This window comes from Budorcas taxicolor, chromosome 1 (assembly GCF_023091745.1).
Source record: "Budorcas taxicolor isolate Tak-1 chromosome 1, Takin1.1, whole genome shotgun sequence".
Classification (NCBI taxonomy): Eukaryota; Metazoa; Chordata; class Mammalia; order Artiodactyla; family Bovidae; genus Budorcas; species Budorcas taxicolor.
Window position 1 is genome coordinate 135,449,899 of NC_068910.1, and position 72,089 is coordinate 135,521,987.

The 72,089-nt window shown below is 38.4% G+C and overlaps 1 protein-coding gene across 1 annotated transcript; it reads right to left on the reverse strand.

Annotated features, from left to right (window-relative positions):
- Window positions 1–2,708: 2,708 nt before the first annotated feature.
- On the reverse strand, window positions 2,709–51,949 carry UBXN7 (UBX domain protein 7). The gene is made up of 11 exons (XM_052644196.1): window positions 51,877–51,949; window positions 32,402–32,549; window positions 28,986–29,053; window positions 18,911–18,976; window positions 17,281–17,393; window positions 11,952–12,098; window positions 10,528–10,618; window positions 9,755–9,882; window positions 4,857–5,250; window positions 4,658–4,737; window positions 2,709–3,377 (listed from the first exon to the last, which is right to left on the reverse strand). Exons 1-11 carry the CDS (start codon window positions 51,947–51,949, stop codon window positions 3,216–3,218), a joined length of 1,470 nt encoding a protein of 489 aa, XP_052500156.1. The 3' UTR covers window positions 2,709–3,215.
- Between the last annotated feature and the right edge of the window lie 20,140 nt (window positions 51,950–72,089).

The window sequence follows — 72,089 nt, forward strand, 5'->3', positions numbered from 1 at the left end:
AGCTTTAAGGAAACAAAACCAAATAACCTACAGAGCCAAACAATGAGAAGATAACCTTTTGAACAAATTGATTCCTGTTGTAGGAGACCACAGCACGGGAGTGAAAAAAAGCATGAATGCCAGCTCTGATTTTGCCACTTACTAGCTGTGACATCCTGAACAAGTTCTCTGAACTTCAATTTTCTTACTTATCTATAAAATGGGGAAAATATGCATTCTGTGGAGTCCTTAGGGAGATTAAAGAAGAAAATGCACATGAAGTACTTAGTACTCGTTAGTTACTCAAAATTACTTTCCTGTTCTTCCCCCATTTGGCTATTCTCTTCTCTGGTCCCTTCATAAATCAAATTCAAATGATTTCCTGTTACTTTCCTCCCTACTAATTTTCATTTCATCTCCATATACTTGTCTTCTGTCATTTACTCTCATCAAAGCCTAGCTTGTTCTTTTCCTTCCTACCTTTTAAGGTCTCTTTCAAGCTGTTTCCAACACCTATGAGGAGTGACTATTTTTACCTAATCTTACTAACTTCATTTTATCTATTCAATAAAACCTCTCCTCCAAAGAGCTAAGGAATTTGCAGAGGAAATGACTTACTAATAAAGTGTATTAAGTTCTTGAACAAAGCACAATCCATACTCTTCCTGTGTACAATTCATAATGCCTTCCTTGTAGGCCTGTATACCAAACCCAGGATAATTACACTCCTGCCTCAGAATAAAATAAAATCCTCTACCTCTTATACTCTAAAAACCCCTGTTTTATTTAAGTTGGATCAATATCTCATGCCCCATCTCTTTGATATGCTTACTTATATCACTTTGATGTGGTCATCTCATAGTAATCAAAGTTGAAAAAGTTACTTTGGTTTCTTATACATGGATATGCCAGAGCTGAGCTTATCAGAAAGAACTACATCTTATCATTAATGAACATGTTGTCTTAAGTTTTCTAGATATGTTTTACAAAGAGAAACTAGTAGGGAAAAGAATGAAACAGAATCCTATGGGGAAAATTCTTGACTTCATATTTTTAACAGATTTGGACTTTAGCTGTGACTCTGCTGAGAGTGGAGATAGGTGCCCTCACAGCACCAAAGCTGAGCATAACCTCACCTCGTACCCTGTGCCTCCCTGAATTTTTAGATTTTTGACCTTGTCTATGACCAATAGTTTTTTTTAACCCTCTAATGCACCTTTGTATATAGCTCTGTTCTTCAGATAGCAAGTATATTATCCAAGTTCAGAGAAACAACTGAGGAATTAACATGAAAACCATGCTTCCTCAATAAATCAGAAGCTGCTAGTTAGCCTCGAGAGCCTATGAAAATACACCAAAGTGGTATTACTCAGTCACCAATCTAAAGAGAGAACTTTGACTCAAGGTATAAATGAAATTGTAATTATATAAATATATTTATAAATATTTATACAATTATATACTTATACATAAGCACTTACACAGACTTAGAAAAAAATGTAAGAACATTAATTCAAAAGGACTCACTGAAGAATAAACAGAATTTTCCATGATTTCCTTGAGGACATACATAACTCATTCTTTAGGGAGGGTCCCTCAAAGTCCAACCATTAGAAACCGTATTCTCTAATTGTGTACTAGCAACACACAAGCATCTTTTTTTTTTAATCCCCCAGTTGCCAAGAGAGTGATCTTAATAAAATAGATGGGAACCTAAAGGTCTCTGAGTAATAGCAATTTATGTTCCTCAAGTAGAATAATCAATCAATCAAAATCCCAATCAACAAAACAGGTTCACTCTGTATTATGATTTTATAACAAGTTAAAGTTCTGATTTTGCCACCAGAATTACTACTACCCGTTCAGAGGACTCTAAAGCTCAAAATAAGAATTGAGCATAATGTGAAGCTGGTAAGTCTAATCGTATTACAGATTCAAGACGACCTCTTCTAAATAACACTGAAAAAAGCGCTCACCAACTACAATTTGAATGTGGCTTTTGTTGGCAGAAAAAACTCACACCCGAAAATTACAGGTAATCTTCCCCACTTCCATTACTAAATGTTGTCTTATGAACTGATTTTAAAGGTCCTCCTATTAGAGCTAAGTTTTCAGTTTTGATACCTTTTGTAAAAAACTGCATGAGGAATTAAGCTCATTCAATCACCAGAGCCTTTCAGAGACAGTTCCAACCAAGGGTAAAAGATAAATCATTATTTCTAACCAAAGGAACATGGTTAGCAACTCTCAGCTTCAACTTCTTTTTCCCCCAGGGCATACATTAAGTATGCCTTAAAGCACATAGGACAATCAATAACCATAGTGGTTACAACTACAAGCCATTGTACTCATGATTACTGAACAGCTGCCTTCCTATAGATCACTTGTGGACCCAAACAATGGAAGGGCCAAAGGAATTAATATGCTGTACTGGCAAAAACAGCAAGTACCTTCCTATTCTAGTCACCACAACGTGCTCACAAAATGTCCATTCCAAGATTAGCAGGATCAAGATAGTTTATAGAGTAATAACGAAGAAAGCTGTCTCAGGCTAGGATATTGAAAGCCACTCCATGCTACTCACCCTAATTTAACACTCTTTCTGTCAAGAACACATATCATGGAAATAATTCTAGATGGCAGTTCTTTGAGAAAAATATTAAATATAATGAGCAGTAATTATAAAGGATGCTTCTTCCATGTAAACAAAAGCCTGGGCACTTTGTTACGTGGTATTTCCTACATGAACAACAAAACAAAACATGTGTTAAGAGAATTTCTTCTCCCTACTAAAAAAGGGCTTACAAAACAGAGAGGCTGTTCTTATTCTGAATCTGGCCATTCCTTTACCAAAGGAGTCTGAAGAGTAACATTTCATTTGATCCCCTAAAAGTGCTGTGTAAGAGACCACTTATTGGAACACACATTTCCTGCTGCCAGTACTAGGAGGTCTTATCCTAACACTTCCATTTGGTCACCAGATTAGGTAAGAAAGAGAGAAAAAAGTAGGAAAAAGAAGGAAATGGGAGAGGAGGAAAAAAAGGCGTTGGGGGGGGGGGTAGGGCGGGAGGTGAGGCTGATTACAGGAGAGAACAAGAAACAGAAAAGAAGGCAGGTGACTTGCTTGCCCAACTTTGGCTCTATGGTCCTATGAGCCAAAATGCATACTCAGTGACATGGTATCTCACAGAAAAAGGGAAAAAAAGGGGTAAGCTGAGAGAGGTCAGGCCATGATGTTAATTTCTTTCCTGTACAAAGACAGTCTCTTGAGGACAAAGGCCTGCCTCCTGTAATGTAATATCATAGTCCAGATGAGAGAGTTTCCTCCGAGGGAAATTGGTGAGAAGTTCAAAACGTTCATTTGGATATCCTTTAGACTGGACATGCTTCACCAAAGCCTATGAAAAACAAGAGAAAAGACAAAGCTGTTAAATGGGAACACAAGACAGAACATAATGAATAATTAAAAAATACACAATATTCATTTTTATATCAGATAAGATGTAAGTTTAAGTTATAAAAACTGAAGCTTACTCTTGTAGAAATGGCAATATAACACTTTGCATGGGGAGATACTAAACCTGTACTCAATAATTAATAGCCAGTAAATGACATTGAAGTGTTCAGGGTTATTACTGTCTCATCAATAAACAAACCTAATTTCTGTTTATAAAATTATTATCCTCATTTTTAAACATTTCATTAGTTTTCCTTCCTGCTATTTATCAGGGAAGATACATCCTTCATCCTATCTTGTCAGTTGTGCACTGAATCCTTTGCCTTCTCTTGCCATGCCACCACCACAAACTATTCTTTTACATGTATCTTCAACATCTTTTCTACAGATGCTTCCCATCAGACTTAAACATGCTTAGTCTCTCCTTCAATCATCTTTTCCCCTGATTGCTGCTCACTCCTCACTCTAGATTCAAAACCAATCTTCTCAAAAAAGTGGTCTATACTTGTATTCATTGTTTCATCTCCCATTCCTTTCCAATTACTAGACTAGGAGACATTCTAGGTATTAACACCAGAGGCTAGGGCCTGCCTGCATTCATCACAGTCTTTAAGAGTCTAATTATTTTCAGCCACAGCAATGGCCAGGTATAAACACTTGACCCAAGGAGGATTCATTCATAGGCTAATCTAAACAAGTCAGATTCATTCTCTTTTCCAGGAGTTGAAAAACACAAAAGAAAGGCTTATCAGCTATGGACTCTAGAGGAAAAGCTCTCAATACATCCCTATTACGGATTATGTACAGGCTGTTTTCCAACAGTCATCAGAATACAGAGAGAAGAATGGTATGAAGCAGAGAATCACAAGTGGGAAACTCAACAGGCCCCACAAGAGAAACACACAGAAAATAGTCATGGTTCTTAACTACTAGGAAATCCAGGAGGCCCCACTACAGTCTTTAAATAAACCTCACTCCTTTTCCAGGTAATAATTTCAGTTGGGTTTCTATTGCAAGCAGCTATGGAACAGAGAAGCCTTGACTAGAACAGACTATGCAAGATGCCCAAGATAAGGTGGGGAGGAAATAAAGCAGTGAGAATTAAAGATTCACCACAGTGAAGTTTCCAGTTAGAGACCTAACCAACACCCATATCAAAGAATCATCAAGCAAATTACACCAATTAGTTTTTCTGCTTCAAGTAAATTAGATATAACTTACTAGTAGTTTAGCTTGCTCTGGAAGAGTGATTTGTTCCCTTTTTCCATCTGGATACCGCAACATCAGCTGTGCTTTTGGTCCTAAAGAAAGGGTTAAAAAAAATATATATATAGCTGTGTGACAGAACACTAATTTAAACAAATAATTCTCTTCAGTAATATTAAAGTTTTAAGTAAAGGAAGTTTAAAATATGACCCACCATTTACATCAATGCCCTCTACTATTCCATCTGATTTTTCAGGTGACATCTCCAATATTTCTGAATCCATGACTGGCAATCCTTGGTGGTTTGTGGCTGTTCCAGGCTCAGTTCTGGCAGGGGGCTCAGTCATTGACCTTCTGTTCTCCTCTTTTCTATGCCCCAAATCTTTGTGGGGAGACTTTCTAGACTTGGCAAGATTCTCTATCTCCTCCTCTTCATCAGAGCCACAAACAGATATGAACTCCTCACTGCCAGAAAAAAGTTCAGATTCAGATTCTTCATCTGAGCGGCTATCCTGTTTTGTCTGTGTGGAATCAAAATGTGTCTCTTGTAAGGAGGCTCTGATGGCAGCTTCTAGCTGACTGTCTTCACTTGCATCTATAAGGCTCTCCTGCAAGATGCAGTCATACAACATGGGTAGAAAGAAAAAGAAAACAGTTAAACCAAAAAAATAATCAAGTCAAATAGGGCATGGGAAATCAAACAGTCAGCTTGCCATTATTATTGTCTGCTGGATGTATCTCTTCTACTAAATTTTAAGCTATTTGAGGGCAACAACTTTGTCTTAAACAGCCAAGTTGGAATGGCATTTTAAACACAAAAATAAAAACTGTCACACCATCTGGCACAATGATTGCAAGCACAGGACTTGGCAGGATGTGGGGTGGGGGAAATCAAAGTGAATAAAATCAAGAAAACAACTTATTCCTTGCCCAGAACAAGACATGAATTAAGGTTTTAAATATAAAAGTCAAAACATGAGTCTTTAACATGACTAAGCACAAAGAAAGATGTCTATCTTGCTCACTAACCAGCACTGCTTTGGCACACAGAAGGCTATCAGTAAATAAATAACTTAGTAATGATCATTTTACAAAAAAATCTAACAGTCAGATCTTTAACATTCAAACAAAACAAAATACTGTATAAAAAATATGAAAAAACAACTACATTTTTCCAAACTTAATTTCAATGAAGGTTCTCATTGTGACCGACCACAAAAAGCGACTTTCAACAGTTCTCCCCGTGGAAAAGTCCTACTGTCACAGATTTCACTAAACTTGTTGAATCGCAAAACAGGCATTACTAGAGTGAATCCAAACTATACAAAAAGATTTTTTACGACAGTCAAAAGCTGAACACTGGATATTTTATGATATAAAGGAACTACAGTTAATTTTCTGCGGGTATGTTAGGGATACTGTGATTATTTCTAAAAATAAAAAGAATCTTTTATCTTTTAAAGATACATGCCAAAGAATTAATAATAAATAAAACAATGAATCCTGAGATTTGCTTCAAAGGACGGGGTATAGCTGAAACAAGACTCACCACAAGTTGTTAATGACTGAAATTAGTTAATGGACACACAGAAGCTCAATAAACTCCTTCTGTTCTAAAATTTTCCACAATAAAAAGTTCAGGTTGCTAACAAAAATCTAAAGGAGTTTCAATTTAGCTTACCCTATCTGCCAATAACATAAAAAAATTTTTTTTTTAAATTTTAAGGCAACTTAAGGCTAATTTGGGGCTTCCCTGGTGGCTCAGAGGTTAAAGTGTCTGCCTGGAATGCAGGAGACCTGGGTTTGATCCCTGGGTTGGGAAGATCCCCTGGAGAAGGAAATGGCAACCCACTCCAGTACTCTTGCCTGGAGAATCCCATGGAGGGAGGAGCCTGGTAGGCTACAGTCCATGGGGCCGCAAAGAGTCGGACACGACTGAGCGACTTTACTTACTTACTTAAGGCTAATTTAGCACCAAAAAATATATATAAATTGGACTTTCCTGGTGGCTTAGAGGGTAAAGCATCTGCCTGCAATGCAGGAGACCTGGGTTCGATTCCTGGGTTGGGAAGATCCCCTGGAGAAGTATATGGCACCCCACTCCAGTATTCTTGCCTGGAAAATCCCATGGATGGAGGAGCCTGGAAGGCTGCAGTCCATGGGGTCGCTGAGGGTTGGACACGACTGAGCGACTTCACTTTCACTTTTCACTTTCAAGCATTGGAGAAGGAAATGGCAACCCACTCTAGTGTTCTTGCCTGGAGAATCCCAGGGACGGGGAAGCCTGGTGGGCTGCCGTCTATGGGGTCGCACAGAGTTGGACACTGAAGCGACTTAGTCCACGGGTCACAAAGAGTCGGACAGGACTGAGTGAGTTCACTTTCACTCACTTTCACTAAGGCTAATTTAGCACCAAATATATATATAAATAAATAAAAAGGCAAGTAGATGTACCCATGTGACCAGCAATGGCTTAAGTGAACTGTAGGTTTAAAATAATGGTATTACACAGCATGCAGCTTGATTTTAAAGACTGCCACCATAGTAGATACTGCTGGCTTCCTATTCAACATTCATTCTCCTCTGATTCCTAACTTACAAGATCCTACTTCTATTTAACTTTGTACTTGAGGCAGATAATATGGTTTTCTTTTTTAGTGAACTCCATTGGTTGGTTGTCTAACATTAAACCAACTTTGCATTCCTGAGCTAAAACCCACTTGGTTAGGATGCACTGCTTTTTTATAAACTGCTTGGTTGAATACACTGCTTTTTTATAAATCAGACTCATTTATGAAAATTTTGTCAAGAATTTTTGTATCCCTGTTAATAAGGGTTATTGGTTTAATTTCTTTGTCTTTTGTTTTCCTTGTAAAACAAAGCTCAGTTTTTGGTTTTGGTTTTGATATCAAGTTAATGCTGGCCTCACAATGAACTAGGCAGTATTTCTTCCCCTTTGGTTTCCTGGAAGAGTTTGTGTAGAATTAGCATTATTTCTTCCTTAAAAATTAAAGACATTTACCAGGGAAGCCACCTGGGCATAGTTTTCTTTGTGGAAGTTTTAAACTACAAATTCAATTTAATTAATAGATATATTAATAGGACTATTCAGGTATCTGTTTTTCCTTTAATGAGCTTTAGCAGGTTGTGTCTTCTTAGGAATTTGTCCTTTTTACCTAAAGGGTCAAGTATTTGACATAAAGTTATTCACTGTATTACTTATTATTTCTTCAATAACTGTAATATCTATATGGATGGCTCCTCTCCCAATCCTGTAATTGGTAATTTGTGGCTTTTTTCCCCTGACCATCTGACTAGAGGCTTACCAATTTTATTGACTTTCTAAAAAACAAGCTTCTGGTTTCATTTAATTTTTTCTTTTGTTTTCTAAGTTACTGGTTGATCTTTGTTCTTTCCCCTTTTCTTTCTGCATAGTTTGGGTTTGATTTAATTTTTTTCTGTGTGGGTCCTTTTTCATCTCATTTAAGATGGAAACTTAAGTCATTAATTTGAGGCTTTCTTTTTTAATACAGGCACTTAGTTATTCACTTTCTCTGTAAGTGATGCTTTAGTTCCATTCCACAATTTTTTTTTAGCTGCAAGGGAAACTGGTAAATGCAATTTTTTAGTGGGGCATGCTTCCTTTTATAGACACAATTAGGATCTTTGCTTCCTTATTAAAAGGTACCTCAACGGTGTCCAAGCAACTGTGTCCAGCAAAAATAAGCAGAATTCTTTATCTGTGGCTGTTTATCTTTGTAATAAAGATATCACCTCTTTTCTCCTTGTCCATTAGACTGTGATATTGGGAGCACAGCATCTATACCATAATCATGAGGACAAAAGCCAAGACTAAGGATGGAAGTGGGGGGAGAAAAAGAGAAAGAACCTGGTTCCTTGATGACATCCACAGCAGTCAAGTCCTAGACTGCTTCCCTCTGAACTTCTTATTGAGAAAAGATGTCTTCCTTGTTTAAGCTATTATGTGTTGCAGTTTCTCTTGTACAGAGTTGATCAGAATTTAAGTCAGAGAATTATTTAGTTCAGAAGTGGGGTCTGAGGTACTAGTCACCCAAATAAGCCCTATGTAATTGTCCAATTTTATGGCCCCACTCTTTTCCCTACCAAGTTCCTTAACTTTTATAAGACATCTGGTGAAATATTAAACCAAATTTATGTTGTAATTCAGCAACTCAAAAGCTCAGGCTCTGGATTTTGACAATTTCAGCCTATGATTGCAAAAGATGAGAAAACCCTCTCAGCGAAGTCACAGAAACTTCCTGGATTTTTTGATGTCTTAAAAAAGAATTCTACTTAAGTAAAATTCATGAGTAATGGAGGAGGAAAAATGAATTCTATACAAACCCTTGGCAAGTATTCATAGCCTCTCCTTAAATGTGCACTTTACTTTCAGTAATAATTTAAGGAACTGTTTCATTATTGCATGGTACTAGACTACTAAAGTCAGATTCTCTATAATTAATTCCATCCTCACTGCCATCAAACCCAAATAGTTCCTATAATCAATGAAAGATTCCCACAACTTTGAAGGTCTCTTACTTAAAACTAATTTTGCTATCAATTATCAAGTAGGTCTGCCTAGTAATAGCATATTATAGAATTAAATATAGAAATAATCTTTAGGTGGGCCTGAGAGCTAGGGCCTAAAGCTATGTAATCAGAAATAATGCCCAACTACACCACGAGAGATGTTCTAGCAAAAATATCATTTCTGCTGCTGCTTAAACATGGATTCCAACAGTCCAAACAGTACTGCCTCTCAAAACGTGGGTTTCTCTGTTACTGGGCTCACAGGTGAGCTGCCCTGCTCAGTGTTAAACATTCACATTGTTCAGTTCTAAATCCAGGCCTTAGGTCCCATGCCTGACCCTGGTGGCAAGTGAGAGTGGAAATACGAATCTTGCAATTTCACTGAGAAGAAAGAACCCTTATGTGGGAAACTATCAAAATGTAAGATGCTGTACAGCCACATATTTTAACTGTCTGCCACTTACATTATTATCTTTACCATCTTAACCTCAAACATTTTACACAAGGCACTTCTATACAATTATATTTAATTGCCCATCACCACTTCTCAGTCATACTTACTGAACGGGCACATTTTTTGGGGGGACTGCTAGAAAGTCCATCCAATTGCCCATGTTCACCCAGAAATCCCGTTACTTGGTCCAAGAAAGAAGATACATCTAACTGGTGCCACTCTACAAGCTTCTGACCTAAAGATTAAAAACCAGGATATAGAAATATAATAAAACCAACATCCTTTCTGAATTCTCACTAAGTATTTCTTTCAGCATACCACAATTAAAGTTTACTGGGAACATATCCCCACCCATCACCACTTAAGTTAGTGTCTTCATAACCTAGAAGATACATTAATTATAACGAACCTAAGAGATTCCCAGCCTTCATGATAGAACAACTACGTTATCTGCTGGTATCATTTATTGCTATTTAGGAAGAAGAGATTCAGACAAAGCAATACATATACAAAACTCAATCAATTAATAATGAAACTAGCTCTACCCTCTGCTTCTCTGGTGGGATTACAATGAGTATCTGAACAGTCTTAAATAAATGACCTAAGGGGATCCTTAAAAATGATAAGATAAACTGTTATTCTTTGAAAGAACAGAACTGCAAATTTAAAATACTACCATCTCCCAAAGTTGTTTCCTAACAAACTCCCTAAATACACACATCAATAGATTTTTAAGTAATTCAGAGGCACATGAACAAGAACCTTTCATATACATTACTACAGACAATCTTGAAACTGGACCCAAGATAAAATTGAAGATTATTTAGGTAATTGAAACATACACGATAGGTTAAAGGCCGTAAGCTGAAATACACCTTACCTGTCCGTGGATCCAAGATGGAAACATAGGGGAAATCCCCTAGCTTATAAAACTGTATGTATCTCTGACCTTCCTCACTGTCGTGATAGACCTGTTAAGTCATTATACATATTAAAAAAAAAAATCAGCCTCTTAAAAAAGTACCTTGTTATATACCAACAGCTATTAATTCTCCAAAAACACCTTTGGTATATTAGGCTCTCATTGCCTACAGAGAAAATGAAGGTCACCTAATCTGAACTCTTCACTTCCTGCCTTCAGAGTCACTTCTGACCCTTACAGAAATACAGCAATCCATCCTTCCTCCTTGACCCAGTTCTTCCTTTTCAAGTCACCTGTCCATCTATGTCACTTCTGACTCTCAACTACATATATCTTAATAAATCACAATATGTTAAGATTATCAACTCAAGTGCCCAGCATACCTCTAGGCAAACAGATGCTCAATCAATAGTTGTTGAATAAAAGGTTACTGTTCAGAAAAAAACTTACTGAATTCAGGGGCCTGTAAAGAATGAACTGGCAAATTACTAACACTAACAGCATATCTTAGAGTGGGGAAAAAATTAATTCAGAAGTATTTATTTTTTATAAAAATTTTTTTTGTTGCATTGCACAGCATGCAGGATCTTAGTTCCCTGACCAGAGATTGAACCCGTGCTGGAACAAGATCACCTACTGTTAGCATGGTAATTTATATAAAAAGAAACCAGAGCCAGAAAGACTAAGTGACAAATTTAAGGACATACAGTTAAAGATTACCAAACTCAAGCTAAAATCAACATATTAAACAAAAGTTTCTCAATTCCTTCAAATCTTCTACATCTGCACTATCAATTATAGTAGCCCCCAGAACATGTGCTACTGAAGCATTTGAAATGTGACTAATCCTAACTGCTATACTGTAAATGTAAAATACATACTAGATCCTGAAAACTTAACACCCAAAAAAACAAAACCCACAACCCAAATGCCTCAATCAATATTTTAACATTAGTTTTATATCACAGATAATGGTTTTTAAAATATATTAAAATCAATCACCTGTTTCTTTTGACTTTTAAAAATGTGGCTACAATAAAATTTTAATCGTATTACATTTCTGTTAAACAGTACAGCTATACACTCATATCAAGATGGTTAAAAAATGATGTTAAAATTCTTCTGAAGTATGTGTACTATATGGTTATATGGCTTGGTTCTTTTTTTTTTTTTGGCTTGCTTCCGTTTTTTCCTCCTTCCCTTCACTGATGCTCTAATTTTCTTTTGTCTTTACTATCTTAGCCATTATGGGTGGCTTTATGTTTTCATATGTAATAATTTAATTCAGCTGTTTTTTTTTAGCTTATAACCTACTTCCTCCTCCTGGACACCACATACTACCAAAGTAAAATGCTATAAAATGTTTGATTAACTCTCCCCACCTGCCAGAAAATGAAATGTTCCCGGATAATATTCTTCACAGCTTCGTTGCTCCATACATCACGGTTGAGGCACTGGCATGCAAAGTCTTGTACATTTTGAATGTTTATCATCAGCCACTTATTTTGCATCTGGCCACACTCTTTGGCCTGTAAGAATAAAGTTACATAACAATTACTAGAAAGTTTCTACTTGGTAACAGGTGTGTTTCAGAATTCAGAAGTTATCTTCTTTCCAAGTAAATACTAAGTTTTTTTGCTCAAGTATGACACCTAGAGTTTTCTGTGTATAAACATTAATTACATTTTTGCTTATATATACATGTATAATTATACAGTCCATTTGCAAGCATTTTTCAAATTTAAATGAATTGTTTTCCTTTTACCCATTGTTATTTATTAGAGTGGCTGGATTTTATTGCACTGGTAAACATGTAAACCTCTTCACCTGAAAAAGATTCCATAAACAAGGGCACAATTCTATTGTGCTTTCTCTACTAATCCCTATCCAAAAATATACCTCTTCTTTTTAATAACTGTAACCAGTATGTGTGTATTAGTTTGTTATTTTTTTCAACATCACTTTACACACATTTCCAAATATCATATTCATCTCAATTATTAGGCACATGGCATTTTATAGATTCACTCTATGAATCTTTCACTAGAAGCTGCTGAGGATTTTTTCTCTCAGGGTTGTTTTCCTAGGTGTGTATTTAAAAACTGAAACTACAGATGAAAGGATGTTTCAGAATGATCTCCAAAAGACTCTCCAATTTACAGCACAAGTATCAGTTATGAGTGTGTACTTTTTTTTCCCCTTACATTGCCTTATCACAACAATGATCTAAGAAATATTACTGAACTGGAAAAGGATGGCAGAAAAGCAAATGAGCAAAAGCTACCTCAAACCCTCTTATAGAAACAATGAAATGGAAGTCATAGCTTTTAAATGATTTTGTCAGAGAAACAATATATTTTTTCCCCAAATCAGTGTGACATGGGAAATTCTTAAGAATCAGCTAAAACTCAGATTAATAATAACTGAAGAACACGTATCATTTTGGAGGTATGGGAAAACGTAAGACTATCTTCTGTTTAATAAGCAGGTTTACACAATCTTAAAAAATTGTTATTCTACTTTTCTATACACATCTTCCAGAGAAAATAATTTTATAATATTCATTACTGATTCCAAAGGTGAAAATCCAAGTTCTAAAAGGAAGTAGCTTTATAATGAGCCAGAAAGCTACAATTAACCGGTCAAAAGCTTATTTCTAAGTATACAAAATCTAATAACTCCTTGCTTCTAGGAAGTAATAGTATTCCACTTAATCCCTTGCCTATAGCAAGCATGTGGATTTAAAAAATGGGTGATAAGTGAGTAATTATACTGCTTTAACTGAAGAAAAGTATTTGAGAAGAAAGAAAAAACATTCTAGAGGGACAGACTAAATAATACACATCCCTATAAGGTAAATTTACTAAGTCTGCCTTAACTTCAACACTGACCAAAAAAACCCAAAAAAACAAACAAAAAAAACCCCACGTAACACTGAAAAATTTTAAAAAGGCAGAGTTCAAAAACAATAAGAGCTATCTGCTACTGTTTTTAAAAATTCATCTATTCACAGTCATGCTTTCATTCATTCAGATTCATTCATTCAACAGACATTTGAATATCTACCATATTTCAGGTACAGCTATAGATGCTGGAGTTATAGCAGTTAACAAACCAAAAAATCCCTTCCTGCACAAAGCTTACAATGGGAGAAGCCTTATATAAGCAAAAGCAACTGAAAGATGTTAAGAAATTACTTTTAATGCAAATCAAAAATCAAAACTACAACGAGGTGTCACCTCACACCAGTCAGGATGGCCATCAATAAATCAATCTACAAAAAACAAATGCTGGAGAGGCTGTAAGGGAACCCTCCTACACTGTTGGAAAAGTACGTAAAGAGGATATAGAGGAAAAATTAATCTATTTCAATAAATATATATGCATAAAGTTGAAAATGAAATATACTAAAATATGCACTATGCTTTCTTATGGAAATGGAAACTATTATTTTTCCTTGTTGCTTTTTTTTGGCTGTGCCTCACGGCATATGGAATCTTAGTTCCCCAAGCAGGGATCAAACCCACACCTACACTGGCAGTGCAGTCTTAACCACTGGACCACCAGGGAAGTCCCTCCTTGTTGGTTTTTAATTTTTGTCTAGTTTTTGCTTAATTTGAATAAAAAGATAAGCTATGTATAAAGTTTATCTAGAAAAACTTTATCTTATGTATTTTGTTACTGAGTCAGTTCTTTACATTTTAATTAAAATATTTTAATTTGCATTTATAGCAAGTACTTTGGAAATTAAAGTACTTTTAGAAGAACCAACTGGATGTCCAACTGAATGGCAATTTTACAAATAAACATGCATTTGTTATGAAAACAAGAAAGACTTTATGGAAATTGTTCTGATTCTTTCTCTACAATATACTCTAGATTATACCACTAGATAATTTATGGAGGGCAATTGTGTGACAGATACCCTTCTATGCACCATGGACACAGAACAGTAAATAAAACAAAATCCCTGTATTCATGCTAATGGGGAAAGAAGAAACTTACATGCTAAGAGGGAAAGAGGAAAACATAAGAAATATTTCCTTCCCCAGGTCAGATAACTCACCCTAAGTGCCTTGTTCACTCAGCTCCAGCTACATGAATTTCCTTGGCTATACCAAAAATATGCCTGAACTCTTTCCAACACTAGTATCTTTACACTTAACTGTTTTTCTACTCTTCCCTAAGATCCTTCTATGGTTTACATTCTCTCACTTTGTCCCCAAACAAGAGTCCTCTCTCTCCTTCCCTTACTCTATTTTATACTTTCTCCCAGCAACTACTGTAACTTGAAATTTTTGTGTGTCAAACATACATAAAACATATATATACTAAATATGTTATATAGATATTGTTTTTGGTTTTTGTTTAGTCTGTTTCTCCCTACAGATTATAAACTTTTTTATGTCAAAGGACTTTGTATAATTTGTTCACCACTACCTTCCTATGGCAGAAGCTGCTTACAGATAACAAATACCCATGTTTCCCTTCACCTTAGTAACAGAATTTCCAACTTTCAGCTAAGCATCTTAATTTCCTAGTATCCTTTGCAACTAGGTGTAGCCACATTGCTAAGTTCTGATCGATGGAATGTGAGAAGTGATGTGTGTGACTTCTAAGTTGTTCCTTTAAATGGAAAAGGTGTACCCTTCTCAGTCACTTCCCTCCTTCATACTAACTGAAAAGCAAAGATGGTGGTTAGCCACCTTGCATCATGCAGACAAGGGCAAGCAAGGCCTAAGGAACAGCAGAAGAGGACAGGAAAAGCTGCATCCCTAGTAACTTCATAGAGTAGAACCATCCTAAAAGCATGGACCTCTATCTTGTTTAAGCTATTGTTTCATTCCTGGTCTCTCTCACATGGAGTTAAATCTTTATTCCAATAAATATAATAGCCATCCCCTAGAACAAGGCCTTACAATAGGCGGCCTTGTTAAATATTGAATGAACTTCACAGGCATGAGGCAGAACCCTTGCACATGGTCTACCTCTAGTTACACTAAGAAACAACAAAGTCTAGTTTCTAAACTTGTAAAACTGTAGCTCAGATCTACATCTAATCCAAATCTATGGGTCCTGCCTGAGCAACCAAAGAAAGTGAAAGTCACTTGGTCGCGTCCGAATCTTTGCAACCTCATTATTCCTTTAATTTTTAACATTCATCTCTCTTAAGTTTCAGCAACTTAATTTTGCATATTGCTTCTCTATTTTTATAAAACTAATGGATATATCATTAATCATAATGAAATGCCTACTTTTTCTGGGAATATTTATATCATTTAAAGAGTTGTAAATGATAAAGTTGAGTATTATCAGTGAAAAAATACAGTTGAAAACATAGGTCACAAAATACAAAGAATAAAAGGTGATACAACAAATTGAATCAAACTCCAGATGACAATATTGAAAGATTCACATCTTCCCTTAATGAACAAGCAGCAGACTAACTGCTTTTTATGAGGCCAAAGTGTCCATATTAAGTCAAGTTCAGAGTTACTTCACTAAGCCCCTGAGCAACACAGAAGCTAATGAAAATAGAAAGCACATCAAAACAAACTCAGATCATTTTTCTTTCTTACATATTATCTTATTCTCCGTCAATGGTTATTAGAAAGGATAGGCAGTTGCCATGTTAAAGATCATGAGCGAAAGATGAAGAAAACTGGAGACATCTAACCTGACATTTTTGAGCTGATAACCTGACATCAGACTCCCTGAACTTTATTTACACAACAAAAAGAAACACATCTGGTCAAACCTCCATTATTTGGATTTTGTTACATGCAGCCAAACACCTTCAGGTTTTATAATTCAGAAAATTAAAGAATGCAGAAAGCAGTAGCTTATAATAAATTTCTTAACCTAAATATTTCACTTAGGCTAGTGTAAGTGTTACGTTAAAGGGCAAAATGTTTTTAAAAACACAATCATAATTCACTTCCAAATATGTAGCTACTAATGTCATTTTTGTAGTTAAGTGTTTGCCCTACTTTATCCTAACAGACTTACCTGAAATTTAAGTGATACACAGCTATAGAAATGCTCTTCTGATTCAACAGAGCATTAACATGCCAGTCAACACACAAAATCAAGCTGTTTGAACACCAACAGAAGAATATTTAAAATCCCAACTAAACTCATTCATTTAACAAATATCATGTTCCTATTAAACGCTAGAGACTGGATCAAAAGGATTACCATAATAAAAAGAAACATGGTTCCCCTGCCCTCATTGAGCTTATAATTTATCAGACAATCAAATAAACCTGCTCCAGAAGGTTTTCCTTTGGTTTCAGCTAAATTAAAACCAAGAACTGAAGGAGAACATATTTTGCAACTAGAGATACTCTTTTCAAACACACCTGGATCCTTATAAAAATATGAGTAAAAGGTAACTATAAACAATTCACAAATGGCCAAAACACACAGAGACTATTCCCAGTAGTAGTCAAAGACATATAAACTTTAAAAAATTTTAAAAAAAAAATTTTAAAAAAATGGCAGATTCTAAAATGATGCCACACAATAAAGTGATTTTATTAGGTAATATCATATACTGGTGGTAGAAACGTAAATCAATGTAACTTTCTAGATATCTCATTAAGACATTAATTTCTCTATATGTTGAAAACTTTTTTTTGCTCTTAGAAAAATGCCACTAAAAATTGCAAAAGGATTCAGAGGTTGGGTTTAGAATCTCCAACAACTTACTGTTTCAAAACTGCCTTTATGCATCAAATCAATGGGTGGCCGGAACAGATCTGCAAGGGTAGTTAGTTTCTTATCTATTGCTCCTCCATTTCTTAATTCCTGTTCTTGCCGAACTGCAACACAGGAGGATAAGAAAGTTTCAATTAGCCATAAAAGTCATGAAATCTCCCAATTAAGAAAATGTATCAATTGTAAGAACTAATGAACAATGTGCTTGATCTCAAATGCAAAGATCTAAGGCTGACTCTGAAAAATAATACAAAGTGAGTTGGAGGGAAAAATCTTAAGACTTGGTGCTCTCTATCCAAAGGTAGGGATAAAGGCAAAAATTATCTAACAGTCACTATTCAAAATATTTCCTTCACATACTCAAACTGAACTTAAGCATACAAGAAAACTTTCATCTCCATTTATCTAATTCTGAAAGTCACCTTAATTTATCTAGCTACATTCCAGCTGTTTCTAGCAACATTCCCAATCTTGAAAAATTCTGCCAGTGAGAGACAATGACTACCACTGTCATCTGCTCCTGGGAGCGCACAGGATTCCCTGGATGCCTTATGTCAGTCTGGATTCCACTCTCTCAAGTTATAAGACCTATATGAGCTTCAATGAACTCATTATAAATTATTACAAAATCAAATATGGTGCAAAAGTTCCTCACATATTCTCTAAACATATCTGTGCTTTTCTTTAGGGTTCCATTACTAAATCAGTACTAAATCCACTAAAAGTAGATGGTCAAGATTCTCGTTCTGATTTATTCCACAGAAAGACAAAAACCTATTTTAAAACAGCTGTAGCCAAAATGTTAATAGTGGCTGCGTGGGGTATTATGGCTTTTTCTTCTATTTTTCAATCCCTATAATAATCATTTTCATTGTAGTCGTTCCTTTAACTGACATATATCAGGTTCCTGAGGAAAATCAGTTTTTATTTTATTATAGTCAGCATTTAAGTGCTCATTCAGAAATGGGTTAAGTTTGTAAATTATTAGATTTCTAATATTATATCCACCTCTCTTATTCTTCTATAATCAAGTAGGTTAGAATTTAGAATAATTCAGCTCAAGGGGGTGGAGAAGGACATGGTAACCCACTCCAGTACTCCTGCCTGGAAAATCCCATGGACGGAGAGGCCTGGTAGGCTACATACAATCCATGGGGTTGTGAAGAGTCAGACATGACTGAGCGACTTCACTCTCACTTTTCACTTGCACACACTGAAGAGGAAATGGCAACCCACTCCAGTATTCTTGTCTGGAGAATCCCAGGGACAGAAGAGCCTGGTGGGCTGCCGTCTGTGGAGTTGCACAGAGTTGGACACAACTGAAGCAACTTAGCAGCAGCAGCAGCAGCAAGGGGGAGTTAATAACAATCACAGACTGAATTCATAATTTACTTTTTTAAATAAGATGAATCCTCAAAGTTATTAGGCCTAATATTAATCATTTTTTTCAAGAAAACAATTATATAAAACAAACCAGGATCTTGACTTGAAGGGGAGTGTATGGGTGCTTTTCCACCTTGGTTTTATCTGCGGGAGACGGGGAGGGAGAGAAAGACAAGAATGGAGGTGGAGAGAAGGAGGAAGCGAAAAGGAGATGATAAACTGATCCATAGATACCTACTAGTTTCAGTTTGAAAATCCCGGAAACCATCAAATATTGAACGTGCAGGCCGTCGTCTTTTAGGAGCTTTAGGAGAAAAAAACAGAATTGACACAAAAGCTTAAACATTAATTTTTTAACAATTCTAAAATATCTTTATCTATAAGAATTTCTTATTTTAAGACACTCAGATTGATAATAGTGTCCTCTTCCAAAAAATAAAATATTTTTAAAACCTTCAAGTCATTCATATATACTTAACATAACCATCTTCAGACCAACATTTTGTTATATAAAAAAGAAAATTAAGGTCCAGTCAAGACTTGGCCAAACTTATGTAAAAAGACAGGAAGAAAGATTGTGAGCATGATTCAACATGGAGATGAATCTTACACATGCTCCAAATGCCAAATTCAGGTTATTTTAAGGGATCTGCTTACCCTTTAGTACAATACTTGAGTAAATTTTAAACCATAATATTTAAGAACTACTTCTTAGTAAGTGGCACACATGTAGAATTATAAACACCAAAAAACAATTTTAATTTTAGAGTGTAAATTTTTCCTATAATTACAGAGAAATAAATAGAACCAATATCTTCTGATACTATTGAATAGGGTCTACTACCCAATTCTTAAGTATTGTACAGATAAAGTTTCAAAAGCAATCATCAAAATGTTATCTTCCTGTATGTTCTTAAACATAAAAAATTTACCAGGTCTTAAATGGGAAAAGAATCTGAAAAAGGATAGATACATGTATATTATGTGTAACTGAATCACTTTATTGTACACCTAAAACTAACACACAACTGTAAATCAACTATAATATAAAAATTTTTTTTAATTACCAGGTCTTTATATACATTAAATAAGGACATTTAATGATTCTTTCAATATGGGTGACAGTTATTAAGTTGGCTTATGGCAAGCCCAGCAAGCATGTAACTAGAACAATACTCTGTAAGAAATGATGATTAGATAGTAAGATCAGATAGAAACTATTAAAGTCCCCCAATCCCATGTTCAAAGCATCCTTCGCAACAGCCTGCATTTTCCATTATATAGGGTAATTTTTTAAGAACTACTGAGTAAAAAGCAAAACAGAGAAATAACAAAAAAATGCAGAACCACATGCTAAAAAATTACTTATTTGTTTAAAGCATTATCTGTCAGTATATCATTTGGAAGATTCCCCTGGAGAAGGGCAAGGCAACCCACTCCAGTACTTTTTTAATTTAAATTTATTTTAACTGGAGGCTAATTACTTTACAATATTGTATTGGTTTTGCCATACATCAACATGAATCCACCACGGGTGTACATGTGTTCCCCATCCTGAACCCCCCTCCCTCCTCCCTCCCCATACCATCCCTCTGGGTCATCCCAGTGCACCAGCCCCAAGCATCCTGTATCCTGCATCAAACCTGCACTGGTGATTTGTTTCATATATGATATTAGATGTTTCAATGCCATTCTCCCAAATCATCCCACCCTCTCCCTCTCCCACAGGGCCCAAAAGACTGTTCTATATATCTGTGTCTCTTTTGCTGTCTCGCATACAGGGTTACCGTTACCATCTTTCTAAATTCCATATATATGTGTTAGTATACTGTATTGGTGTTTTTCTTTCTGGATTACTTCACTCTGTATAATCGGCTCCATTTTCATCCACCTCATTAGAACTGATTCAAATGTATTCTTTTTAATGGCTGAGTAATACTGCATTGTGTATATGTACCACAGCTTTCTTATCCATTCATCTGCCAATGGACATCTAGGCTGCTTCCATGTCCTGGCTATTATAAACAGTGCTGCGATGAACATTGGGGTACACGTGTTTCTTTTAATTCTGGTTTCCTCGGTGTGTATGTCCAGGAGTGGGATTGCTGGGTCATAAGGCAGTTCTATTTCCAGATTTTTAAGGAATCTCCACACTGTTCTCTATAGTGGCTGTACTAGTTTGCATTCCCACCAACAGTGTAGGAGGGTTCCCTTCTCTCCCCACCTTCTTGTAGACTTTTGGACTGCAGCCATTCTGACTGGTGTGAAATGGTACCTCATTGTGGTTTTCATTTGCATTTCTCTGATAATAAGTGATGTTGAGCATCTTTTCATGTGTTTGTTAGCCATCTGTATGTCTTCTTTGGAGAAATGTCTATTTAGTTCTTTGGCCCATTTTTTGATTGGGTCGTTTATTTTTCTGGAATTGAGCTGCATAAGTTGCTTGTATATTTTTGAGATTAGTTGTTTGTCAGTTGCTTCATTTGCTATTATTTTCTCCTATTCTGAAGGCTGTCTTTTCGCCTTGCTTATAGTTTCCTTTGTTGTGCAGAAGCTTTTTAATTTTAATTAGGTCCCATCTGTTTATTTTTGCTTTTATTTCCAATATTCTGGGAGGTGGGTCATAGAAGATCCTGCTGTGATTTATGTTGGAGAGTGTTCTGCCTATGTTCTCCTCTAACAGTTTTATAGTTTCTGGTCTTTTGTTTAGATCTTTAATCCATTTTGCCACTCTAGTATTCTTACCTGGAGAATCCCATGGACAGAGGAGCCTGGTGGGCTATAGTCCATGGGGTCCCAAAGAGTAGGACACAACTGAAGTGATTTAGCACATATCATTTATGCACATATGCATATCAGTATTTACACTAAAGAATCACAATATTATCTCTAGGAAAAGGAATTTGGTAAAAATGAGAGGCTACTATATTTTAACTTTGCTTTGACTTTCAAATTTAACCTGAATTTTACATATAAATTGTTTTATTTTATTGAATAAATTATACAAATTTATTTTAAATTTTATTAAACTTATAAAATTTAAATATTGCATTATTTCTCTCTCCCTCCCTTTATATAGAAGAAGCAAGAAATATTCTTTTCAATCTTGGAACTATTTTTATTTGAGAGTTCCTATCTTAAATATGTTTCTAGCAGTAATAATTTCTCAATGATTTCTTAAAACTCATTATCAAGTACTATTTACCCATAACAATTAAGAAAGTTTTAACCAACTGTTAACCATAATAAGAATTATCTTCGGGTAAGACATAGAACAGCTGCTTAAGAAAGCATATTATTATTAGAGAGGTAGTACATAATATATAAAAGGTAGTTTTTTTCTATTTTTAAATTACCAATGGCAGGCCAATCAACATTCTACGTTCTTTACACATATACATATTCACTCCCCCAACCCTGCCTCCAATTTAGCCCTTCTCAACCTCCTAGAGATTCATCGTAGGTACTTACTGCTAGCTTTTCAACTACCCTCGTATTTCTTGGACTCATGACCTATTCCCATTTGTTTCCCCCTTATTTATCCTAAGTCTAAGCAAGAACCTCTCCTCAGGCCACTACACCTCGAGCTTCAGGACCATTATTACTCCTGCCTGCCTCTTCATACATGGTTTCCAGACTCTTCCAAACCATATGCTAAAAGTAAACATCAGTCCTCTTTGTTCTTACTCTACTACCCACAAAGTAAGAGTACTGGTCACTGAGGTCAAAGAAACTAAGCTGCAAAGAGCTAAAAGAGATTCATTTGGAGCTTCACAGTCAGAATAGGGGAGAAACAGAGAAAAAAAAAATTTATGAGAAGAGTAGCAGTGTTGCACATTTTCACAAATCTCTGTTAATAACTGGTATGAGAAGACGCCTGAATTTTTAGATCTGCTTCTGCATTCAATCTGCTGCTACTCTTTTAATTCAAGTATATGAAGAAAAATATTTAACTTCACACAGGCATGTAAATTGTAAAAGAGAAGAGTATTTTAACAGTTTTAAGATAATTGTGAACATTTTCCTTGGCTACTACACCAAACTCAATCAGAGGTAATTTCTTAAAGGTTGGTAAGTAAGTAAATAAGTAAGTAAAGTCACTCAGTCGTGTCCGACTCTTTGTGACCCTGTGGACTGCATCCCACCAGGCTCCTCAGTCCATGGGATTTTCCAGGCAAGAATACTGGAGTGGGTTGCCATTTCCAAAGGTTGGTAGCAACATGGAATCTGAAATATTATCAATGAACTTTTCATACTCTGCTCCATTTAAATCTACTGGTCTATGTGGTAGGCAGGCTCTGTGACAGCACCTAATTATCCCTATCTCATGACCTGTGCGTGAACATCTTGAGCATGGGCAGGATCAAGCAGAATGAGGCAGAGGTGACAGGATGTCACTTCCAATAATTAGGTTACAAAAATGGTGGCTTCCATCCTGAGCTGTTCTCTCTGGCTCTCTCATTTGCTCTGTGGTAAGGAACTGATGATGTCTCCAGTCAACCATCAGCCACATAGGTGAATTTAGACTCTTCCTCTAGTCATGCTTTGGGATGCCTGTAGCCCTGCATGACACCTTGATTATACGCTTGAGAGACCATAAAAGAGGGACCCGACTAAGCCACACCTGGATTCCTAACACATAGAAATGGTGATATAACAAACGTTTGTTGTTTCAGGATGTTAAATTTTGAAACAATTTGTTAAACAGCAGCAGATATCTAATATATATTGCATATACAAATACATATTGATCAGAACAGGTATTTCACCCATGTACAATTTTGTAACAGTGTGCTTTGGTGGCTTGAAAATATTTGTTCACTGAGTTATGCAAAACATTCCAAATTTGACCTTTTCATCATAAAATATTTAAAAAAATAACTATCTGTTAATGTCACCACTAATCTCATCAGAAGATTATTATTAGATGTGAAAAGAAGGGAAGTGAAAAGCAAAGGAGAAAAGGAAAGATATACACATCTGAATGCAGAGTTCCAAAGAATAGCAAGGAGAGATAAGCCTTCCTCAATGATCAATGAAAAGAAACAGAGGAAAACAATAGAATAGGAAAAGACTAGCGATCTCTTCAAGAAAATTAGAGATGCCAAGGGAACATTTCATGCAAAGATGGGCTCAAAAAAGGACAGAAATGGTATGGACCTAACAGAAGCATAAGATATTAAGAAGAGGTGGCAAGAATACACTGAAGAACTGTACAAAAAAGATCTTCATGACCCAAATAATCACAATGGTGTGATCACTCATTTAGAGCCAGGCATTCTGGAATGTAAAGTCAAGTGGGCCTTAGGAAGCATCACTACAAACAAAGTTAGTGGAGGTGATGGAATTCCAGTTGAGCAGAAAGGCAATGCCAAAGAATGCTCAAACTACCACACAATTGCACTCACCTCACACGTTAGTAAAGTAATCCTTAAAATTCTCCAAGCTAGGCTTCAGCAATATGTGAACCGTGAACTTCCAAATGTTCAAGCTGGTTTTAGAAAAGGCAGAGGAACCAGAGATCAAATTGCCAACATCTGCTGGATCATCGAAAAAGCAAGAGAGTTCCAGGAAAACATCTATTTCTGCTTTATTGACTATGCCAAAGCCTTTGACTGTGTGGATCACAATAAACTGTGGAAAATTCTGAAAGAGATGGGAATACCAGACCACCTGACCTGCCTCTTGAGAAACCTGTATGCAGGTCAGGAAGCAACAGTTAGAACTGGACATGGAACAACAGACTGGTTCCAAATAAGAAAATGAGTACGTCAAGGCTGTATATTGTCACCCTACTTATTTAACTTATATGCAGAGTACATCATGAGAAACGCTGGGCTGGAGGAAGCACAAGCTGGAATCAAGATTGCTGGGAGAAATATCAATAACCTCAGACATGCAGATGCCACCACCCTTATGGCAGAAAGTGAAGAAGAACTAAAGAGCCTCCTGATGAAAGTGAAAGAGGAGAGTGAAAAAGTTGGCTTAAAGCTCAACATTCAGAAAATGAAGATCATGGCATCCGGTCCCATCACTTCATGGGAAATAGATGTGGAAACAGTGGCTGACTTTATTTTGGGGGGGCTCCAAAATCACTGCAGATGGTGACTGCAGCCATGAAATTAAAAGGCGCTTACTCCTTGGAAGAAAAATTATGACCAACATATTAAAAAGCAGAGACATTACTTTGCCAACTAAGGTCCATCTAGTCAAGGCTATGGTTTTTCCAGCAGTCATGTATGGATGTGAGAGTTGGACTATAAAGAAAGCTGACTGCTGAAGAATTGATGCTTTTGAACTGTGGTGTTGGAGAAGACTCTTGAGAGTCCCTTGGACTGCAAGGAGATCCAAGTAGTCCATTCTGAAGATCAGCCCTGGTGTTCTTTGGAAGGACTGATGCTAAAGCTAAAACTCCAGTACTTTGGCCATCTCATGTGGAGAGTTGACTCATTGGAAAAGACCCTGCTGCTGGTAAAGATTGAGGACAGGAGGAGAAGGGGACGACAAAGGAAAAGATGGTTGGATGGCCTCACCAACTCAATGGACATGGGTTTGGGTGGACTCCGGGAGTTGGTGATGGACAGGGAGACCTGGTGTGCTGCAGTTCATGGGGTCGCAAAGAGTCAGACACAACTGAGTCACTGAACTGAACTGAATCTCATTAGAAAGCCTTTAAATACTAGGAAGCTAACAAGATCACAATCATGGACATTAACTTTCTAAAATTCTAAGTTCTGCATGAAAGCTGTTTTTTCCTTAAATGACTGGCAACAATTAATGTCAGTTGTTTGCCTTGAAGCAGTTAACAGGCTTTGTTCACATTCAAGAAAATGTCTGCCAAATGCCTAACTCTAAATAACTACAGTTTGTCAGTAATCTTTCAAGAAAAATAGTGTTCCATAAAAAAAAGCAGCTAGTTTAGGTTTCAACTCAAACACGTACAAGTGTTTTTCCTTAAAGTAACCAGAGCACTTCAGTATATGAAGTGCTTTATGTACACTTCCTATTTCATCAAAAAGAATAGTTTAAAAATGTGGGTCGAGATCAAATGAAATTAATTTTTATTGCTTTGCCAAGAACATTAATAAGTAAAATTGGCTTTTTAAAAAAACGGCAAGTGTGTATCAGTGAAGAACTCAACAAGTAGCAGCAGTTTGGTTCTACTGTCCTGATTTAATTAAGATGGCAGTAGTTTGACCAATCATTGCTTCTCATTTATCAGCCCAAATGTCAACATTTATCAGCCCAAATGTCAACACTGTGAAAAAGGCAAATAACCAGTTAGTATTATTATGAAAATGGTTCTGTTCTTACAGACCCAGTGAAAGGGTAGCAGGGACTCTCAGACCACACTTTGAGAAACACACTTTAAATCGATACTACTCCTAGTAAGAAAACAGTTCTCCAAAAACCTTTTCAAAGTTATAAGAAGGTCTACTAATGAAAGTTAAGACTGACTTCCTAACTGTATAAAGTCATTCTTACCCCCCACTCTCATCAAACCAGAGGTAAAAGAAAGTGATGTTTCAAATAGAAACTCTTTTGCTTCAAACAGTAAAACAGCACAGAACCCATTTACTGTAGTCTTCCCCACCCAAAGATCCTGCCTTATTCCTTGCAATAAAGGAAAGAGAAGGCTTCCAAGGGCATTATTCCTGAGCTCCATTACATTTATATGTAAAAAAAAAAAAGCAGAAAGCACATATTATTCTTCAATGCTGCTAAGTCACTTCAGTCGTGTCCGACCCTGTGCGACCCCATAGATGGCAGCCCACGCGGCTCTCCTGTCCCTGGGATTCTCCAGGCAAGAATAGTGGAGTGGGTTGCCATTTCCTTCTCCAATATGTGAAAGTGAAGTCGTGTCCGACTCCCAACAATCCCGTGGACTGCAGCCTACCAGGCTGCTCCATCCATGAGACTTTCCTGGCATTCAGACCTTATAGTGCTCTTTCTCCCATCTTTATTTCTGAATCTTCCTCTCATCTTTATTTCTGATGCTGGAGAGTACATTCTTTATTTCTTTCTACAGTAAACTCCAAAGCTACCAGGTTAAAGACCAATCTTAAAACTCTCAACTATCTGGATTTTTCAAATCAAAAGACATGGTTTATATAATTTTCTTCATCTTTTTCTTACAACTTATTTCTTCTTTTAGCCTGCCTACCGACTTCTTATAGACCTATTTTTTGGCATCACTATTCTCAATATACACAATATAAATCATAACTTCTTCTGGGTTTGGGTTTCTTTTTAAGTTTTTTTGGCCACACTACATGGCAGGCAAAATTTTAGTTTCTCAACCAGTGATGGTACCTTTGCCTCTAACAGTGGGAAGTGCAGAATCTTAACCACTAGACTGGTAGGGAAGTTCCTTATCTTCTGTAGTTTTAATATACCTCTTAATGCCTAAAATATCTGGCTCACAAAAGGTAAGTCTTGTTAAAATAAAATTATAGGCAACGTTGAGCATCTTTTCACGTGTTTGCTGGCCATCTGTATGTCTTCTTTGGAGAAATGTCTGTTTAGGTTTTTCGCCCATTTTTGATTGTGTTATTTGTTTTTCTGGTACTGAACTGCATGAGCTGTAGTGTATTTTGGAGAATAATACTTTGTCAGTTATCTTGTTTGCAATTATTTTCTCTCATTCTAAGGGTTGTCTTTTAATCTTGTTTGTTCCCTTCACTGTGCAAAAGCTTTTAAGTTTGATCAAATCCCATTTGTATATTTCCATTTTGCTTTTGTTTTTATTTCCATTACTCCAGGAGGTGGCTCAAAGAGGATCTTGCTATGATGTACGTCAAAGACTCTACTGCTGGTGTTTTCCTTTAAGAGCTTTATAGTAATGCAAGTCAAAACTATAATGAGGTATCACCTCACACTGGTCAGAATGGTCATCATTAAAAAAATCTACAAACAATAAATGCTAGAGAAGATGTGAAGAAAAGGGCACCCTCATGCACTACTGGCGGGAATGTAGATTGATACAGCCACTATGGAGAACAGTAGATTCCTTAAAAAAACTAGGAATAGAACTACCATGTGACCCAGCAATCCTATTACTGAATATACACCCTGAGAAAACCATAACTGAAAGAAACACATGCACCCCAATATTCAGAGTGAAGTAAGTCAGAAAGAGAAAGACAGATATTGTATATTAACGCATGCATATGGAATCTAGATGTTACTGATGAACCTATTTGCAGGGCAGCAATGGAGACACAGACATACAGAACAGACTTGTAGGCACAGTAGAAGAGGGCAGGACGAACTGAGAGTAGCATGGAAGCATACACACCACCATTCGTAAAATAGACAGCCAGTGGGAATTTGCTATGTGACACAGGGAGCTCAACCCAGTGCTCTGTAACTACCTAGAAGGATGGGATGGGGTGGGAGATAGAGAGGTTCAAGAGAAAGGAGACATATGTACACCTGTAGCTGATTCATGATGTATGGCAGAAACCAGTACAATATTGTAAAGCAATTATCGCCCCCACCCAAATTTTTAAATAACAAAATCTGCCTTCCAATGCAGGGGACAAAGGTTCTGTCCTTAGTCGGGGAACTAAGATCCCACATGCCTCGGGGCAACTAAGACCTGATGCAGCCAAATAAATAAATATTTTTAATAAAATACAATAATAATTTTTGTATTATAAAAAAACTATAATTTTTCTTTAATCAATGTTCTATTTCCTACCATCTTCTCTATGCACCCCAGACTGATACCATAATTTTTTGCATGGATTAAAGATTATTTTCTCCTTTTTTCAATACAGGAATAGCACTTCTAGAAATTAAATAAGAGTTCCCTGGTAGTTCAGTGGCTAAGACTTTCTGCTCCCAATGCAAGGGACCTGGGTTCAATCCCTGGTCAGGGAACTAGATTCCACATGCGTCAACTAAGAGCTGGTATAGCCAAATAAATAAATACATTAAAATAAAACATGAGTGAAGATACAGTGTATCAAGACAATAAGGACATGGCAGTCAAATGGGTATTCAAAAAAAAACCAATCAGAGTCTTTTATCTAATGATAGATTTGTTTCCATTATAAGGCAGCAATTCCTTTTGCTTATTTTCCTCCTTTTGGCCTTCTGAAAAAGCTATCAACTTTTTAATCTGATTCACTCCTCAGAAAGAACCAACTGTGCAACTTGCCTCAGTGGAGTACGGAATTACAAGGTAAGAACTGATTGTACTTGAAATAATAATCTCTGAGCAAGCCTTCACATCTTTTGATAGCTTCATTAAAATCCTGAAGACAATAATAAAGGCAAATAAAGCTAGGAAAAAAAGGTAAACTTACCACCAAACAAAGGTTCTGGTTCCACCAGTATTTCTTGCTTTTGAGGAATTGGGGCACGAACTTCCTCTCTATTAAGAAAAAAGAAATAAGTGGGAAAATATCCAAATGAAAACTTTTCTGCTACCTATTCTCACTGTAATTATTATGAATACATTCAAATTAACAAGTAAAATGAACAACAGACTCAGTGACTTTAAGGAACCACATTAAATTATGACAAGTGCTTGTTGGGTGATTTCCAAATAGAGATCAACTGGGACAAGGTACCTGGCATAGACAGAGCAAACGGGCTTAAGAAAGAGAACAAACATAAAAATAAAAAATACTGTGCCTTTCCTCTTAAGTTCCCTACCCTAAATTCTTTTTTTTTTTCCTACCCTAAATTCTTAAGGAAAAAGATAGGAAATTTATACACACACAAAAAAGGTTCAGGAATAAATTAATGGAAAAATATGAGCTTAATAAAAGCAATATTACATCACTACTACATTAAATAGAGAATTAAAACAGATATATTAATGAAAGTTTAAACAGGCAGTTACTTTTACGCTAGTTTTGACGAGAACTAAAGTGAGTAGTTGCTGTTTTGTTGTTTAGTCACTAAGTCATGTCCAACTCTTTTGTGACCCCAAGGACTGTAGCCTGTCAGGTTCCTCCATCCATGGGATTTCCCGGCAAGAATACTGGAGTGGGTTGTCACTTTCTTTTCCAGGGGATCTTCCTGACCCAGGGATCAAACTGCATGCCCTGCATTAGCAGGCGGTTCTTTACCACTGAGTCACCAGGGAAGTCCAACCTAGGCAGCACTCTTGATTATTCATTAAAGAGACACTAATAACAGGAAAAAACACTCATCTTTAAAAGCCTATAAATTCTTCAGAGTTTACCTCCAGAGGGTTTACTAATAATCCATCTCTTCTAGTGAACAGTACTCATTTAGATATACTGTAAAAATAGTACATATCTCTTTATATATCATTTGGTTATTTTAGCTTTAACTCAAATGCAAAACTCTGCTGATTAATGTTCATAGCATGTAGTAAGTTCCAAATTTAATATATTCCTCTTAAATGTTAATTTAACTTAGGCCAATGTTTTTCATTCAGGTGTTTCTGATAGTAATAACTGAGCTTAAGGCTCTGTTTTTGACACCTAAAAGTTGAAACATCAAAACATGCTTTATTTAATGAAGTATCAATACTCATTTGTCAACAAAAACATACTGTAAATAAAGAAGAACTAGTCAGACCAAGAAATCTACAATAAGCCAAATGAGTGAAGCATAAATGATAATTCAGTATTACTTTAAAAACTCTTTCCTACTGGATTTCAGTCACTGCTCACAAACAGAACTGCAATACTCTGAAGAAATAGACGCTCTATTAAATCTCTTTCACCAAAGAACGGGCCATTATCTTAAGAAAAAGATATCTTAACAGACAACTTTTACCTGAATAGATCTTTCCATTATTGGTATACTTCATTTTACATTTTATGTGAATGTGTATGCATGTACAGAATTATCTCAATCTAAGGCTTCCTGGTAGCTCAGCTGGTAAAGAATCTGCCTGCAATGCAGGAGACCCCGGTTTGATTCCTGGGTTGGGAAGATCCCCTGGAGAAGGGATAGGCTACCCACTCCAGTACTCTTGGGTGTCCCTGGTGGCTAGGCTGGTAAAGAATCCGCTTGCAATGCAGGACACCTGGGTTTGATCCCTGGGTTGAAAGATACCTGGAGAAGGAAACGGCTACCCACTCCAGTATTCTGACCTGGGGAATTCCATGGACTGCATACTACATGGGGTCGCAAAGAGTTGGACACACGTGAGTGACTTTCACACAGAAGGCAATTTAATTACTCTAGAAACAAGTCTTAAATCTGATGAAATACATCAATTAGGGCCATGGCTTAATTAGCAGTCCTTATACAGAAAGACATATTTTAGGTCATTATTCCAAGACTGCTGGCTACCTAATGAAATGGAAGAATGGAACAGAAGGTGAACTGTATAGAAAGAAAACCTGTTTACAAAGTAGGCTATGGTGTTACTCAGTTGTGCCCAACTCTTTGAGACCCCATGGACCACACCAGGCTCATCTGTTCAGGGGATTCTCCAGGCAAGAGTACTGGAGTGGACTGCTATTCCCTTCTCCAGGGGATCTTTCCCACCCAGGGATCAAACCTGGGTCTCCTGCACTGCAGGCAGATTCTTTACCATTTGAGCCACTGACACTGGCTTAGGAAGTAGGTGCCACTATCAAATGCTAATCAATTAGTAATACAAATAATCTAAGCCAAATTATAACGTAATTCAGTAGGAAAAGACATCCATTAATCAAAAGTATTTTTAAGTACAACTAAGAAAACATGTTTTAAACAGTGAAGACTGGTATGTCCTCCCAAGTCAGCTATGAATACCTGTTATAAACTAAATCATATTTTCATATTGATCTCCATTGAAGATTTGAGTTATGTTGGTGGAGATTGGATTAATGAACTTGAAATACAAAGCCAATACAGACAGGAAAAAACTTTATAAGATACAAATAAAAATCTTTAAAGTTCACACTTTGTGGGGAAACAGTATACTACTCTAGAATCTGGAACTAGATTAAAAAAAATAAGCAATCATGTCCTGGAATGTTTCTGTGGCTTACTTTCTGTTTCTAACTTAGTAAATATAAAATCTGCACCTTTGGCCTATTCTATCATTTGTAAACATTAAAGAGTTATAACGGGCTATCTGTATTAAAAATCTTATTTAAGTATCTTTGAAATTTTGATTCAAAAATCAATGTTTTTCATTTGAGGATCATTCACCTCTAATATTTTCCAAAGACTACTGGAATTTTGCCTAACAGATACTCATTTTAAACTCTCGTTGGTATCAAATGTAAAGGGTGGAAAACATCAATGTACTTATCATTTGATAAGTACATTACTATTCTCCATGTATTACACTTCTATATGCTGAAGGTGCTTCTAAACATCAGATACCTATAGTTATTTAAAGTATAAAGGATTAGAATTTTTTTCAAAAAATTTTCATGACAATTCAAAACTTTCCTGGGACAATGTAGGAAAATCTAAAAATGGGAAATCTGACTTTTATTGGGCTCTACTTGCATATCTGCTACTTAATTGCTGCATAGCTTGGGGAAATGGCTACACTTCAGCTTCCTCTGTAAAACATGGATAATAATACCCACCTATAGGATTCTTCTGAGGATTAAATAATAGACTTGACAGTGCTCTAGAGAATTTAAAGCACGTAAATATAAAAATTGTCACCTGATATGTTCAGATGCTTTCAACTTTTTATTTGTTCAAAATAGAGAATTAACCTAATTGACAAAAACGTAACTGCTCAATGTTGGCAGCAGGTAGCTCCTAATAATAAATATTAAATTCATACTCTGTGTGTGGTCTGACAGTGGAGACACTTGCTGAACTGGTACTGGGCTCTTCAGCGATTCCTCCACCATCCAAAAACATAGTGACTGCCATCTCCAGATTGTTGTTGCAGGCTTCAAGCATATGTTTCCCTACACTTTCACTTGCACCTGAAATAGTATAAAAACAAGAAAAAAGTTAAACAAAGACATTTTCTTACATTCAGTTCACATTAGAAGACAGAATGCCCAAGGAAATTAATAGTACTTTTCCCTCTTTAGAATTTTTAATTAATTTATTTTTAAATTGAAGGATAATTGCTTTATAGAATTTTGTTTTCTGTCAAACCTCAACATGAATCAGCCATAGGTATATCTATGTCCCCGCCCTCTTGAACTTCCCTCCCATCTCCCTTCCCATCCCACCCCTCTAGGCTGACACAGAGCCCCTGTTTGAGTTCCCTGAGACATACAGCAAATTCTCATTGGCTACCTATTTTACATGTGGTAATGTAAGTTTCCATGTTACTCTCCCCATAAATCTTACCCTCCCCTCCCCTTTCCCATGTCCTTAAGTCTACTCTCTGTTTCTCCACTGCTGTCCTGCAAATAAATTCTTTGGTACCATCTTTCTAGATTTCATATACATGCATTAGTATATGATATTCATCTTTCTCTTTTTGACTTACTTCACTCTGTATAACAGGCTCTAGGTTCATCTACCCCATTAGAACTAACTCAAGTTCCTTTTTATGGCTGAGTAATATTCCATTGTGTGTATGTACCACAACTTCTGTATCCATTTATCTGTCAATGGACATCTAGGTTGCTCCCATGTTCTAGCTACTATAAACTGTGCTGCAATGAACACTGATGTGTCTTTTTCAATTTTGGTTTCCTCAGGATATATGCCTAGGAGTGGGACTGCTGGGTCATATGGTGGTTCTAGTCCTAGTTTTTTAAAGGAATCTCCATACCATCTTCCATAGTGGCTGTATCAATTTACATTCCCACCAACAGTGCCAGAGGGTTCCCTTTTCTCCACAGCCTTTCCAGCATGTACTGTTTGTAGACCTTTCGATGATGGCCATTCTGACTGGAAGAATGACTATTATGGCAGAAAGTGAAGAAGAACTAAAGAGCCTCTTGATGAAAGTGAAAGAGGAGAGCGAAAAAGTTGGCTTAAACTCAACATTCAGAAAACAAGATCATGGCATCCTGTCCGATCACTTCATGGCAAATAGATGGCAAATGGAAACAGTGAGAGACTGTTTAGTTTCTTGGGCTCCAAAATCACTGCAGATGGTGACTGCAGCCATGAAATTAAGATGCTTGCTCCTTGGAAGAAAAGCTATGACCAACCTAGACAGCATATTCAAAAGCAGAGACATTACTTTGCCAACAAAGGGCCGTCTAGACAAAGCTATGGTTTTTCCAGTAGTCATGTATAGATATAAGTTGGACCATAAAGAGAGCTGAGCGCCAAAGAATTGATGCTTTTGACCTGTGGTGTTGGAGAAGACTCTCAAGAGTCCCTTGGACTGCAAGGAGATCCAACCAGTTCTTCCTAAAGGAAATCAGTCCTGAAATACTCATTGGAAGGACTGATGTTGAAGCTGAAACTCCAATATTTTGGCCCTCTGATGCAAAAAACTGACTCATTCGAAAAGACTCTGATGCTGAGAAAGACTGAAGGCAGGAGGAGAAGGGGACAACAGAGGATGAGATGGTAGGATGGCATCACTGACTCAATGGACATTGAGTTTGAGCAAGCTCTAGGAGTTGGTGATGGACAGGGAAGCCTGGCATGCTGCAGTCCATGGGGTCGCAAAGAACTGGACACAACTAAGTGACTAATTCTGACCGGTGTGAGGTGATATCTCACTGTAGTTTTGATTTGCACTTTTCTAATAATGAGTGATATTGAGCATCTTTTCGTGTGTTTGTTATTCTGAGAGTTGTCTTTTCATCTTGCCTATAGTTTCCTTTGTTGTGCAAAAGCTTTTAAGTTTAATCAGGTTCCACTTGTTTAGTTTTGTTATTTCCATTATTCTAGGAGATGGGTCATAGAGGATCTTGCTTTTTTTAAAATAATTATTTAATTCTACACTGTTGCCTGATTAGTGTGAAATTTCATAATAAAACAAAAACTAAATAAAGCATTTATTTGCTATTTCTTTAAATAAACCAACTACATATTCAATATTTGTAATAAACTGAAAAATAAAGTGAAACATTATATCCTAGAAAGTTAGAACTACTTCATTAGAATGCAGTTCAGTTAGCAATTTCTATTTCTATCAGAACGGAAGCATTTTTGTAATAATGGGAGAGAAGCTACATTTTTTGTCAAAGATATAATTAAATCAAAATCTGCTACGAAATGTCAATCTTCATCATTTAAAGCTGGTCCTATTACATAGTTACTCATTTATTTGTACAGTAAAGCAAACATAATCTGTTTGACACAATGTAAACTGGTAAAGCCCTTTAAGAAATCAGTTTTTGAAAAATATTTATTTATTTGGCTGCACTGGGTCTTAGTTGTGTGACATGAGATCTTCGATCTTTGTTGTGGCATGCAGAATCTTTAGTTGAAGTATATGAACTCTTAGTTGCAGCATTTGGGATCTAGTTCCCTGACCAGGAATTGAACCTGGGCCCCCTACATTGGGAGTGCAGAGTCTTAGCCAGTGGGTCTCCAGGGAAGTCCTAAGAAATCAATTTTATAAAATGTTATCAGGAAACATAAAAAGACCCTTTACAATTTTTGACCCAGTAATTTGGACTTGTAGTCTAGATAAACCTACATAAATCTATACAAGTCTAAATAATCTATATAAATCTAGTCTAAATAAATCTATATAAAATACATGCATAATCATGTCTATATACATGTCCAATATAACTTCAATTAATACAGAAAAACTGGACAACATAAATGGCTAACAGTAGTAGAATCTAAATTGTGAATCTATTTGGTGGGACATTCTGTGAGCATTAAAAAGTATCTCAGGTCACAAGGAACTATATTCAATATCCTATAATAAACCACAATGGAAAAGAAAAAAAAAAAGCATCTCAGACTTTCCATTTGAGATGATATTCTTTCTACCTGAATTTTGTCCCTTAGAGTCTCCTCCAGCCAAGACTGATGGTGTGTTGGTTTTTTGTTTTTGATCTGATAACGCCTTTTATTTTGCCATTGTTCCTGAAAGACAATTTCAGTGGATATTCTATTTTAAGGCTGACAGTTATTTTCTCCCAGTACACTGAAGATAGCATTCCGGTGTCTTCTGGCTTCTGCTACTGCTTGTGGGAAGTAAGCTGCCAGACTAAAGAAAAACATTTTTATAGCGACCTGTTGTTTCTCTCTAGTTGCTTTTAAGATCTTCTCTGTCTTTGGTCTTCAGCAGTTTCACTCTGATTTGCTGGGGCTGACTTTATTTATCCTTCTTAGGATTCACTGGACTTCAACCATAAAGACTTATCTTTGACCAATTCTGAAAAATTCTCAGACATTTTCTTTTAAGGGTCTTAGTGAGGGATGCATCGACCTTCTGTTGCAGTGTCCGCTGCACTGGAAGACGGATTTCTTAACCACTGGACCAGGGAAGTCCCTGCCAATTTGTCTTTCGCATATTCACGAGCTTTTGTGTTGTGCTATGACCAGCTGCATCTGACTCTTCGCAACCCCATGGACTATAGCCCGCCAGGCCCTGCTGTCCATGGGATTTTTCAGGCAAGAATATTGGAGTGGGTTGCAATTTCCTTCTCCAGGGGGATCTTCCTGACCCAGGGATCAAACCTGCATCTCCTGCATTGCAGGCAGATTCTTTACCATAGTGCCACTGGGGAAGCCCTCACGAACTTTTAGTTTTAATTTTTTATAACTAGAAGTTCTGGGTTTTTTTCTCATCTGCTTGGTCATGTTTCAGAGACCCTTACTTCATACTCTTACTTTGATCTTTTTCATTTATTCTAATATATGAATCAAACTTACAGGAATTACAGAGACAAAAGATAAACTATCTGCAGTTTCTAGTGCTCACTGTCTCTTGCCCACTGTGCCATGGTTTCTTGTGCATTTTGTGATTTTTCTGACTGTGATCTCCAGTGGCTTAGAATATTAATCTGTAGATTTATGAAGCCTGGGTTGAAGGTACACCCCTTCTCAGAGAAGATGATTTAACAGATTTTATAAGGTACCTGAGGGCACTACCAAACAGAGGCTATTTAAAATACATTCTTGGCCTGAAGTTTTATATGACCACATGGGAAATGTGACCTTCTAAGAATCCTTGCTATAAATTCTCAGTGAAGATTTCTCCTACTACTCCCCAAATGCGAAGGTCCCAGTGTCATGAATGGAAGGGGTCTCTCTGCAGATTCTTCTCCTTAGAAAGGCAACAGGCTTGTTTCCTGTGCCTTATAAGGCTATCAAAAGAGAAATTCAAAGCCATCCAGTTTGGGCAAAATCAACCAGGGTGAAAGCTTAAACCTAGCTAACATCTCATTCCCAATTTCACTTAATATTTAAGCTTCTGAATATTCTTTATTTCCTTGCCAGCCCAGTGAGGCATATTGAAAGATTTTTTAAAATAAATATTTAAGTCAAGTCTTTAACTCTTCTTACTTAGATTACTACAATAGGCTCCTAACTGATCATCATTCCATTTTCCACCTTGCTGCTGAGGTTATGTTCTAAAATACAAGTGTAATTATCACACATAAATACAAACACAAATACACACAAATGGCTTAAAATTCTTTAATGGCTCTCTGACACCTACAGTATAAATTTCAAAGTCCTTATGATCTGGCAAGTCCTTTGTGATCAGACCTCAGTCTATCTCTCTGGCTTTGCCTCTCCTCTTCACCATCCTACAAATTCAGGATTGCCACACCAAATTACATGCTTGGAAAGTCTTTATTCTCCTTATCTCCCCCTTCATCCAGTTCATGCACGCTCAGGAATCACTGTAAGCGTTACTTCTGTCAATTCCTGTGCTGAGCATTCTCTATACTTCCTCCTCCCCACTCTCACCGCTGTGATACTCTACTACATACATGGATATACTGCCAAGCATTAAATGCTCATTTACTTTCTGTTTCCTCCAGAAGAGCAGGAGCTTCTTGAACATAGGGACTCGTTTGTGTCTCGGTATCCCCAGCCCTAGCACTGTCGTTTGCTTGTGTGTTACCAACATCCAGCAGGCTTAGAACTATCTCATAGTACTTCAGCTAACCAGTCGGTACACAGGGAAAGAAGCGCCAGACTTCAATCAAAAAAGCCTTCTATATCCTTTGAATTTTTTTTTTCATGGCCAAGCCAATGTTTGCAGGATCTAAGTTCCTCAAGCAGGGACTGAACCAGGGCCCTGGCAGTGAAAGCACTGGATCTTAACCACTGGACTGCCAGAGAATTCCTCTATTCTTTGAATTTTAAACCACATATATTTATGTTTTAAATTTCCCTTATAAAAGCGATATGGTTACACTGTGGAAATCACTAACAGCAAGTGGGTATTTAGGAAAAATGAACTTAAGATAAAACTTCCACTTAAAGCATCACATACAAGTTTTTAAAATGGTATTATCTCAATATAAAGTGATAATCATAAGCTACAAAAAAAGGTCAGATGATAAGAGTAGCTAAAGCTCTGTCACAAAGCTGACAAATACACATCTAAGATGCTAGTTTAAAAAAGAAAAAAAAAGAACTTCCCTGGTGGCCCGGACAGTAAAGAATTCACCTGCAATGCAGGAGATCCGGGTTCAAATTCTGGGTTAGGAAGCTCCCCTGATGGAGGGAATGGCTACTCACTCCAGTACTCTTGCCCAGGAAATCCCAAGGACCGAGCTGGTGGGGGGGGGGGGGGGGGGCGGGGGCGGGTACAGTCCATGGAGTCACAAAGAGTCGGACACAACTGAGCAACTAACACTTTCACTTTCCCTGGTGATCCAGTGGTTAAGAATCCACCTGCCAGTGCAGGGGACACAGATTCAATCCCTGGTCTGGAAGGACCCCACATGCCACAGAGCAACTAAGCCCTCTGTGCCATTTCTTCCGGCTGCAGATGTCTTTGTAACCAAGGCAGATCCTCTGGTGGCACTTTATAGTGCCATGTCTTTGCATGATATGGAGAGTGATAGCAGTCACATCGGTCCCCTCATTTTTCCTGACAATATACCAAATACCCACCTGCTAAGTTGTGACCCCTCTTCCTCACTCTGAAGCAGATATAGGAACAGACACTACTTTTCCACAAGGCTTTATCGCTATCCTTCTCTCTGCTAGCTCTTCTATCTTACAGCCTTTGGATACTCACTCAACTGGCCAGTTCTTACTTTTCTCAAACCAGTTCTCTCTCCTTAAATTCTCAGTCAGGCTAAACCAAAAGTTCTCAAGTTCTAAACTACATATAAAATAGACAAACAACAGGCTTTACTGTATAGCGTAGGAAACTACATTCAATATCTTGTAATAAACATAATGGAAGAGAATATGAAAAAAGAATATGTATAACTGAATCACTCTGCTGTACACTAACTACACTGCAAAAATTAACTATACTTCAATAAAAAGTAATTTTTTAGTAAGTTCTCAAGTTCTAATATGTACAGATTTACATTCTCACCGTTAGAAAACACTTTAAAAAATGAAATCTCAAAACAAAAACAAATTCAACTTTTTGAGGGAAAAGAGGAAATCAAATATTCTAGTAGACAACTTTATGTTAGATAATTAATACAAACTCCACTCCAGTCCCACTCCAATATTCTGGCCTGGAGAATTCCATGGACTGTATATGTCGGTCCATGGGGGTCACAAAGAGTCAGACACGACTGAGCAACTTTCACTTTCACTGGGGGCATAAACAGCACAGATTTGATGAAAATTTTCCATATTATTACTCATAAAACCTAAGGCTTTGTTTCAGTGCTTTTTTAGTATTTTTACATTATGTCTAGGTATACTGGGTCATGTTATTCTATTTCTTAAATGCTAGTCTAAAAGTTCAGTGTCTGTTGTACTCCACCATTTTAATTTACTCATCTACACAGCAGTTTCTGAAAATTAAAAGGTTCACATAGGTAAACTACTCTGGTTGTTTATTCTAGCAAGAGATGAATGAACTGTAACTTTTGCCTTATAAAAATAGTTTCTGAATGACATCTACTGATCTTTTTCTTTTCAGAGAATTAAGTGGCTGAAATTTGCACCATTCTGGCTTTTGTCTCTTGAGGTGCTTACCACGTTGCACTAAAGCACCACAAAAAGTACAAAGAACATGCTGATGGGGAACTGAAACTCTCTTCTACTATAACAGCAACCAATCCTGGCTGCTTTCACTCCTTTTAAAATTTTTTCATAAGGAAATTCAGCTTAAAAATGATCACTGCTGGGAATTCCCTGGCAGTCCAGTAGCTAGGACTCAGCCCTTTCAATACTGGGGCCAGGGTTCAATTCCTGGTCAGGGAACTGAGGTCCCACAAGCTTCGCAGCATAGCAAAACATAAACAAACAAATAAAAATGACCACTGCATTCAAATGGTTATTGTCATCCTTCTCATCACTCTTCAACTATCTGAATTTCAATACCCCTGTTATGGGAACCATTTAGAGAACCTGTGAGTTCTGAAGTAAAATAGAAGATGCCATGAAAATCAGGAGCTTTAAAACCAATCCTCAGGCAAGTTGGCCCATCAAAATATGGTCTGCCTATCCCAAAAGTCTTTTCCTAAATGCCTAAGAAATTTTTTCACTTTATGATGCTGCCTAAAATGCTACCACTTAAGGTATTAATTTGGGTGAACAAACACCCTTTTTGAAAGTATAAACACTTAACTGAAGAGTTAAGGATGTATCAATTCTTTGTGGAAACAGTGACAGATTTTATTTTCTTGGACTCCAAAATCACTGCACTTGATGACTGCAGCCATAAAACTAAAAGATGCTTGCTCCTTGGAAGGAAGCTATGACAAACCTGGACAGAGTATTAAAAAGTAGAGACATCACTTAGTCGACAAAAGGCCATATAGTCAAAGCTATGGTTTTTCCAACAGCTGTGTACAGACGTGAGAGTTGGACCATAAAGAAGGCTGAGCACCAAAGAATTGATGCTTTCAAATTGTGTTGCTGGAGAAGACTCTTGAGAGTCATCTGGACTGCAAGGAGATCAAACTAGTCAATCCTAAAGGCAATCAGTCCTGAATATTCATTGGAAGAACTGGTGCTGAAGCTCCAATACTCTTGCCACCTGATGTGAAGGACTAATTTGTTGGAAAAGACTCTGATGCTGGGAAAGATTGAGGGCAGAAGCGGGTGACAGAGGTTGAGATGGCTGGATAGCATCATCGACCCAAGGGACATGAGTTTGAGCAAACTCCAGGAGATAATGAAGGACACGGAATCCTGACACACTGCAGTCCACGGGGTTGCAGAGTCGGACATGACTTAGCGAGTGAACCACCACCATTATTTTAGAATGTGGATTAACTCAATCGTGATGAAAAAAAGTGGAAGTATTAGTCACTCAGTTGTGTCCAACTCTTTGTGACCCCAAGACTCTGGGCTTCCCTGGTGGCTCAGATGGTTAAAAAGAAAAGAAAAAAATCTGCCTGCAACGCGGGAGACCCAGGTTCAATTCCTGGGTTGGAAAGATTCCCTGAAGGAAATAGCAACCCACTCCAGTACTCTTGCCTGGAAAATCCCATGGACAGAGGAGCCTAGTGGGCTGCATTCCACAGGGTCACAAAGAGTCAGACACGACTGAGCGACTTCACTTTCTTTGCAACCTCATAGAATGTAGCCCACCAGGCTCCTCTGTCCATGAAATCCTCCAGGCAAGAATACTGGAGTGGGTAGCCATTCCCTTTCCCAGCAAATATTCCCAGGGATCGAACCCAGGTCTCCTGCATTGCAAGCAGATTCTTTACCACCTGAGCCACCAGCTGCTTATAACTCACTTCAGTCGTGTCCGACTCTGTGCGACCCCAGAGACGGCAGCCCACGAGCCTCTGCCGTCCCTGAGATTCTCCAGGCAAGAATACTGGAGTGGGTTGCCATTTCCTTCTCCAATGCATGAAAGTGAAAAGTGAAAGTGAAGTCGCTCAGTCGTGTCCGACTCTTAGCGACCCCATGGACTACAGCCCACCAGGCTCCTCTGTCCATGGGATTTTCCAGGCAAAAGTACCGGAGTGGGTTGCCATTGCCTTCTCCAAAGCCCCTAAAACCCACTTCCACCTGACATCCAGTAACAATAAATTGAGCGTTAAGATAAGGTAGGGGAGTTGGTTCAGGAAAACAGGGATGTCAGTGGCTTTAGCATCCCAAGTGCCTTTGGAGGGAAAGACAAGAAAGGCCTACATGAAATGCCACACGGTTGGTGGTACGGAGGAGTAACTCAGGGCATCAAAAAGATACAGAGCTCCTGGGGATAGACACACCGAACAGTTCAAAAGAAAGTATCAAAATTATTGTTCTGGCCAGTCCTATACCCCAAAATGAAGAGAAAAGATTCACATTTCCTTCTGTTCTCAGGTGGGGGAGTATAATAGAGCCATTAAGAGCCTGGATACTATCAGATAAACCTGAATTTGAATCCTAGTTCTGTCATTCACTATTTGTGTAACTTTGAGCTAGTCACTAATTTCTCTAGCCTTCATTTTTCTCAGTTACAAAATGCAGATATTACCAATTTCATGAAGTCCTTGTATGGATTAAGAAAATGCACATTAAAGAATGTGGCACAGCTCCTTATTGGCAAATAGTGGCTGTTACTAAAAATAGATTGTCTCCAGTTATATGATGTGCGCTATGTGTTAAGTCACTCAGTCATGTCCGACTCTCTGTGACCCCAGACCGCAGCCCGCCAGGCTCCTCTGTCCATGGGGATTCTCCAGGCAAGAATACTAGTGGGGGCTGCCATGCCCTCCTCCAGGGGATCTTCCCAACCCAGGGATCGAACCCAGGTCTACTGCATTGCAGGCGAATTCTTTACCATCTGAGTCACCAGTCAAGCTATACGTCAATGAAATAAAATGAAAGATACTGGAAGTATGAAGCATGAATATTTATTTATAGCTATGGAGAACCACATTACATCAGAGAGTAAATAGGCAGAGTAAGACATTTCACTGTTTTCTTTCCCTCGTTCATCTGCTGCTATGAACATATGTTTCATTCATGTTAAACATTCATTTTTTTTTAAAGCAGTATAATAGAAGAAGCAAAAACATTACTCTAAAAAAGTGAATGCTATGGATAAAGAGTAAAATACAAAAAAGGGATCTGCTCTGAAAAAAATCTGTAACAGCTAGACAGCATACCAGTGTGGCTGAGGAGAAGCATTAAGAGCTGATGCAGGGAGTTTCCTGGCAGTCCAGTGGATAAGACTTGGGGCGTTCACTGCCCAGAGCCTGGGTTCAATCCGTGGTAGGGAAACTAAGATCCCACAAGCCAGTGTGGCAAAAAAATAAAAAGAGTTGATGTAGAGACCAAGGAAACTGTAATAAAAGTTTAAGTGAGCATTCCATAGATCTATTGAACTACAGATTAAAACAATTTATTAAAAGGGATTATACCAGGAATGACTTGAAGACACTAAAGCTATAATAAAGGAAATAATAACTGTGACAGCTGGGGACAGAAGGTGTCAACATTCACGGCTTGGAACTGCTGTTCCTATCTGTAATCCTCACTTGACCATTTAGTGCTAGAATCTAGGCAGCATATCCTAGAGTGGGCCCTACTGTAAACCTGTTGACAATTTGACAGGATAACTTCCAACACTGGAGCTTGTCAGGATGACCTAAGAGCTTTCCCAAAGAAAGGGTCTCTACCTATTTGATTTTTTCAAAAAGAAGCACATGCTAAATCCTGGCATGACTGAAGAAGGCAGTATTAGCGAGGGACTCAAGAAGCAAAGTACACAATTCACTTTTTTAAATAAAGTCGTATTATCTGAGCCATCTGTGCTTGTATAATCAGGCATTCTAAGTTTTATCACTTGCTGTGTCACGAAGTGTATCCTTTTAGAAACAAAAGATAACTGAAGGATAATTAAAGGTTCTAGTGGTTCTTAACGTCAGGAAGTACCAGAGGCATTTAGAAATGTAAGATACCATTATGTTTCATGAATACGGGGTCGGGAGCACTACTGGCATTTAATAGAGAAGCCAGATGTGCCTCAGAAGATTGGAAAACGTCCCTCTTCCCCTAAAGACTGCACACACCTTCATTTCAGAATTTTGGCCTCCAGAACTGCGAGAGTAACTATGCTAAGCAATGTAGTTTGTATTAATGTGTTATAGCAGCCAGAGGACACTAATACAAGTGCTAAATCTTCTGCAATGAATAGAACAGACCTATAGAACAAAACATTGTTTTAGCCGAAATGCCAACAATACTTCCACTTAGCTAAACAGCGGAACAGAAAGTTAACTGAGAGAGCAGAGGAAAAGTGAGGAGGCCTAAATGATATAGAGGAAAAGAATAGCAATAAAACAAATTTAATCAAGTTACAAGTTTTACCTATATACTTAGAGGTAGTAACAATTTTTGATGAGTCAGCAGTAAAAAAATTTGAACTTCTAATTACATTCAGAATGAAGAACAAATCTTTGTTTAAAGGGGAAGGGGAGACCTTTAAAAGAAGCTTGCAGGGTCTTCCTGGTGGTCCAGTGGTTAAGACTCTGCCCTTCCACTTCAGGGAGCATGGGTTCAATCCCTGGTTGGGAAACTAAGATCCCACATGCCCTATATTGTGGCAAAAAAACAAAAACAACTAAGCAGCTTGCAGATTCAAACTATCTATAAAGCTGTTCTGGGCTTAGTTTGAGGTCTCAATATTATAGGTAGCAGCAGGACAGCTTAATCCTGCTGTGTCTTAGTTTGTTCAGGCTGCTGTAACAAAAATATCATAGATCGGGTAGCTTAAACAACATACATTTATTTCCCACAATTCTGGAGGCTGGGAAGTCAAAGGTCAGCCTCCAGCAGACATGGTGTATAGCGCAGGCCCTCCTCCTGGTTGATAAGACAGTTCTGCTCTCAGTGTGTACCTGCATGGTGGAAGGGGCCAAACACTCTCTGGGGTCTCTAGTTTAAGGACACTAGTGGTGATGGTTTAGTTACTAAGTCGTGTCCGACTCTCTTTGACCCCATGGATGATAGGGCTCCTCTGTCCATGGGATTTTCCAGGCAAGAATGCTGGTGGGGGTTGTCATTTCCTTCTCTGTTAAGGACTAGTCCCATTCATAAGGACCCCACCTTCATGAACTAATCACTTTCCAAAGGCCCCACCTCCTAACACCATGACACTGGGCAAGGGGGTAATCTGGATTTCAAAATACGAATTTGGGGAAGGACACAAAAACTCAGTCCATAAAACCCAGTAATCATATCTACAGCAGGAATCTCACTTTACTGTTTCTCACCACTTGCGCTCTTTTTACTTATCCATTACCTTTTTTTCCATATGCTTTAGCTTGCTAATGGCACCAAAGAGCATTAACCCAGCTTTGGCACACAATTTATCAGTGGCCATCTCCTTGTTGCTTGATGCCTCTTAGTTTACACCTTCCCTATTAACGACATAATACAGGAAAGAGCACCAAACCTATAATGTGGTCTGTGTCTCTACCACAGCTGGAAGGATGAAGAGACATTCCAAACTTTAGCAGTCCCTTCTACCTATCCTCTACACTATTTTCAATGCCCAAACAGTCTCTTCACTATTATCAAGGAACCTAAGTATAGCAGTCACAGAGACTTCTTTTAAAAGAAAGAAAAAAAAAACCCCTCTATAGACCTTTTCTTTCCCAAAGGGTTAGAGCACAGAAATGACAGGGACACAAATTGATTACATTTTGGTTCTACATTTCCCCTAGAAATGATAACAAAGTAAGCCAGACAGTCTACCAAGGAAATGAGAGTCAGTGATAGTTGCAAGAAGTAAAATGCAAGTTCAACGTCCTCATCAGTTTCCCATCCAGGAGTTTTTAAGCATTGAGGAATAGAAAAATACTTTTTTTATTTTATATACAATAACTATGGAGAACAGTATGGAGGTTCCTTAAAAACGGAACCACCATGTGATACAGCAGTTCCACTCTTGGGCATATATCCAGAGAAAACGATAATCCGAAAGGATACATGCACCCCCAATGTTCACTGCAGTGCTGTTTACAGGAGCCAAGACACGGAAGCAACCTAAATATCCACTGACAGAGCAATGGATAAAGAAGATATGTCACTCACACACACACACACACACACACACACACACACACACAGCAATATTACTCAGCCATAAAAAAAGAATGAAATAATGCCATTTGCACCAACATGGATGGACCTGGAGATTATCACACTAAGTGAAGTAAGTCGGGCAGAGAAAGACAAATATCGTAAGATATCATTCAGGTGTAGAACGTAATTATTTTTTAAAAAACAATACAAAGGAACAGATTAACAAAATAGAAACACACACTGAAAACAAACTTATGGTTACCAAAGCAGAAACGTGGGTTGGAGGGGAGCAGGGAACAAATCAGGAGTTGGGATAAACATACACACACTACTATACATAAGACAGATAACCAACAAGGGCCTACTGTATAGCACAGGGAACTCTATACTCAATATTCTGTGATAACCAGTATGAGAAAAGAATCTAAAAAAGAATGAATATAGGGACTTCCCTGGTGGTTTATAATACACCTTACAATGCAGGGGACACGGAAACTTTCATAGCAATCTGATTAAGAATAATTTTATGTCTGTTGTCTCTAATAAAATAAAGTTGGGCTTGAAAGATGTTTGGATGGCAAACTATCATATGAAAAAATAATATTATTAGTCACTAAGGAAATGCAAATTAAAACCACAATGCCCTACAATAACACATCTATTAAAATAGTTATAGAAAATTAAAAATACCAGAAGGGCAGCTGGAACTCTTATACACTGCTGACAGGAACATAAAATGGTTAAGACTCAGGAAAATAGTACAGTAATTCCTTAAAATGACACACCTATCATACAATCCCACTCCTAGTTATTTATCCAAAGGAAATGAAAACTTACGTTCATACACTGTACACTAACATTTTTAGCAGCTTTATTTATATAATCTCCCAAACAAGAAACAATTATCCATTCATTTCATCACTGCATAAACAAATTGCAGTATATCCATACAATGGCATATTATTCACAATAAAAAGGAACCACTCATAGCACAATGACATGAATGAGTCTCAAACGCAGTATCCTAAGTAAAAGAAGCCAGACTAAAAAGAAACCTGACCACACATGGTGATTCTATTTATGTCAGGGGTCCCCAATCTCCAGGCCACAGGCATGAGATTAGAAATATAGTGCACAGTAAATGTAACATGCTTGAATCATCCCCAAACCATCTCCTGCTCCCCTAGTCTGTGCAAAAATTGACTTCCACAAAACCAGTCCCTGGTGCTAAAAAAAAAGTTGGGGACCGCTGATTTATATGACATTCTGGAAAAGAAGACATAGGCAAAAACATTAGGTTACAGGTAAGAAGAGGGGCTGACTACAAATGGGAAGGAGGAAATTCTGAGCCTAGAACTGGCCTACATCTTGACTGTGGCTTTATGATTGTATGCACATTATACACTAAAAACATTAAATTTTACTGTATGCAAATTATACCTTTTTAAAAAACATGATTTAAGCTTATATTTGGTATGTGTTCTTTTTATTTCAATTTTTAAGCAATAAATTTTTGTTGTAGTTTTACAAAAGTATTGGTCAATGGGGAACTCCCTGGCAGTCCTGTGGTTAAGACACCACACTTTCACTGCTGAGGGCCTGGGTTTGATCCCTGGTCAGGGAACTGAGATCCCACAAGCCACATGTGGCATGGCCAGAAAAATACATTGTTTTATAAAGATTTTTTTTTAAAGCAGGAGGGGATTCTTCCTACAAATAAGTTTGAGACGCACTGACCTAAACATATAACCTTAAATCGTTTTACTTCTCTGAGCCTTCAATTCCTCATTTTAACTCAGAAATGGGTCAGTATGGTTGCAAAGATGTCTTCCAGCCCTAACCAGGAAAAATCTATAATTTCTAGTTTCCTAAAGTGCCTACATACTATCTGAGGTATCACCCTATTCCTGATGTTTGAAATACCACAGTCTCCTGGTTTTCCTCCTACATCTTTAGTTTCTTCCAGTCTTTGCACTTTCTTCTTTACTATCTGTTTGATGTGTTTCTTCAGCTTTACAGCCTGTTATAGTCTCACACGACACTCTCCCTACAAGATGCCATCCACTTTTATAGCTTCAGTTGCCATCAACATGACTCATTAGATGTCACTCTTCTTTCTGGATCCAAATATTCATTTCCTTACTGAACAGCCCCATTTAGAAGTCCTAGAGACAGCAACTTATCTAAATCTGAACTAATCATCTCCCTAAACCTCTTCTACTATTCTAAATCGTCACAAATTGTACTAGATATGCTTAGATGTCAAAAACAGAATCCTAAACTTCATTCTGACTCCTTTCCTTATCTTATTTCAGGACATCAGTATCTTCAATTATTTTAACAGTCTTCTACTCATCTCTATGCCTAACCTCTTTTCCACTATAGCCAAGTAGCTCGTTTGAAAAAACCCAAATCTGATCATGTCACTCCCCTAATTAAAACTTTTCACTAACTTCCCACAACATTTTGAATAAAGCCAAGATTTCTTAACATGAGTTGTAAGGCCCTACCTAATCTGGTACCCTCTTACCTCTTCAATCCCATTTACTTCATCTCCCAGGAGCTATGCTCTCTTCATTGGGAATTCTCATCAATTCCCTCAACCATCTCTCCTTTCTTGTTCCTTTATGTTTATCTGTGCCTCTCTCATTCAGGTCTCTGCACATGTTTATCTCTCCTCCAGCTAAGAAATTATTTCTTCTAGGAAGTCTTTCTTGATCTCCTTCTTCTGTGCTACCTTAACTGCTCCTTACCATGATTCCAGTGTATTACAATACCTATGTGTCTGTATTCCCATTAACCTTTAAGCTTTTTTCAAGACAGCCTCACCACGTCTTATTCATGGTAGTATCCCCAAGACCTGAACCATGCCTGGCACTTGGTAGACTATTAATAAACATTGAGTTTACTAGTAAGAGTCTGTTCACAACTCAAAAAAATGTATTTCCTCCCTAAATTTTTACTCAAACTTCATTAACAGTCTTTGAAATAGCTCTTAAAATTCCAAAAGGGTTTTCTTTTAATATCTAGAACACTGGCAACCACCTTTCTTCAGAGAACTTAAATACTAACCAAGAAAAATATATTGTACAGAATATGAATGGAGATGGACCACAAATCCAAATAATACGAGAGTTTCTAATTTCTTTAACAAACATGGATTCATTCAACAATTTTAAAGAAAGAGTAAAGGAAAGTGGCTCTATAATTTCCTAAGGTTGGTGAATGCCTACTATGCACCAAGCCTTATGAAGGAATGCTATACTAGCAATCACCTGTACTCTTCTCAGCCTCACTTTCTATTACCTCACACTTCAGTCTGTTTTCTGATTGTGTATTTTTTACCCACTGTATAGCATCTATGTATCCTTCACCTCATGATTTACTCTAGTTACATCTATGCATTCTGTATATGTATGGCTGGATCTCAGCTCAAGTTGGTGTTAATGGGATACTGCCATGACTCAAAAACATTTTCAAAAATTGTTCTTTTGGAATTAACTTCAGATCCAGTGACACATTCTTTCCTCAGGTTTTGAGAACTGATATAACTTCTGAAAGTAGTCAGCAGTCATTCAAAGCCATGTATGAGAATATTAAGGGAGATCAAACTGAGCAATACTATAAAATGTGGTAGACTACAAAATAAGTGGAAGGTTTTCTATGTAGCCTGAAATACTATAAATGGCATCAATAGTAAAGGTACAAAACTGCTCAGTGTGATCACTTTGAAGACCATCATTTCCCTGGCTATTTGCTTATAAAAGTTTAATAATAGGAAAAATGTTTATGATGTAATGTTAATCAAGTTTCAGGATTCTAAATTATATATATTTTGATCCATAATGTAAGAATAATTTAAAAGTAATTTAAGAAATACATATGTAAATAAGAACTGGAAGATAATATGTGAAATAAATAATATTGTTATGGTGAGAATGGATTTTTTTTTCAAAATTAGTTCACGTTAGATGTCTTTTTAGTACTTTTTAAAAGTCAGAGTCACTATTTCATACTCACATATCATAGGGAGAAATCTGTTCTATTTAGTGAGAAATAAAACTTAAAATTCTTTCAATTTTCTCTTCTACTTCTAAATGCCACAGAAGAGGCAAGACTCATATTTTTGAAAATGCATTGCTTTTATCAGAATGTTGGGCTTCCAAGTAAGTAAAATATTTCTGAAATAGAGTGTAAGTTCTTAAGGTCCATTTCATTCATCTAGCAATAAATAAATTTCAAATACCTTTTTGTCATGTATAATCTAAAATATATGTGGACAGATCCCACCAATTTTTTTAAGATATATGAAATGGACTAAAGGGGTCAATTATGTGTTTCTAATAATTAATTACAATCTTGTAAAAAATTGTTATTAGAAATCCATAATACATTAAGAACAATCTAAGGTATTTTCCCTTTTGCAGACTTCCATATACCACTGTCTACTGAGGGTCTCCAACTTGATTCAGGAGTAGAAAGGCCTGTGACCAGGAAAGGAGCCATGAAGACTAGCAGACAGAAACAGAATTAAAGCAATTATGTGAGTCACTTCATCTCACCACATTTGGGTTCTGTCTACACCTACCAAAAATGCTGCATTAGAAAAAATAATGTAAGTCTAACACAATCTGAGTTACTAAAGTGGTAATTAGCAGTTAGCCAAAAAACTGGAATTAAATAGGTGGCATCTTAAACCATCTCTAGAAAATCTAAAGAAATGATATCTGATTCACTACTAAGATTTTTCTGTATAAACATAATGTATTATATATACAATAATTTTTTAAATTTTCCTAATAATGACCTGCTTACACACTGGGAAATGCATTATATCTCTAATATAATACTCCAAACACAATTTTAAAATATTAAGAAAAGTTATCATTCCATTCTTCATCCCAATTTTGTTACAAATTTTATCAACTTTGACCTGATGTTTCATGCCCACAAGCTAGACAATGCATCGAACATCTAGTTATCCTTGCAAAGTAAAAGATAAAACTAGCTTTAACCACGAAACGGCAGCTCGTAAACAACCGGCAGTGGTTAAAATATAAAATTTCACTTAACCAGGTTGCACATCAAACGCTGGATACACTAAAAGTGTCAAGGTTCCCTGCATCTAACTACCAGATAAAGTATAGATCTGCTAACATTCCGACCTCCTTCCAAAAGGACAAACTAGAACGGCAAAATTACACTCAGGCACATGGAGTACTCTTCTCTCAAATCACTCCACAGAGAACTTCATCATTTGCTCCGCCCTCTAATAACTCATGCAAAAAAAGTTCAGCACCATCAGAGAGAACAAGACACAGAGAATTCATAGAATGGCTTAGGGCCTTTCCTCCAGGCAGTAAGAGGATCTGCGTGTGCCCTTCGCAGGGGTCCAAACGAAAAGAAAAACCGAGGATTAGGGGATACTGACATCCAAAAACCGATTTTGTCTCAAAGTTTTTGCCGTCATTCCTATTTTATCAGCAGGAGGCCTGGGCGCCATCGTTTCAGTCTTTATTATTTTATTATGGGGAGGTGGGAAACGCCACCAAGGATTCCTCCAGGTCTTTCCAATTAAGGTTGGGGGGTTCCCCCTCATTCTTTTCTTAAAACCTCAGTCTGGAGGGTACTCCTCAGCACCCCCGGCTTTCTGGCGGCCTATCCCCCGAGATCGGTAAAGGCGCTGCCGAACCCACCAGCCTCGCCGTTAAGGCGGGAGGGCCCGAACACGCCAGGGCCACAGCGATGGCTCCGAGGGGCCCAGAAAGGGGAAGGGCAGGCCAGGGACGGGTGAAGAATGACCTGGCCATGGAAGAAAGGGAAAAAGAGGTGAGGGGATGCGCTGCACCCCAAGGCTGCACAGAAAAGAGGAGATGATGATGAAGGAGGAGGGCGGTGGCCCGGGTGCGGCCCCCCACCTCTCCCGCCCCCAGGTCCCCGGGCCGGCGGGGGCGGATAGGCTCGGCCCATTCCCTGAGTCTAGGCTGAAAGGGGGTGGGGAGATCTCCCTCCACACTGCGAGAAGACCGAGAATGAAGGTATGGGGTGCACGGGGATGGGGGGGTGTCTCCCGCCTGAACCCGGAGACCCGACGCCGTCGTCGCTTCTTCCTCAGGAGGGAGGACGGGAGCTGTGGGTAAAGCCCGAGGGAAGAATGCATGAAGGTAAAGAGAAGCCCTGGGCACACCGGCCGCCCGCTCCAGACCCCACTCTCCACCTTCCGGTAACCGCGTCTCTTACCGGTGATGGCGGTGAACTGCTGAATTAACCCCTTCAGCGCCGACGCCGCCGCGGAGCCCCCGTGGGCAGCCATCTTACCGCCGCCGCCGCTGCCGCCGAACAACAACACAGACACACACGGAACGCCCTCCCCCAACTCGCCTCACGGCTTGCGCAGGCTCATTGACCACCCCAAGCTCCGCCCCCCGCCCCGCCTCCCCGCGGCCATCAGCGCAGGCGCACTTCCAGACGGTGGGAGCGCTCTCGGCTCTCCCGGTTGGCTGCTGTGTTGCTGCCTGCTGCCGCATCCTTTGCGACCTCTGGTGCCTTCTTTGAGCTCCAAGACTAATCTCATAGATGCGATATCGCTTCATAAGTTTCCGAAAGTCTTGGTAAGTAGTAGACGTTTAGCGTCTCAGCTTTACAAGCTTTTTTTTTTTTTTTTTTTCCAACAGACCCAACTTCGTATGACTGTTTTGTTGTTTCTGCAACTCTGGAGCCCTCTGCTAGGTTTCCTGCAACTGGCATCAAAATACATACACTTTATCACTACACCGAAACGACTTTTGCACCTGCTTCCCAACTTCCAAACTGATTAGTGCGGCAGCCCATCCAGCAGAAGTAAAATACCAGGATCATTAGCGCAAAGAAAGTTCTGGGCGCAGAGCCTGACACATTGTAGGTTTTAGTAAACGGTTGTCCAGTCCACTTTCGTTCAATAAATTTGCAATAGGTCTCCCTTCAAGGTCTCAGTTTCCTCATGCAAGGGAAAAAAGTGTGTATATGTGTAAAAAAGAATAGAATAGAATGTGTAGAATAGAAAAGAAATGTATAGAAAGGTCACTGGAAAGGTCAAAATATAATAGTTACCTCTAGAGAGGAGGAATGGAGGGCATGGTGAAAGGGGACTTTGAGGGTCTTTATTAATCCTTTCTTCTTGTTGTTCACTCAGTCATGTCTGACTCTTTTCTACCCTATGGACTGCAGCAGGCCAGGCTTCCTTGTCCCTCACCATCTACCCAAGCTTGCTCACACTCATGTCCATTGAGTCGATGATGCCATCTAACCATCCCATCCTCTGTCCTCCCCTTCTTCTCCTGCCTTCAATCTTGCCCAGCTTCAGGGTCTCTTCTAATGAATCCATTCTTTGAATAAGGTGGCCAAAGTATTGGAGCTTCAGATTCAGCATCAGTCCTTCCAATGAATATTCAGGATTAATTTCCTTTAGGATTCACTGGTTTGATCTCTTTGCAGTCCAAGGGACTCTCAAGAGTCTTCTCCAACACCACAGTTCAAAACCATCAATTCTTCGGCGCTCAGCTTTCTTTACATATCCATACAAGACTACTGGAAAAACCACAGCTTTGACTCTGCGGACCTTTGTCAGCAAAGTAATGTCTCTGCTTTTTTAAATGCTGTCTAGCTTGGTCATAGCTTTTCTTCCAAAGAGCAAGCGTCTTTTAATTTCATGGCTGCAGTCACCATCTGCAGTGATTTTGGAGCTGAAGAAAATAAAGTCACTGTTTCCGTTGTTTCGCCATCTATTTGCCATGAGTGATGGGGCCAGAAGCCATGATCTTCATTTTTTGAATGTTGAGTTTCAAGCCAGCTTTTTCATTCTTCCCTTTCACATTCATCAAGAGGCTCTTCAGTTCCTCTTCACTTTCTGTCTTAATCTGCATATCTGAGATTATTGACATTTCTCTCGACAATCTTGATTCCAGCCTGTGCTTCATCAGCCTGGCATTTCTCATGATGTACTCTGCATCCTTTATTTTTAAGCAAAGATAACATTATTTTGTTAATTATATGACTTAAAGTATGTTTAAAAACAATTATAGGAGTACACTTAAATCTGATGATCCCTTACCTTGAAAATAAAGTTAAAAAGACTCAATTTAGGCTCTTAGACTACCTCCCAACTACATATTTTGCATCTACACAAAAAAATGGCCCAATAAAAGAGGAGATGAGTCATCTGGAGAATTGACCCATCCTAAAAGTCTGTAAATGTGCTATTGAGATGAATTTTAAAAACAAGTCAAACCAAAGTAACCATAGGGTTATATGATTGGCCTGTACTCCTAATCAAGAGTATTGTCAGTTAAATGACACACCTCCCAGGTTGCTACAGTTTCTAGGTGGGTTGAGGAAGCCCAGGAACCAGTCGTGGATTTGGGAAACTGGTTCACATTCACACAAAGTTGCAAAAAAAGGAGAGGAAAAACCAGAGCAAGAAACAATGTGACCTCTTCCTTCCTAAAGCCTTAATCCTAAAGTCTGTGTCTCTGAAGCCATCATGCAAAATCAGGTTCCAAGTAAGTTAATCTAACACCACTGACTACAAAAACTATGTGCAATTATTTCTGTATCTTCATTAAATGCAGAGGCTAACAATGAGATCTGTAGGTTTATTTCCAAAGTCTTAGGGTTCAGATATCATGATATCATTTTTAAATAAATCTTATGAAAAAGTGGTAAAGATTGTGATATCCACGACTCTAGAAAAGATTTTGTTGAAATTTTAAAAATAAGCTAAAAGAAAGGAGACAGGAAATTAATAACAAAACCTTGATAGATTTTATTTTGATTTTTAGAGAATATGATAGTTCTTTAGAATCACAAGAAAATATATTTAAATATGGCCCCCAAATCATGGAAAATACATTCTTTAAAAATCATGGATTACGCTCAAGAAATTAAATTGCAAAAATGTTGTACATTGAATAATGGAAAATTAAAGTTTTGGATGACAAAAAGCAACTATCCCAAACTTAAACATCAGTATGAAAAGGCAAAAAGATATGACACTGAAAGATAAACTCCCCAGGTCAGTAGGTGCCCAATATGCTACTGGAGAAGAGTGGAGAAATAACTCCAGAAAGAATGAAGGGATGGAGCCAAAGTGAAAACAACACCCAGGTGTAGATGTGACTGCTGATGAAAGTAAAGTCCAATGCTGTAAATATCCGATGCCAATATTGCATAGGAACCTGGAATGTTAGGTCCATCAATCAAGGTAAATTGGAAGTAGTCAAACAGGAGATGGCAAGAATGAATACCAACATTCTAGGAATCAGTGAACTAAGTGGACTGGAATGGGTGAATTTAATTCAGATGACTCTAATATCTACTATTGTGGGCAAGAATCCCTTAGAAGAAATGGAGTAGCCCTCATAGTCAACAAAAGAGTCTGAAATGCAATACTTGGGTGCAGTCTCAAAAATGACAGAATGATCTCTGTTCATTTCCAAGGCAAACCATTCAGTATCACAGTAATGCAAGTCTATGCCCCAGCCACTAATGCCGAACAAACTGAAGTTCAGTGGTTCTATGATCTACAAGACTTTGTAGAACACACCAAGAAAAGATGTCCTTTTCATCATAGGGAACTGGAATACAAAAATAGGAAGTCAAGAGATACCTGGAGGATCAGGCAAGTTTGGCCTTGGAGAACAAAATGAAGCAGGGCAAAGGCTAACAGAGCTTTGCCAAGAGAACACACTGGTCATAGCAAACACTCCCTTCCAACAACACAAGAGACGACTCTACACATGGACATCACCAGGTGTACTGAAATCAGATTGATTATATTCTTTGGAGCTGAAGATGGCAAAGCTCTATACAGTCAGCAAAAGCAAGACTGGGAGCTGACTGTGGCTCAGATCATGAACTTTTTATTGCCAAATTCAAGAAAATTGAATTGAAGAAAGTAGGGAAAACCACAGACCATTCAGGTATGACCTAAACCAAAGCCTTTACTATTATACAGTGGAAGTGACAAATAGATCCAAGGGATTAGATCTTAAAGACAAAGTGCCTAAAGAACTATGGACAGAGGTTCATGACATTGTACAGGAGGCAGTGATCAAGACCATCTCCAAGAAAAAGAAATGCAAAAAGGCAAACTGGCTCTCTGAGGAGGCCTTCCAAATAGCTGAGAAAAGAAAAGAAGAGAAGTGAAAGGCAAAGGAGAAAAGGAAAGTTATACCCATCTGAATGCAGAGTTCCAAAGAATAGCAAGGAGAGATAAGAAAGCCTTCCTCAGTGATCAATGCAAAGAAATAGAGAAAAACAATAGAATGGAAAAGACTAGTGATCTCTTCAAGAAAATTAGAGATACCAAGGGAACATTTTGTGCAAAGATGGGCACAATAAAGGACAGAAACGGTATGGACCTAACAGAAGAAGAAGATACTAAGAAAACGTGGCAAGAATACATGGAAGAACTATACAAAAAAGATCTTAATGAACAGATAACCACGATGGTGTGATCACTCACCTACAGCCAGACATCCTGGAATGCAAAGTCAAGTGGGCCTTAGGAAGCATCACTACGAACAAAGCTAGTGGAGTTGATGAAATTCCAGTTGAGCTATTTCAAGTCCTAAAAGATGATGCTGTGAAAGTGCTGCACTCAGTATGCCAGCAAATTTGGAAAATTCAGAGTGGCCACAGGACTGGAAAAGGTCAGTTTTCATTCCAGTCCCAAAGAAAGGCAATGCCAAAGAATGTTCAAACTACCACACAACTGCACTCATCTCACATGCTAGCAAAGCAATGCTCAAAATTCTCCAGGTGGGGCTTCAATAGTACGTGAACCGAGAACTTCCAGATGTTCAAGCTGGATTTAGAAAAGGCAGAGGAACCAAAGGTCAAATTGCCAACGTCTGTTGGATCATCAAAAAAGCGAGAGAATTCCAGAAAAACATCTACTTCTGCTTTATTGACTACACCAAAGCCTTTGACTCTGTGAATCACAACAAACTGGGAAATTCTGAAAGAGATGGGAATACCAGACCACCTGACCTGCCTCCTGAGAAATCTGTGTGCAGGTCAAGAAGCAACAGTTAGAACTGGACATGGAAGAGCTGACTGGTTCCAAATTGGGAAAGGAGTATGTCAAGGCTGTATATTGTCACCCTTCTTATTCAACTTATATATAGAGTACATCATGGGAAATGCCGGGCTGGATGAAGCACAGCTAGAATCAAGATTGCCAGGAGAACTATCAGTAGTGTCAGATATGCAGATGACGCAACCCTTATGGCAGAAAGAAAAGAAGAACTAAAGAGCCTCTTGATGAAAGCGAAAGAAGAGAGTGAAAAAGCTGGCTTAAAGCTCAACATTCAAAAAATGAAGATCATGGCATCCTGTCCCATCACTTCATGGCAAATACATGTAAAACAGTGAAAACAGTGACAGACTTTTTTCTTGAGCTCCAGAATCACTGCAGATGGTGACTGCAGTCTAGAAATTAAAAGACGCTTGCTCCTTGGAAGAAAAGCTATGACCAACCTAGACAGCATTTTAAAAAGCAGAGACATCACTTTGCTGACAAAGGTCCTCAGAGTCAAAGCTATGGTTTTTCCAGTAGTCATGTATGGATGTGAGAGTTGGACTATAAAGAAAGCTGAGCACCAAAGAATTGATGATTTTGCCCTGTGGTGTTGGAGAAGACTCTTGAGAGTCCCTTGAACTACAAGGAGATCCAACCAGTGAATCTTAAAGGAAATCAGTCCTGAATATCCATTGGAAAGACTGATGCTGAAGCTGAAGCTCCAATAGTTTGGCCACCTGATTAGAAGAACTGACTCACTGGAAAAGACCTTAATGCTGGGCAATATTGAAGGCGTGAGGAGAAGGGGATGACAGAAGATGAGATGGTTGGATGGCATCACCGACTCAATGGACATGAGTTTGAACAAGCTCGGGTAGATGGTGAGGAACAGGGAAGCCTGGCGTTCTGCAGTCCATGGGATTGCACGGAATCGGACATGACTGAGCAACTTCATTTTCCTTTTTCACTTTCATGCATTGGAGAAGGAAATGGCAACCCACTCCAGTGTTCTTGCCTGGAGAATCCCAGGGACGGGGGATCCTGGTGGGCTGCTGTCTATGGTGTCGCACAGAGTTGGACATGACTGAAGCAACTTAGCAACAGCAGCAGCAGTAAGTATATCACTATAAGACCAGGAAAATAAATACCCTAACCTCACTCTCCTCCTCCTCTACCATATCTTGCCAGAAATCTCTACTAGCAACCCAACTGGAAGACAGCATGAGTGCTAAGTGGTAAGTTGCTTCAGTTGTGTCTGACTCTTTGCAACCCCATGGACTGTAGCCTGCCAGCCTCCTCTGTCTATGGGATTTCCCAGGCAAGAATACTGGAGTGGGTTGCCATTTCCTTCTGCAGGCGATTTCTTGGACCCAGGGATTGAGTCCACATCTCCTGCATCACAGGCAGATTCTTTACAGTCTGAGCCACCAAGGAAACCCTATTAGTCATTCAGTTCAGTTCAGTTGCTCAAGTCTTGTCCGACTCTTTGCGACCCCATGAACTACAGCACGCCAGGCCTCCCTGTGACAAATACAAATTAAAATTGCAGTAAAATACCATGCCACACTTACCAGAATGATTCAGTGACTTACTATACCAAGTGTTAGAGAGTATGTAAAGCAAATGAAACTCTTAAATCTAGTTGATGAGAATGTCGACTCAAAAAAGATGTACAACTTGAGAGCTGTGAGTTAAGTTTTATTTGGGACAAAATGAGGACTGCAGCCTGGAGGCAGCATCTCAGATAGCTCCAAGAGACTCAACTGGAAGACAGAGGACGCAACAGCCTGTGGGGCAGAGAGTAGAGTGGAGAGAGAAGACAGTGAGTGGGTCTGGAGAGCCAAAGGCAGGTTGTTAGGCACAAGTAGAAAGTGAAAAATATTTAAAACTGAATTGTCGAGAAAATACATATCAGAATTTGTGAAATGCAGTTTTAAGAGTACCTAAGGGACAAGTTTGCAACCTTAAATGGTTATATTAGAGAGGGTCAGAAAATGAGGACCTCAGTAATCAAGAGGTTAATAAAGGAACAACAGAATTAACCCAGGGAAAGTTAAAGGGGAAAATGCAGAAATCAATAAAATAGAAAACAAAATACAAAAGCTAGTTCTCTGAAATAACAAGTAAAATCAAAATCCTTTTACAAATTAGATTAAGAAAAAAAAGGGACGTAACAGATAGAGCAGTGATTTTTAAAATAAGAGAGTATTATGAACAACATTATGCCTATGAATTAGTAAATAGATGGCAGTTTCCTGAAAAATATAATTTACCAAAATTGACTCAATTATCAGTAGACTTACGACAGTTAACAAAATTGACTTAGTTACACAAATAAACAACCAGACCCAGATGACTTTACAGGTGATTTCTACCAAAAAGAAAGAAAGAAAAAAAATAGAAAAAAAAAAGAAGAAAAGAAAGAGGTGGTCCTAAACTTATGCAGATTATTCCAGAAAAGGAACAATAGGGACAAATAACTCCTTCTGAAAACAAAGCAGTAAATGGAAACTCAGCCTCACTCATGGTTAATCAAGATAAAAATGCTATACTAAACCAAAATTTAGAAATCCAATAAGACACACACATATATGCATTACTTTTTAACTAGATTTATTCAGGAATGCAGGTATAATTTTATAACAAAATCTTTTCAATGTAATTTTGATAGTAGAATAAATTAAATATAAGAAACCATTTGATCCATTTGATCAGACACAGAAAAAAACATTGATGTAAATCAATATCCTTCCACTAAACAAAACTAAAAACATCCTTAATGCCTAGGTAGAGGAAAGAGCTTCCTTAACTTAATGAAGTATATTTACTAAAAGCACAGAGTAAACAGTGTTATAACTAATAATAAAACATTTAAAGTAAAAAACAAGTATGCACCCTAACACTATTTCTATTCAGTGATATACGAGTAGTCCTAGCCATAGTAGTAAGACAAGAAAGAATATATTAAAAATTTTTTAAAGAAGAAAAAATTGTTATTGTATGCTATATGATTATTTGCACAGAAAATCTATGCAAACTAACAAATTTTAAAATCAACAGAAAAATTCAAGGATATTTCTGGATATAAAACCAAAATGCATATTTTAAAACTATTCCTAAAGATGAACAGCAAATAGTTTGGAACTGTAATTTTAAAAATATCCCATTCATGATAGTGTTGGCTTAAAGCTCAACATTCAGAAAACTAAGATCATGGCATCTGATCCCATCACTTCATGGTAGATAGATGGGGAAACAGAACATAAAATATGTTTAAGTATAGATTTAACAAAAATGCAAAAGGCCTTGTAAAGAAAATGATAAACTTTACTGATAGGCATTAAATGAAGAAATCTACTATATTCGTGTGTAGGAAGACCCAGTGTTATAAAGATGCTAATTTTCTATACAATAATTGATAAATTCAATGTAATTCCAATCAAAATCCCACAGAATTTCTCCAACATTTTACTAAAGTGATTTTAAACTTCAAAACCAAAAAATCAATAATAAGACACTTTTTAAGTAGAACAGGTGGAAGTTTTGCCTACAAGATATCAAAACATAAGGTACAGTAACTAAGACTGTATGGTATGGGTGGGGGATAGACAGAATACAGAACAGAGAGACCATACACAAACACAAAGTTATATGGACACCATGACAGAGGTGAGGTCATGGTGATTAGTGAGGGGAAGGATGGACTAACCAATCAATAACCCTGGGACCTAAATACAACTAGATCCTAACCTTCGAGACAAACATAGATTATAGATTCATTAAGATTTAAGTAAGAGGAGCAAAACTTTGCAACTTTCATGATAGCATATTTATAGGGGCTTCTTCTAAAGACTTTAAGTCAGACTGCCTTGCAAAACTTAAGAAGGGAGTGCTATGTACCTAGTGCTCCAGGGGGCACCATTCATATAGGCCAGAGGGCGATTCAGTTCAGTCGCTCATTCGTGTCCTACTCTGCGACCCCATGAGTTTCAGCATGCCAGGCCTCCCTATCCATCACCAACTCCGGGAGTTCACTCAGACTCACGTCCATCGAGTCAGTGATGCCATCCAGCCATCTCATCCTCTGTCGTCCCCTTCTCCTCCTGCCCCCAATCCCTCCCAGCATCAGGGTCTTTTCCAGTGAGTCAACTCTTCGCATGAGGTGGCCAAAGTATTGGAGTTTCAGCTTTAGCATCACTCCTTCCAATGAACACCCAGGACTGATCTCCTTTAGGATGATGGACTGGTTGGATCTCCCTTCAGTCCAAGGGACTCCCAAGAATCTTCTCCAACACCACAGTTCAAAAGCATCGATTCTTCAGCACTCAGCTTTCTTCACAGTTAACTCTCACATCCATACATGACCACAGGAAAAACCATAGCCTTGACTAGATGGACCTTTGTTAGCAAAGTAATGTCTCTGCTTTTGAATATGCTGTCTAGGTTGGTCATAAGTTTCCTTCCAAGGAGTAAGCGTCTTTTAATTTCATGGCTGCAATCACCATCTGCAGTGATCTTGGAGCCCAGAAAAATAAAGTCAGCCACTGTTTCCCCATCTATCTACCATGAAGTGATGGGATCAGATGCCATGATCTTAGTTTTCTGAATGTTGAGCTTTAAGCCAACTTTTTCACTCTCCTCTTTCACTTTGATCAAGAGGCTTTTTAGTTCCTCTTCACTTTCTGCCATAAGGGTGGTGTCATCTGCATATCTGAGGTTATTTATATTTCTCCTGGCAATCTTGATTCTAGCTTGTGCTTCTTCCAGCCTAGCGTTTCTCATGGTGTACTCTGTATATAAGTGAAATAAGCAGGGTGACAATATACAGCCTTGACATACTCCTTTCACTATTTGGAATCAGTCTGTTGTTCCATGTCCAGTTCTAACTGTTGCTTCCTGACCTGCATATACAGAAAGCCCTAAAGTTGTGGATCAGCAGGTTTTGATCAAGGAAGTGAAAAAATTATTAAAACATAAAATCATAAACTATGAAGGCAAAAAGTAATAAATTTGACTATACTATAACTAGAAATGTCTGGACTTCTATGGTGGTCCAGTGGTTGAGAATCCACCTGTTTGCAAACATCACATCCAGATACAATAACATCCAGAGGAAAAAGAGCCAGCTCATCTCTTCTGCCTTTTTCTCTTTTCTTTTTTAATTGAAAAAGGAAACATTCCCTGGAAGTCCCTTGAGAGACTTTCCTTCAGATTTCATCGGTTTGAATTGAGTCACAATTCTGTTCCTAAAGCTGTCCCTGCCAAAGAATGTGAGATAAACATAACTGGTTTTTAGTAAAGCATATGGCTTTGTGGAGGAAGGTGGATACCTCCCTGAAGTCTGGTCCTTTTAGGAAAAAGGAGGGGAATGGGTGTTAATTAGGCAATTGTCAAAATCTGCTCCATTCATAAAGCTTCACTCTGAGCCTGATGAATTACCCCTGTACTCCTTTGTTCTGATTTTACCTTTACCTAGAATCCTCCCAATGATATTTTACCTTTCTAGGTTCCTTCACACCAGGAAAACAGTGTGTGAGTATGTTGGTTATTGGAAACTTCTGTCTCTCAATATGAGATTTAAAGACTGGTACTTGGTTTAGGGTTAGAGTTTTCTGTTCCCAATTTTTTTTAATATTTCCAGAATGTTACATAAATAGAATATACACAGTTGAGCCTTTTGAGTCTGGCATCTTTCCCTTAGCATAATGCATTTAAGATTCATGCAGAACTTCCCTGGTGGTCCAGTGGTTAAGAATCCACCTGCCGTGAAAAGACAGCCTTCGGAATGGGAGAAAATAATAGCAAATAAAGCAACCGACAAACAACTAATCTCAAAAATATACAAGCAACTTCTGCAGCTCAATTCCAGAAAAATAAACGACCCAATCAAAAAATGGGCCAAAGAACTAAATAGACATTTCTCCAAAGAAGACATACAGATGGCTAACAAACAACTGAAAAGATGCTCAGCATCACTTATTATCAGAGAAATGCAAATCAAGACCACAATGAGATACCATTTCCCACCAGTCAGAATGGCTGCGATCCAAAAGTCTACAAGCAATAAATGCTGGGGAGGGTGTGGAGAAAAGGGAACCCTCTTACACTGTTGGTGGGAATGCAAACTAGTACAGCCACTATGGAGAACAGTGTGGCGATTCCTTAAAAAACTGGAAATAGAACCGCCTTATGACCAAGCAGTCCCACTGCTGGGCATACACACTGAGGAAACCGGAATTGAAAGAGACACGTGTACCCCCATGTTCATCGCAGCACTGTTTATAATAGCCAGGACATGGAAGCAGCCTAGATGTCCATCAGCAGATGAATGGATAAGAAAGCTGTGGTACATATACACAATGGAGTATTACTCAGCCATTAAAAAGAATACATTTGAATCCGTTCTAATGAGGTGGATGAAACTGGAGCCGATTATACAGAGTGAAGTAAGCCAGAAAGAAAAACACCAATACAGTATACTAACACATATATATGGAATTTAGAAAGATGGTAATGATAACCCTGTATGCGAGACAAAAGAGACACAGATGTATAAAACAGACTTTTGGACTCTGTGGGAGAGGGCGAGGGTGGGATGATTTGGGAGAATGGCATTGAAACATGTATACTATCATGTAAGAAACAAATCGCCAGTCTAGGTTCAATACAGGATACAGGATGCTTGGGGCTGGTGCACTGCGATGACCCAGAGAGATGATATGGGGAGAGAGGTGGGAGGGGGGTTCAGGATTGGGAACTCATGTACACCAGTGGCAGATTCATGTCAATGTATGGCAAAACCAATACAGTATTGTAAAATTAAAAAAAAAAAAAAGAATCCACCTGCCAATGCAGAGAACATGGATTTGATCCTTCAATCCCTGATCCAGGAAGATCTCACATGCCACAGAAGAACTAACCCCGTGCGCCACAACTACTAAGCCTGCACTCTAGAGCCCATGCTTCACAACAAGAGAAGCCACTGCAATGAGAAGCCGGCACGTCAAAATGAAGAGTTGCCCCACTAGCTGCAGCTAGAGAAAGCTCGCGTGCAGCAATAAGGACCCAATGCAGCCAAAAATAAATAAATAAATTTTAAAAAGAGTCCCCCATATGTTGTCTATATCAGTATTTCATCCCTTTTTACTGCTAAATAGGATTCAGTTGTAAGCATGTACTACAGTTGTTCACTCATCAGTTGAAGGGTATTTGGGTTGTTTCCAGTTGCTATTATGAATAAAGCTACTACCAACTCATGTAGAAGTTTTTGTGTGAACATAAGTTTTCACTTCTCTTGGGAAATACTTGGGAGTAGAATTGCTGGGTCATATAGTGAATGTATGTTTAACTTTATAAGAAATTGATAAACTGTCCAGATATTTTTAAAATTTCATTTTGGGGAAGATGTCTGGCAATCATCCCCTCAACCAAATCATTAAAGTTAATATTACTAAGAATGAGACAGAATAATATATTGTATTCGTTTTTCTTTTGACTGCACAGCATGTGAGACCTTAGTTCCCCGACTAGGGATAGAACCCATGCCCCTGGCAGTGGAAGTACAGAGTCTTAACCACTGGACTGCTAGGGAAGTTCCTAACGTGATATGTTAAGAAATAAATAAGCATCACCTGTGACATATTCTTGGCAAAACTTAAACTTCCAGGCTTAATTTCCAGAATATAAGACAAATCAAAAAATAAGTTAAAGAATTCTATAAGGAAGCGATCAGGTAGATCCAGAATGTAAGCCTTCACCATGCTAGTCTCTTCAAAAGAATCAGTGTCATAGGTGGGGGCAGGCAGGTAGTTGGGGAGGGAGAAGGCAAGAGGATTCTTCTAGATGAAAAGGAAATGAAAAGGAAACCACCAAAATCAATGCCTTCATTGGATGCTAGTTATAAAATAACAAAAAAGAAAGCAGCTATAAAAAACATTTTTTGCAGACAGAATTTTAATATGGACTCAATATGAGATGACATTAGGCAATTATTAATTTTCTTAAATAAGATAATGACATTGTAGTTATAAAAAATTTTTTATTTCGCAGAAGTACATTCTAACATATTTAGGGGTAAACTATTAATGATGTCTGCAATTTACTTTTAAATGGTTCAGCAAATTCAAAAATATGTAACATAGCTATAATAAAATGTTAATTACTGAATCTAGGTAGTAGTGTACAGGTTTCTTTCAGATTTTCTGTTTGTTTAAAACTTGTATGAAATAGCTGGAAAAATCAAATTATTGTACTTTTTATTTCTATAAGTTCTATTTGTATTTCAAATCTGATTAAGTATTTAAAAATTTTCTTGTTACTTGCAGGTGCTTTCAAACTTTCATTTATTTCTTTAAACATGATAGTTGCAGTTATTTTTAATCCTTGTCTGGTAAATTCAGTATCTGAATACTTTGCATGTTCGTTCATTGTTATTTATCCTGCTTCTCATACATGATGCCTGGATCTCTCTATGTGTGCTTCAGTTCAGTTCAGTCGCTCAGTCACGTCTGACTCTTTGCAACCCCATGGACCACAGCACTCCAGGCCTCCCCGTCCATCACCAACTGCTAGAGTTTACCCATACTCCTGTCCATTGAGTCGGTGATGCCATCCAACCATCTCATCCTCTGTTGTCCCCTTCTCCTCCTGCCTTCAATCTTTCCCAGCATCAGGGACTTTTCCAATGAGTCAGCTCTTTGCATCAGGTGGCCAAAGTATTGGAGTTTCAGCTTCAACATCAGTCCTTCCAATGAACACTCAGGACTGATCTCCTTTAGAAGGGACTGGTTGGATTTCCTTGCAGTTCAAGAGACTCTCAAGAGTCTTCTCCAACACCACAGCTCAAAACCATCAATTCTTTGGCACTCAGCTTTCTTTATAGTCCAACTCTAACATCCATACATGACCACTGGAAAAACCATAGCTTTAACTAGAAGGACCTTTGTTGGCAAAGTAATGTCTCTGCTTTTTAATATGCTGTCTAGGTTGGTCATAACTTTTCTTCCAAGGAGCAAGCATCTTTTAATTTCATGGCTGCAGTTACCATCTGCAGTGATTTTGGAGCCCAGAAAAATAAAGTCAGCTACTGTTTCCTCTGTTTCCCCATCTATTTACCATGAAGTGATGGGGCAGGATGCCATGATCTTCATTTTCTGAATGTTGAGCTTTAAGCCAACTTTTTCACTCTCCTCTTTCACTTTCATCAGGAGGCTCTTTAGTTCTTCTTCAGTTTCTGCCATAAGGGTGGTGTCATCTGCATATCTGAGGTTATTGATAGTTCTCCTGGCAATCTTGATTCCAGCTTGTGCTTCCTCCAGCCCAGCATTTCTCATGATGTACTCTGCATATAGTTAAATAAGCAGAGTGACAATATACAGCCTTGACATACTCCTTTTCCTATTTGGAACCAGTCTGTTGTTTCATGTCCATTTCTAACTGTTGCTTCCTGACCTGCATACAGATTTCTCAAGAGGCAGGTCAGGTGGTCTGGTATTCCCATGTCTTTCAGAATTTTCCACAGTTTGTTGTGATCCACACAGTCAAAGGCTTTGGCATAGTCAATAAAGCAGAAGTAGATGTTTTTCTGGAACTCTCTTCCTTTTTCAATGATCCAGCAGATTTTGACAATTTGATCTCTGGTTCCTCTGTCTTTTCTAAAACCAGCTTGAACATCTGGAAGTTCATGGTTCACGTGTTGCTGAAGCTTGGCTTGGAGAATTTTGAGTGTTACTTGACTAGAGTGTGAGATGAGTGCAGTTGTGCGGTAGTTTGAGCATTCTTTGACATTCCCTTTCTTTGGGATTGGAATGAAAACTGACCTTTTCCAGTCCTGTGGCCACTGCTGAGTTTTCTAAATTTGCTGGCATATTGAGTGCAGCCCTTTGTTTAGTTTATTTATTTATTTTAACCCTGAGGTGCTTATTTTTTGCAAAATGACTTAAGAATTCTTCAGAATTTAAGATTGAAGTTATATTTCTCTAGAGATTTATTTTGATTCCATCAACCATTTAGAGGCACTACTATTTAAAAATTAATAAATGGAAATCTCAGTTAAGTAAGAGTCTGGAAACCAAAAGGGGGACCACTCATGCCCCATGCCCTAGCAGATCCCAACATGAAGAAGAACTTCTTTCCTGGTGAGGGCTCAACCAATGAGAAGCCATGGGCTCTTCAATTACTCTAGCCCCCCCAACTTCCTTTTCCTCTCTGTAAAAGCTTTTCCTTCCCTTGCTGTGTGTCACATTTGTAGGCCCCCAATTGCAGTTCTTTGCTGATCCTGAATAAACCCATCTTTGCTGGAGAAATACCTGGCAGTTTGTTTGCTTTAAGTCAGCGCTACCACAGCAGGACCAATTTGAATTAAGCTCATGAGACTTTCTGAACCAATGAACTGGGGTTGCTAATCAACAGTGAGAGCAGGCCTGGGGCTACAGCTTCTCAGAGAGAGCCCTCACCCCCTCATTACACATCATTGAGGCAACCTTCCATGCATCTCCATGGTGACAGAGGGTGGAAAGGTTGTTTACTTCTGGTTCTGTGTCATCAGAGGGGTCAAATGCATGGGGTGTGTTTTATACTGTACTGTTTTTTTATGAGCTAAATTGTGTCACTCTCAGATTTGCATGTGAAGGTCTAGTATCTAGCACCTTAGAATGTGACTGTATTTGGAGACAGGGACTTGAAAGAGATGGTTTGTTAAAACTAGGTCCTTAGGGCGATTGTAATACATTCTGACTGGTGTTTTTCTTTTTTCTTTTTTGATACTAAAACAATTTACTATCTTACCCTTGCCCGTGCTGCATGACATGCAGGATCCCATTTTCCTGACCAGGGCCTGAACCCAGGCCCTGTCAGTGAAAGCACTGAGCCCTAACCAGTGGACTTCCAGGGAATCCCCTGACTGGTGTCTTCATTAAGAGGAAATGTGGATACAAAAGAAGACACCAGGGGCTGCATGCACAGATGAAAGACCAAGTGAAGACACAGAGAAAATGTAGCCATCTGTAAGCCAAGGAGAGAGGCCTCAGAGTTAAACTAAACCTGTGGACGCCTTGATCTTGGACTTCTAGTCTCCAAAACTGTGAAGAAAATGCATTTCTGCTGTTCAAGCCGCCCAATTTGTGGTACTTGGTAATGGCAGCCCTACTAATACCACTACCCACTTTGCATGACCCTGGCTTTTTTCTTTACTCCAGGCCCCAAGGGGCTGTGAAAATTGCAGCTCATGTTCGCTGGATCTGTCATACACCCTCAAAGAGAAGAGATTTCTGTGCTCCCTGTCTGTTTCTGAGATTCCACATTGACTTTGGCCCAATGATTCCTTATTATCTTGTCATCTCTTTAATGGTTTTAAGAAGTTTTGTTTGTTTTACAATAGTATCCAGCATTTTTAGTTGTTTTGTGTGAGACAGTCTATCTGAACACCTCCCTCCACAGATCAGTTTTGCTGGAGCTGAAGTTCCATTTAGGGGGGAGAATTAATGTACTAAAAATGTCAACAGTCCCAATAATGGAAGTCCTCAAGAAGGAAATGGGGAGAGAGGGAGGCAAGTGGACTAAAAGGGAGGGGAGAGAGTGGGAGAGAGGGAGAAGGAAAGAGAAATAGAAGAAAAGGCAAGAAATAATGGATCTATCCTGAGACAAAAAAGATGGAAAAGTGAAGGACAACCTCAAGTCTTCAAGTCTGGGAAGAGAAAGAATGGTGATTTCTACTAAGAAGTATAGTATAGAAGTGAATTTTCAGAGAACGACCACGAGTACTGTTCTGAGTGGTAGTAAGTCTTCATACAGAGAAGGCGGTGGCACCCCACTTCAGTACTCTTGCCTGGAAAATCCATGGACGGAGGAGCCTGGTAGGCTACAGTCCATGGGGTCGCTAAGAGTCAGGCACAACTGAGTGACTTCACTTTCACTTTTCATTTTCATGCATAGGAGAAGGAAATGGCAACCCACTCCAGTGTTCTTGTTTGGAGGATCCCAGGGATGGGGGAGCCTCGTGGGCTGCTGTCTATGGGGTCACACAGAGTCAGACACAACTGAAGCGACTTAGCAGCAGCAGCAGCAGCAGCAAGACTTCATAGGGTAAGACAGGAATAACATTTTCAGTCAAATGAGAGTTATCATATGGTAAATATAAATCTTAGTGTAGAAACTCATGTAACAAGAAATGTAATTTTATTTTTTCCATAACTCAATTTATTTTTTATTATTTCCAGACCAAGGAATATTTATGTGGCCTAAGGGTTGAGTAGCCATCATTTAATCTTCCAAACCTATTGCCCATACCCTGAGGCTAGTAGTGGTTTTTTACCACCCTGACATCTAGGTTTTAAAATTCAAAAGGCAAGAATTGACTCCTTTCTTTTTCCTGTTTTCTACTTTGTTATTGGCATTGTAGTTAGCAATGGCTATCAACAGCAGAAAGCTTGAATATCACTGGCTTAATAAAGAGTTGTTTCTCTTACATACCAAGATGTCCAGGGGTAAGCAGACTGGTACTGGTTGAGTGAAGTCAGGGCTGATGACTCTTAGCTTCTGCTTAAATAGATTCTCTTTGTGAATTTAGGAATTGTCTATGTTTACCACAAAGTAGCAGTAGCAGGGGGTGGGGAGAGAAATGTTTGCACTTTCCTAAACTCTTAGCAGAAATATTAAGGTCCTAAATAAGTCCAGCCAGGGGCTGGACAGTGCTATAGAGACTAGCTTCATCCTCCAAAACTCGGTTTTTCACACATATCCAAGCCACCAGTTTTACAGCAGATTAAGAGATACACCAGTTTTGGAAGTGTTTTGAGTGCCTCTCTGCTCTGGCAACTGGGGTTAGTGCCATTGAAATTGCTATTCCTTACCTAAAAAGAGGTTCAGGACATCCTGGGAGAAGAGAACTATAATAACTGTAATAGTTCCCTAGGGCTGCTGCAGCAAATAACCATAAACAGGGTGGCTTAAAACAACAGAAATTTATTCTCTCTCACAGTTTTCGAGACTGGAAGTTCAAGATGTCAGCAGGACCATGCTCTCATGAAGGTTCTAGGGCAGAATTTACTCCTTGCCTATCTCTTAGCTTCTGGTTTCCCCAGCAATCCTTGGCATTCCATGATACAGAGCTATATAACACTAATGTCTGCCTCCGTCAGAAAATTACATTCTTCCTATGTGTCTCTTTGTTTTCTTATGGCTATCTTCTTGCAAAGAAACCAGTATGACCTCATCTTAACTAATTATGTCTGCAATGACCCTATTCCCAAATAAGGTCACATTTTGAGGTACTGGGGTTTAGGACTTCAGCATATATATATTTTGGGGGGCCACATAATTCAATCCATAACAGGGACCTCACTCATTGCTGATTTAGGAAATTTAATCATAAACACGAACTCCAATGCCCTCTTTTATTAATCACCCTACGTCTGTCTAGGGAATTTAATCATTCTGTAGGATTCTTTCGCTTGGTCTCATCACTGTCCAGTGGTACTTCTGAAATCAACAGACACTTCTGAGAGGTCACACCACCTCTACATCAAATTTCCAACCAGATCATGGTTTTTGTCTCAGGATGGCTCAGTTCTAATCCTACTCTAGGGTTAATACTCAGTCTTCAAGCAGATATGGTTTACCCCAGAATTGTAAGACATCCTGGATGAGCCCCACAAATAGGTGATACTAATCTTGAACAAGAAGTAGTTGTAGAAAAGCCTTGTGTGTGTGCTGCATGCGTGTTCAGTCACTCAGTTGTGTCCAACTCTTTGCAACCCTGTGGACTGTAGCCCTCCAGGCTCCTCTGTCCATGGGATTCTCCAGGCAAGAATACTGGAGTAGATTACCATTTCCTACTCTAAGAGATCTTCCTGACGCAGGGACTGAACATGCATCTCCTGTGTTTTCTGTATTGGCAGACAGATTCTTTATCACTGTGCTACCTGGGAAACTCATGAATTGCCTTAGTTTTCTATAATTCAATTTAATTTCTACTGAACCCTTGTCATCTGGGATGGCAAGTTTCAGTTAAGTTGATTTCCTCATGCTTTACCCAAATTGTTCCTAAGTTCTAGGGTGTCTTGATTGGTTCCCTTGGGGGATATACGTGGTCCTTGGTTATCATCCATTCATACCAGCATCTTTGAGATATTGGCACAGTCCATGTGGTCTTCAGTGGCCCCCAAGCACCATGGTGTTCTCTTATCTGCAGGATTTCTTTGAGTCTGAAAGCCCTTAGGGCCACATGTCTGTGTCACTCTTGAGCAAACAAGAAATGCCCTACTGCTCCTATTCCACAATGGGCCAAAGCAACATGTTTCTGAGACAAGCATGTACATGGACAAAGTTTCCCTCTCTAGAGGCATACTGTGCCTGAACATGTCATGCTTCTCCCTTTTGCCAGCCCAGACAGTCTTTATTTGGGCTGAGGTCAGGGAATCTTAGCTTACTCATGTAGGGGAAGAAAAAACCTTTTCCCCTATCCTTAAGTTCAGTTGGAGAAGGCAGTGGCACCCCACTCCAGTACACTTGCCTGGAAAATCCCATGGATGGAGGAGCCTGGTAGGCTGCAGTCCATGGGGTCGCCAAGAGTCGGACAGGACTGAGCGACTTCACTTTCACTTTTCACTTTCACGCATTGGAGAAGGAAATGGCAACCCACTCCAGTGTTCTTGCCTGGAGAATCCCATGGATGGGGGAGCCTGGTGGGCTGCCGTCTATGAGGTCGCACAGTCAGATACGACTGAAGCGACTTAGCAGCAGCAGCAGCAGTAAGTTCAGTTATTGAGGTCATGCAAATTAAACTCATGAAGACAGATTAACAGAAGAGAAAGAGTTGTTTTTCTTTCGCATGCAGTACACATACATGCAGGAAAGTTCAGTGATGAGTAACTCAGAGGAGTAGTTAGAATCGGGAGCTTAGATACCATCCAGGCAAGTAAACGTGGGGGTGGGGAAGGGGAATTATAACAAGATAAATGACTTTTTGGAAAAATTTTTTAAGTTGGGGATTTTAGGAGGATAAACAGGATAAAAGAAAGTCACAATAATGTTTATTACATTTATATAGGTATGAGTGGTCTTCCTGTCTCCTCCAGGGCCATAAAATTGCCCTGGAGAAGGAATTTGGGGTAGATTTTATTCTCGTTTTCCCTTCCAGGAATAGATCTGCCCTGAAGAGTAATATATGGCAGCCTTATTTCCAAAATATTGTTGCCTCGAGTCACATAAGGAGGCTTTGAGAAATCTATTTTTCTGCATCTGTTAAATCTCAAATGTTTTCAGCTTAAAATAATCTTTATACCAAATAGCATATTTTGGGGTGGCAAATTCTGATTCCCTTCACTCAACATCAGGTATTTTTAAAAATGTATTCTTTTTGTGTTGAGTTCTCTCTGGGGAGTAGATTTTGAGACTC

What these genes read in the sequence shown, in the direction of transcription:
- UBXN7 (XM_052644196.1), bottom strand. Translation starts at nt 51,949, where the DNA reads ATGGCTGCCCACGGGGGCTCCGCGGCGGCGTCGGCGCTGAAGGGGTTA. An exon ending in ACTGTCAGACCACACACAGA is followed by an intron (nt 29,054 to 32,401) that starts GTATGAATTTAA and finishes TTTTCTTAATAG; the next exon opens with AGAGGAAGTTCGTGCCCCAA. An exon ending in GGATTTTCAAACTGAAACTA is followed by an intron (nt 17,394 to 18,910) that starts GTAGGTATCTAT and finishes CCTGTGTTGCAG; the next exon opens with TTCGGCAAGAACAGGAATTA.